Source organism: Sebastes fasciatus, chromosome 21, assembly GCF_043250625.1.
Source record: "Sebastes fasciatus isolate fSebFas1 chromosome 21, fSebFas1.pri, whole genome shotgun sequence".
NCBI lineage: Eukaryota > Metazoa > Chordata > Actinopteri > Perciformes > Sebastidae > Sebastes > Sebastes fasciatus.
In genome coordinates, this window is record NC_133815.1 from 16,223,448 (window position 1) to 16,284,395 (window position 60,948).

General features: G+C 40.3%; 4 protein-coding genes and 1 long non-coding RNA gene across 11 annotated transcripts; 2 read left to right on the forward strand and 3 right to left on the reverse strand.

Moving 5' to 3' along the window:
• Window positions 1-420: 420 nt before the first annotated feature.
• zc2hc1a (zinc finger, C2HC-type containing 1A) lies at window positions 421-10,684 on the reverse strand. 3 transcript variants are annotated; one of them, XM_074621158.1, is made up of 10 exons: window positions 10,586-10,684; window positions 9,956-10,029; window positions 7,502-7,618; window positions 7,253-7,300; window positions 5,274-5,415; window positions 4,085-4,224; window positions 3,177-3,282; window positions 2,979-3,054; window positions 2,396-2,500; window positions 421-1,832 (listed from the first exon to the last, which is right to left on the reverse strand). In XM_074621158.1, the coding sequence occupies exons 1-10, from the start codon at window positions 10,599-10,601 to the stop codon at window positions 1,697-1,699; spliced, it is 960 nt and encodes a 319-aa protein (XP_074477259.1). In that variant the 5' UTR covers window positions 10,602-10,684; the 3' UTR covers window positions 421-1,696. The 3 variants fall into 3 exon arrangements, with proteins under 3 accessions (XP_074477259.1, XP_074477260.1, XP_074477261.1); XM_074621159.1 differs by having other exon boundaries at window positions 7,253-7,279; window positions 10,586-10,683; XM_074621160.1 differs by lacking the exon at window positions 7,253-7,300 and having other exon boundaries at window positions 10,586-10,680.
• A 2,380-nt stretch (window positions 10,685-13,064) lies between these two features.
• pkia (cAMP-dependent protein kinase inhibitor alpha) lies at window positions 13,065-19,940 on the forward strand. Of its 2 annotated transcripts, none has more exons than XM_074621975.1 (3): window positions 13,065-13,198; window positions 16,207-16,384; window positions 17,415-19,940. In XM_074621975.1, exons 2-3 carry the CDS (start codon window positions 16,234-16,236, stop codon window positions 17,489-17,491), a joined length of 228 nt encoding a protein of 75 aa, XP_074478076.1. In that variant the 5' UTR covers window positions 13,065-13,198; window positions 16,207-16,233; the 3' UTR covers window positions 17,492-19,940. The 2 variants fall into 2 exon arrangements, with proteins under 2 accessions (XP_074478076.1, XP_074478077.1); XM_074621976.1 differs by lacking the exon at window positions 13,065-13,198 and adding an exon at window positions 15,258-15,513.
• Window positions 19,941-20,997: 1,057 nt separating this feature from the next.
• Window positions 20,998-38,000, reverse strand: bco1 (beta-carotene oxygenase 1). 4 transcript variants are annotated; one of them, XM_074622584.1, is made up of 13 exons: window positions 37,892-38,000; window positions 34,978-35,025; window positions 28,288-28,442; window positions 28,067-28,195; window positions 27,568-27,697; window positions 27,008-27,155; window positions 26,750-26,900; window positions 25,510-25,736; window positions 25,100-25,357; window positions 24,894-24,999; window positions 24,672-24,766; window positions 22,629-22,740; window positions 20,998-21,478 (listed from the first exon to the last, which is right to left on the reverse strand). In XM_074622584.1, the coding sequence occupies exons 3-13, from the start codon at window positions 28,349-28,351 to the stop codon at window positions 21,324-21,326; spliced, it is 1,575 nt and encodes a 524-aa protein (XP_074478685.1). In that variant the 5' UTR covers window positions 28,352-28,442; window positions 34,978-35,025; window positions 37,892-38,000; the 3' UTR covers window positions 20,998-21,323. The 4 variants fall into 4 exon arrangements, with proteins under 4 accessions (XP_074478685.1, XP_074478687.1, XP_074478686.1 ...); XM_074622586.1 differs by lacking the exon at window positions 37,892-38,000 and adding an exon at window positions 37,097-37,260; XM_074622585.1 differs by lacking the exon at window positions 37,892-38,000 and adding an exon at window positions 36,772-37,260.
• LOC141760003 (uncharacterized) lies at window positions 35,973-40,952 on the forward strand. The gene is made up of 2 exons (XR_012592247.1): window positions 35,973-36,167; window positions 39,090-40,952. It is a non-coding gene; the product is annotated as an uncharacterized LOC141760003 (long non-coding RNA).
• LOC141760002 (TLC domain-containing protein 4-B-like) lies at window positions 39,333-59,374 on the reverse strand. Its single transcript, XM_074622589.1, has 7 exons — window positions 58,885-59,374; window positions 54,002-54,171; window positions 51,493-51,582; window positions 49,690-49,748; window positions 49,009-49,103; window positions 43,043-43,116; window positions 39,333-42,702 (listed from the first exon to the last, which is right to left on the reverse strand). The coding sequence occupies exons 2-7, from the start codon at window positions 54,154-54,156 to the stop codon at window positions 42,384-42,386; spliced, it is 792 nt and encodes a 263-aa protein (XP_074478690.1). The 5' UTR covers window positions 54,157-54,171; window positions 58,885-59,374; the 3' UTR covers window positions 39,333-42,383.
• Window positions 59,375-60,948: the final 1,574 nt, after the last annotated feature.

Here is a 60,948-nt window from a genome sequence, read left to right on the forward strand (position 1 = left end):
CGACAGACACGCTCACAACTCCATCACAGTTGTCCTCATAGAAATTTATTGATGGTGGATATACATGCCATCAAGTGCACAACCGTATCCGGGCTAATAACTGTCGTATCAGTTCAGGGAAATACACCTGTCCAGTCTGTTCAAACATTAAATATAGTTGCCGTATTATGGTACACTGTTAAAAGCGTGGGACGTTTAATGAACGTTAATAATGCTCCTCAAGTAGAGGCCGTTCCCTCTTTTAGTGTCCCACTTGTAAATGCAGGGTCATAAATAGTGTCTGTTATATGAAGCAGCGGGATCAACCATACCCTTACAGAGCATTTCAAATGACTGCGGTGTTACTGTACTCTAAATATCTTAATGCATTGAATACTGACTCGATAGAAACACCGTCAAGGAAACTGCAACACATCCAGGTGCATTAACAAATCCAAAGAAAAAACATTTTTAATTCTTAACAAAAGAGATGCAGTCATTGTTCATTCAGTAAAAGCAAAGGGAATAAGAAAATAAATAATTACATTGTATAAAATCAGTTGGGATAAAAGGGGTGTGAGTAAAATGCTACATGTGTCTAGAAACATCAGGCGTAGGACGGTAACATTGCGATAGCTGGAAACAAACTTTGCCTGTAAAGTGACCTTAAAGGGAACTTTTTCGGGGGGTTTTTGGACTGGTCCCCTGTCTTTTCCAAAATTACAACACACTTCCTTTAGAAAACCACATTGTTTTCTTCAGTAGTCAATCATATTGCACTTCAATAGGAACGGTTTGCGAGGAAGCGGGGGCAAACGGGATTAAGGAATGCATTTCAGATCACGGTTGACTGGGGATTGAGATATAGGGGCGATCACACCCACCTTTTGATGAGTCACCCAACACTTGTCCTTCACCTCCTTATTCATATTTTACAACCCACCTCTTCGCTTTTTATCTACTCTCTTCTAAGGATGCACCAATAGCTTCAAATTGCTGATATTGACTCCGCTCTATAGGGTGCTAAACTCTCAATTATTGTCCAGCAACAATAAAATTATATTTTTGTAATAATACAGACTTTAGAGTCTCATGAACAGAATTTGTTTTAACTGGATTTTTTTTCTCTTATTCCAAATTCTTAATCTATATGGCCTCTAGTTTCACGGCAATACTGTTCCTGTGTGTGGGCTGGTGCAAACAGCTGCGACAGTAACAGCAGTAAAGAGGTTAAAGAGCTGCGACGTGGGTTGTTCACGTGTCAGCCGTATCAACTACTGATATCATGAACCTTAACACAGTGTAACATAACTTTATACCAGAGCAGGTTTCCACTGAAATCCATCAGCCGCCAGTCAGAGTAATAAGTGACTAAATGCTTAATTTGTTGTAGACTATGATTATTATATTTGTATAATGAAAATGGGCAGAATGTGTGCTAATCAGAAAATCGTATACTATTCAACAGGAAGCATTGAAGAATGTGATAATAGGTGAAAGGACCAGCAAATCCCAAGAAGACTAAACAGCAACTAGAAGAGAAACACGGCACCATAGGGTTACCTGCCGACGGTTACACCACTTTACTGCCGTGAAATTAGACCCACCAGCATGAAAATGCAGACGGATTAGCTTTGGTGAAACCCTCTGATGCTAGTTTGATTCCCCGGTGCATCCCCCATACAGTACTTCTAGTTTCTCCTTCCTCTAACCTCCATCAGATACACATCCTCCTGACACCGCACTCGCAGCAGAATTTGGCGGCTTCGACGGGGTACTTGGTCCCACAGTCATGACAGAACTTGCTCTTCATCCCGCCGTTGCCAACCCCGTCATCGCCGTCGACATCATTCCTGAGAAATTCAACAAGAGACAGCAAGGTTAGAAAACTAAGTGCATTACATTTTTATTTGTTTTGAATATTTTATTTTACTTTTAAAACCAAACACATTGACAAACAACACATAACCAGTAAATGATAAAGGACAGAACAAAATCTACAAGACGACAAACAAATCAAAATTTAAATTAATATCGAAAAGAGAAAAGCGACAAAATAATATAACAATCACATATTTTAGCTTGATTTTATTAAGATGACAGTGTCAGCATTACGATCACCTAAGTAAACAAAACCTGGCTTGCATTTTAAGTTACATCATAATTATACAAGCTGTACACAGTTACTTTTGTTTAAACCGTTCTGCTAGAATACATACACACATAAGGCACCATTCAGTAACCTGTTATAGAAACACACACTACTGAATGGGAGCAGAATGGACTCTCCAGCTGTATGCAATACACCACCAAACCACAAGAGGTCAGGATAGTTTAGCAAGACTGTATGGTGGTTTTTCTTTTTTCTTTTTTCATTCATTCTCACAGTGCAAACCTGTCCGTGAAACTGGCTCACCTAGATATGTAGGTGTCTGCTTTCTTCTTGTTCAGCGCTATTCCAGACTGAGGGTTCCTCACAGAGCCATAGCCAGAGCCCACTGCTCGGGGCTTACTTCCCACACTGAGAGGAAAAACATAAGAGAAGAAAAAGACAAGGATGTGTAAAACGCAAAGCACTCGGGATTGTAAAGAAAGGCCGAAGTTCAAAACTCACATTTGAGTTGACTCATGATGACTGACGCTATTACGTCAAGTCAAATTATAGAGTGAATAACATATTCATATCAACACACTTGTCAACTACTACTACATTGATGTTATTTTTTCTTATAATTTATGGTATTAGTATTACTTTGAAATGTAATTATTAAATCGTTATTGAGCTAGCTCAAAGAAACTTTTTTCTGAATAACATGCATATGCAGCAAAGTGCTTCAAACTCAAATAGATAATCCACTCTTCGTAGTAAAAGGTAAACGTACCCCATAGCCATCGACATATTCTAAACAAGTGAAGAACAATGCCTTTGACTTCTCTGTGTGGCTATCTTTCAGTGCGGTGTGTGGTATGTTTGTGTGTGTGTGTGTGTGTGCACTGACCCTGAAGGAGGGCTTGTAAGGCCGGATGGATTAGTTCGTACTGGACCTGCAGAAGAGACCTTACTAGAAGGGATCCCTGGAGCGAAAGAGAGAAACCTGCGTCATTTCTTTTAAAAAAGCAGGTCACAAATATACAGAACTGTCAGGTGTGAACACAACACCCTGTGATGCACAATTCAACAAAAGCTGCGCTCATACCGGTGGGCTGTCCGAGGCCTGATCTCTGGGGTAAACGAGAGGAGGCTGAAGGGATGGTTGACACGACAGGAGAGTTGACCTTCTTTACGGAGGCAGGAGGCTTGACCTAAGAGAGAGAGAGAGAGAGAGTGGAAAATAAGTACATAATACAAAACATTAACCATGGAGGTCATGGGATGCAAAGCATCAACATAGCCAAGACCATGACCAAGGGCAGACCATAATGTACCATACAGTGCATGTATGCTTGGTAGTTGTACATGTGTGTGCACGTCGGTTATCAAATATGCAAATATGTACAATGGTTTGGCTTTACAAACTGGTATATTAACATGTTTTAAACTGAAAAGAAAATCTGAAACTGAAAAGAAACAAAATCTGAGACAGTGGAAAAAAACTGGCAGAGCTGCACAGATCCATAGCACACTGGGAAACCTACGTGACATAATGATCAATGGCCCCTCATTATGATTGGGAAAAAAAAAAGGTTTGGCTGTTTTTATTGGGTTCCAAATGAACTCCCAGTCATGTGCCGATAGCTGTTGCTAAGTGACTGGTAATTCTACGCCTGCTGCAAAGTGGGCGTCTCACCATGGGAATAACGGACAAGGAATTATTATGAATTCACAAACAACACTTCTTAAATTATAAAGAATTTGGCAATAACATAAGATTGAGATTTGGCTGAGCCAAGTATTTGGGCGAGAGTGGCTGCGTAGCTATCTCCACTACACTCTAATCATTATGAATACTGTGGGTAAACACAGCTGTTTTCATTATGAGAAGAAAGTTATAAGTCGTCAACTCAAGTAAAGTAATATTTCCCAACAAATGCACAAATTGTCTGTTCGTGTGCACAATATACAATCAGTGGTGCACTGTGTGCATGTGTGTGTGTGTGTGTGTACCGGTGTGCGGGCAGCGGGCTTCTTGACTTCTCCTAACTTGCCCTTGGGCATACGGGCGGACTTCTCCTGGCAGAACTTGATGTGTCTGTCAGCTGCACTCTCGTTGAACCTCCGCTGACAGAAAGGGCACTGGACATAGTCTGAAGACAAAACAAGTGGGGAGAAAATATACCTGTGATTGCATCTACTGTAAAACCGCTACAGTGACATAAATCCAGGATATAGAGACAATTGTAAGTAGTGCTACATGATGATGATTTGCCTTGTACTTGTTGTTTTTTTAGGGCTGTCAATCGATTAAAATATTTAATTCCGATTAATTGCATGATTGTCCATGATTAATCGCAAATTAATCACACGTTTTTTTATCTGTTCAAAATGTACCTTAAAGGGAGATTTGTCAAGTATTTAATACTCTTATCAACATGAGAGTGGGCAAATATGCTGCTTTATGCAAACATATGTATATATTTATTATTGGCAAACAATTAACAACACAAAACAATGACAAATATTGTCCAGAAACCCTCACAGGTACTGCATTTAGCATAAAAAAAATATGCTCAAATCATAACATGGCAAACTCAAACCCGACAGGCAACAACGGCTGTCAGTGTGTCAGTGTGCTGACTTGACTATGACTTGCCCAAAACTGCATGTGATTATCATAAAGTGGACATGTCTGTAAAGGGGAGACTCGTGGGTACCCATAGAACCCATTTTCATGCACATATCTAGAGGTCAGAGGTCAAGGGACCCCTTTGAAAATGGTCATGCCAGTATTTCCTTGCCAAAATTTAGCGTAAATTTGGAGCGTTATTTAGCCTCCTTCGCGACACGTAAGTATGACATGGTACCAATGGATTCCTTAGGGTTTCTAGTTTCATATGATACCAGTATCTTCACTCTGGCTTTAAAACTGAGCCTGCTACAACCTAAAAATCGCACATTGCGTTATTATTACGTTAACTTTGACAGCCCTAGTTTTTTTGTTTTTACTCTTGCAACTGTAAACCCAATAAGTCATATTTTCACTTGGGATTCCACATTCTGAGGCATTTCCAGCCCATATTTATAATTTGTGTTCACAATTATAAAAGAGTTTCTTAACAGTAACCAGTAACAGTAAAAAGTCATTCTTCTGTTTCTTGCTTAATTTAATCCCACTCTCCAGAGAGCGACGTGTTACCTGGGTCATAAGTAGGAGGAGGTGGTGGGGGTAGTGGTCCCCCTTCCTTCAAGACCTGAGTGATGTTCTTGGCAGCCCGGATGGTAGCGATGAAATCCTCATGTTTCTTGCGCCAGTTGGATTGCTTCTTAGGGGGTTCCGGCTGGCAGGAGGAAACACAGATGAGATGCATTGTTACACCAGCCTGTTTTTTTGTTTGTTTACCACAACCCCAGACAGCTATTGCTGCTGTCATGGTGAACGCCATCACTGCCATTCAGATGTGCTGTCATCACTTGAACTGAATGTTTCCTCATTATGTATGCACTGACTGAAAACTGAATGTTTTGAAAATAAGGTCACCATTAGTGTCTCTCGTTACTTTCTACTTTAAAGAGGACCTATTATGCTTATTATCAGGTGCATACTTGTATTTTGGGTAACTACTAGAATATGTTTACATGCTTTAATGTTCAAAAAACGCTTTACTTCTCTCATACCGGCTGTTGTGCAGCACCTCTTTTCCCCCTCTGTCTGAAACGCTCCGTGCCAAACTGGCCACTAGGCAAATGTTTGTCATGGTGTGACATCACCATGTTACGGAAGAAAAGGCGGGACTTCAAGCAAGGCATTTTAGGCATTTCAGGAGCAGTGTTTCTGTGGGTGAGATTAACTCCCTTTTGCATGGATTATGCGCTTTGTAAATTTGCAGACCCCCGCCCCCCTTCCGAAAAGCCAAGTCTGCTCCTATTGGTCAGCTGGCCCACTGTTGTAATTGGTCAACCAAACCAAACCCGTCGGACTCCGCTCCAGCTCCGCTATAACTAGCTTTGTTTGAGGATGTGCCAAACTAGCCATTATGCAAATGTGTTACTTGGTGACATCACCACGTTACAGAAGAAAAGCAAGGTGTTTCAGTCAGTTCAGGAGCAATGTTTCTGTGGGGGAGAGTAACCCTTTGGCCTGGACTTTGTAACTTTGCAGACCTTTTACATGCACAAAAACACTATAAAACACACTAAAGGAAAGGGGAAAAGCACAAAGGCATAATAGGTCCCCTTTAAACAATCTAAAAGTAAGAAAATGTTACTGAGCCACCAGGATGCATGTTCTCAAATGATCTTCCTTTCTATTCAGCCTTGACATGTAAAAAAGCCCTTTCTTTCCATAGTGGCAGTCTGAGTCTTATCTAAAGCTGATGATTTCCGACAGAAGTAGTTCACTGAGCGTTCTCTTTCTTTGACCTGTTTCTGTGGCAACATGATAGCCCCGCTGACTTCCTACTTCCTCCTATACAGTTAGTCTTCAAGTTCATTAAGCGTGTTTGTCCGACAAACGCAGATGATTTTGAAAGAACTGAAGCTCCTTTATTCCCTCTAACCATGTATCATTTACAGTATATTCCCCAAAACCTTGACTATGTGATATATTTCTATATAATTATATATTCTGACAACTCAACCAACATTTTTATCATTTTTGGCTCCTAATTAAGGACTTCAATTTGCCAATGATGTGATTCGGAGAGAATCGCATACGGACTAGAGGTTTATCTTGTTCATACCAGAAAACTGAGAATACTGTTATTCCAGTTCGAGGAAAGAGTGAGTGTTCAGCATTTAGTTGAAGCCAAATACAACAGAGAGAATATATATATATCGAACTGGGCACAAAAGGATTAGCAAGTCTTGAGACTTCATGACAACCTCTATGAAGGTACTGCCGTAAACAAAGCTGTAGTTGTCAAAGAGAAAGAGAATAAGTCTACGACAGGTTCAAAAGAATAAGTGCAGCTTGAGAGGATAGAGTTAAGACTGTCAAATTAATGGTTAAAGTAAATGAAAATATAATGGGCTACATTTGAATATTGTCATCTGTAGATTGCGGAAGGTAAGGAAAATACCACAAATTCATAAACTACTACTAAAACCAGAAACAGTGAGTGAAAAACTCACATACGCAGAAAGAAAGGACAGATAAAAAAATACAAATCAACTTACTTTTGCAGCTGAAGCTGAACTTTGTGACTGAAATACAATTGAAAGTGCCTACATTTATTTAGGCTGATATTCACATATTCAAAACACTATTGTCATTAAACTGTTCCTACAGTGATTTTTGGGACAGAGTTTCCACACTGAGACCTACAACTTTGAGTAGTTTTGTTCTTCCAATTAATAATCAAACTGAACTCCTCTTGGGAATTTTAGAGTTGGATTTCCATCCCCCCTCCGAAGGTGCAGTCTTACCTTTGGTTTGAGGGGTTTGAGTGTGGGGAGGTCTGTACCCTCAGCTCTCTGTCGACTGGAGTCAAAAACCCTCCTCCTTTTGGCTGCTGACTTTTGGCAGATTTTAGCATGCTTCTCCTGTAGGGAGGGGAAACAAATACACAATACACAAAAATACACTAACTTAATAGGCTTCTACTGTTTTTGGAAACATCTTTCAAATAAAATCTAGTTACAAATTACATCACCAGTCATCTATTGAATGTTTTTTTTCAAACCTCCTAATGTACCACACATCCCTACACAAATACAGACATGCCAACATAATGCATTATTGTAGCCATTTGTCAACGAATGAGGATGAGTGCTGGTATAAGTGCACAATTGTGTGCACTGGCACTACTGGGAAACAATATGTTATTGGAACATATTGGAAATCATTGTAGCTTTGACGTGATAAAACCCATCTCTGCATTATGTTCTAGTCATGTTAACATAATAATACAATCAGTTATGATGACAGCAAATACAGTGGTGGTAATAAAAATGTTGCATCATAATCGTTTTTATCTATGTGTACAACTACTACATAGACAATCACGTGTACAAAATGCTTTACACAACAATAAGTCAATTATGTAAATAAGTGTTATAAGTCATCTCAATAGTGAATAGTAAATCTCGCTGTTAAAAGTGGTCCCCTTTGAAATAGCTTCAAGTGTACAAACCCAGCATTTGTTTTTCAGTTTGATCCCTTGGTAACAAATTCCATTACATAGCAACCAACCACTAGCTACAATCTGCCCTCCTAGATTTAAATTTGACAACACATTTTAGCACTACAGCAGGTCATTAGTCAGGGTTTTTAAATCATGTAGTCTAAAATTGTACAGGTGTGCTTTAACGAAAAACTTTAATACATTGTTAAAACCTCCTTATAAAGAGCTCTTCAAAGGGTCCTGCTGGCTATTTGGATTGTTGCCAATAACACATCCAAACAGCTGATATCCTTTCAGCTGAAAATAATAGTAGAAATATTGTCTTAACACACAATAAATTCATCTTTTTAGCAAAATATATTGACAAAGTCTCAAGTTTTAGATGAACATGAAACATTAAAATGTGCCTTCTCTCACAACACTGCACTGTGCTTCGGATTATGTCAGAATAACACTTTATATCTCTATTAAACCTGCAGTAGGCAGAATGTTTTTGGCATCATTGGGCAGAAAATTTCATAATAACCTTTCAGCATATTGTAATTCAAGTGTTCTGAGAGAAAACTACACTTCTGCACCTCCTCATGGCTCTGTTTTCAGGCTTTAAAAAATCTGACGGGAGACTTTGGCCAATCACAGGTCATTTCAGAGAGAGAGCGTTCTTATTGGCTGTGATGATTCAACGGAGACAGCTGTCAATCACTCGCAAACTCTGATCGAACGGTCAAACTAGGCAGCGCTGATCAAATATGAATCAATATTCTGTTATTGTAATGCCTATTTCTGGCCTCAAATGTTTTCAGAAACATCTTGTAGTGTACTGTTTAGTAGTGATGTTACGTGCTGTGCCGAGGCATCGGAGCGTGTGTTGAGTAATCCAGGAAGTTTTGTACCAGTTACGTAATCGATGACGTCCGAAGCCTCGCTGTCCAGCCATACCACGTGACTGGTTCAGGAAGTGGTTCAGATCTTCACTGGCTAAACCAATGCCACTTTCCAGAAGTGACACAGAACACTAATATTACCCCTCCTGCCATTATTATATTATATTACACAACACTACAATACAATTACTGACCAAAGGATTGGTTGACACACATAAGATGTATTACTCATAAAACAATTACAGTTTATTATACATGTATGTTATATACTCATGATATACTTACTAGAAAATAAACATTATATTATATATTATATAGATATAAATGGATTACATGGTAATATATATTTTTTTTCATTGTTTATAATCATTCCCAACAGCCTTTACTGGCACAAAATACAGTATATCACAGATCACATGGTTAAGATCATATCTGCCTGTTTTACACTCCTTGGCCACCAAGTGGTTTCGTGTGCACATGAAGCCTCGAGAAATTAACCCTTTGCCGAACCAATTTGCTGGAAAGCTTCAATGCTTCATGAAGCTTCAGCTCGCCATCACTTATAGTACACTACAAGATGTTTCTGAAAACATTTAAAGTGAGAAATAGGCATTACAGTAACATAATGATTCATATTTGATCAGCGCTGCCTAGTTTGACCGGTTTGATTAGAGTTCACCAGTGATTGACAGCTGCTCAGAGACGGCAAGGCTCCAGCTCGGGCTCTGATTGGTTGTTTTCCTCCGGTCTGTGAAATCTTGCAGATGCCATTATAAGAGCACTAGAGGACACCAGAGGCACATGATCCAATTCTACCCACTGCAGCTTTAAGGGGATGTTTAAACATGACAATGGAGTGCTTCTTTTTTTACCAGGACTTTAGGGAAGAAACATCTTTTACAGGTGTTGCATTGAGTCAGTTCCCCAACAGGAGGAGCTTCACCATCTGCAAGAATAAGAGATGCAATTGTGATTATTATAGTGAGGAATGTTTTAATCACATAGATAACAGAAATGGACTATGGCTGCTGGCCAACATTGTCTTTACTGATAGAATGATCAGGTGGAGATAAACATTGGGTTTGTTGACACAGCTCATAGGCTGCTTTTGCTCACATAAACTGTTTTATATACTATGCTTTAATTCATGCCATGGTTTATTAGTTAGCAGCATGCTAAGACTGGATAGCTTCCTATGGCTTAATGGAGGGATCACACCCATTCAGTGTACAGTCTGTAGCTAACACTAGCTTCATCTTTGGCCCTGCCGTTACCTAGCAATACTTGGCCCTGCCGTTACCTAGCAATACTTGGCCCTGCCGTTACCTAGCAATACTTGGGGCTAACGTTAAATCCCAACACACAAAACAAAGAGGTCGCTGACAAAAAACTGGTAAAGCTAAAGCAGAAATGAATCCGCCAATTGCAGAGGGGAGGTTGTGAGCTCGACTTTGCCACGAAAAGAAGCTAAAAATAAATATATATACAGCAATTTATCCCACCTTCAAATTCTTCCATCTTTAGGTTATGTCTTGTCTTGATGCTGCTGTTGTTACAGTAGCGCGAGAAGGAGCTAGTGGGAGTGAGAGGAATCACCCCTTCACACTTCCGGTTTCGCTATAAATAGGGAGGGCACAGTCTCAAATTGGTGACATTACCTCTATTTTCTCCAGGAAAATACAATATATGCGGAATGCAGCAATATGTAGGGTCTCTGCAAGTTATTATTATTATTTTTTTATTTATTTGCACATATATAAAACTGCACAAAATCCAGTCAATGAAAAAGGCTTGTACAAATTGCATTTGCAATACTGCATTGGAACTAGATAGACAGGGAAAAAAATATTCCCTTTTGTTTATTGGTTCAAGGGTGTATATCTGTAGCACCCTCATCCACTTACAGGACTTCTGCATGGGAATAACCTGCAGGATTGTTATATGGTGACTGAAAAGACAGACTACATCATCACAGCAATGTTATAAGGCTATATCACACTGTCTCTAGCTGGATGATGGGATGAATCAGTGACACTATGACAGAAAATCATTCTAATGTATTTATTTTATTTTAATTTTTTTTATTTGCACATATATAGAACTGCACAAAATCCAGTCAATGAAAAACAAACAAGAAATGTGTCAGGAGAGGTCAAGAAGCCACAGGCTTATACAAAGGACCTCCCATCAAACCCAGAGAAGAAGAAAAAATAACTAAAAAAAGGAAGAAGGATCTAAACTAACATAATTTTAAAAATACAACAAAAGTTAAACAACAACAAGAAGTACACAAAATGTGCAGAAAAACCTAACAGTGCAAACAGTGGAAAACAATCCAATACAAATAATGAAATACATACAAAAAAAACAGTACAGAAGAATAGAAAATATATCTTAACATATCAAGTTATTGATAGTGTTGTGACAGCTACACATGCAAAATGTGGTTGTGTCTTATATTGAGCATGTTATATATTACGAGGATTTTCCCCATATTATTCTTTCATTTATGTATCAGCCAGATACAGTTCTAAATAATCATTCCTTCTTATTCACTTTGTAGGCTCTTATATCTCTGTGACATTATATAATTCAGTGTCTAACAGACATTGGTTTTCATAGGTTGGTGAATGAGAGTGAACTATCTTGACTTTACTGATCTTTGGCTTCCAATAGCAACTGGATTGTCTGATGACGCTTCATGTGCCAACATGCGAGGATTTCATTGGATGTTACTGGCAACCCCTGTTCTCCTGTTTCCATCATTATTCCCAAATAAGGCATTAAATAAAAACTAGTAATTTGCTATTTTAATATCAGTTAAGGATCGTCCTCCCTAATTTGTAATAATATTTTAATACAGTATAAATATAAATTATATTATAATACTACAAGGGACAAACAATAACTTTAGCTTGCTCCAGTGATTTGATGAATAGAAAGATGAGTGTTAACCTATAACCCCTAGCCTCAGGTCGAAAAATATTTATGGTTTTCTTAATGAAAAAGACAAAAACACAATTTGTTCTACCTGTGGAAGCAGTATTCAACTTAGAAAACTATATGCCTATATGCACTTTTCCCACAATCCAATACAATCTGGTTTACTTTCTATTTCAACCTTGTCTGCTGACAGTCCTCATTTAAAGATGACTGTGATCATAGCTCCCAAACAATGAAACTAGTGTATCCTCTTGTTGCATTTGTTGGCTCAAACACTTGCCCAGGGCACTCGGAAGTTCCCAGTTTGGCATATTGAGCACATGTGTCATCTGAATGGAGTAATTCACAGCCAGATGCTAGGAGACCACAGTAAACACTGTTACCGAATGGCTACGGCCTCTCTGCCTTCATCACAACAAGATCACTGTTCTCACGCTGACTCCCTGCTCTCTGTGGTCTCTCTCTCTCTTTCTCTCTCTCTCTCTTTCTCTCTCTCTCTCTCACACACACACACACACACACACACACACACACACACACACACACTGAATATATATAACTACCCTGTTTGTTCATCTGTCATCTGACCTTTTTGACTTTCACTGAAAATTGTTAGGGTAGTGATCCTTCTGGGTTCATCTGAATAGGGACAATCCAAGTTTCTTTTAGATGTATTGTTCACTGTTCAAATCATGGTTGGGGTCATAGACGATGGTGTTAGACAGCGTTAATATGTTATTATGATGGGCTGATTCATAGAGTTTCTCAAGGGCTTGACCTACAATCTTTGAGCAGATTTTCATTTGGTGGACTTTAAAGTAGTAGATAAACTCTTGTACCATGTAGAATAACAATACTGTAGAACACTCATAATAACAGAAGTAAAAAACACTGGTTTACTTTTTACATGCTATTTAAATGTGCCAACCATCTCTGAGTCTGTGCCACCCCATCAACAATTTTCTAGACCCGCCCCTGACCCTGACTTTTACACACTGTATTACTTCACAAATAAGGGCTTTTATTTTTGAAATTGTACCGGAAGTAGTTGTATTCTGTCACTGGCTTGACACTGTTTGGTAAATCCTCTTTGGTGAGTGGAATACTGGAGTGGCATTCAAGCTGATGTGATTGAAACCTGCGAATATTGGGAAGCCCGTGAACCCAAACAGGTACCCTGCTGATAATAATAGCATAATAATGGTGATTATTATAATAAGTGTTGGAATAAACTGTGCATGCGTAATTCCATGCGTAATGTTAATATCCATGCATGCAGGCTGCGTTTATACTGGCACCGACCGAGCTCTATGAGAGGCTTTGTCATCGCAGAAAGACATAAGGATGTTGATTTTTTTAATTTGTATTATTAAAAACAGTTGAGCATGTCGATCTACCTGCAAATTTAATTCATGTATAGGTCTTTACTGTGTCAACATGCAAGTTATTTATTAGAGGACCCAATTGTGGACGAATATACTACTAGAATTCAGCCCTTAATAGATTTTGAAAAACATAAATTATAATCCTTTAATAAAGATTTTCAATGGATTATAATGGACAGCTAATACATAATCATGGCAAGGGTATTTATCACATTACCTAACTAATCCTGTCATAATCCTATACAGCCCATATAGGATTTAATATAGGATGCTGTAGAAATAACACAATAAAATGTATATATAATATTGTATTGAGATGTATAATATAATATATTACGTTCTAAATGGCTGTGTAGGAGTTCAGTGTGAGAGAAAGAGAGTGAGTGAGTGAGTGAGTGAGTGAGTGAGTGTTGGGCATCATTCCCAGTTATGCTCAGGCCACCTAGAATAACACTGGCATACGTTTGTGGGACTTCCTGCACTCCACTTCAACACTGTCACACTCACACTGCTAATATTCTCTTTGGCATCTAATCAAAGGCACAGCAGGAGCAGCCAAGTTTTTTTTTTTTTTCACTTTTTAGTCAGTGACAGAGAGGATACAGGCCTGCTGTATTATTCAGTGATTTGATTTGGAGACATTTGTTTGGAGTATATGTGCTGTATACATATTGTTGTTCAGACCAGCTGAGCTCTGGTTACCACATGGCAGCAAAACAGGACAGCAGGAGCATACCTCTGCCTCAGTTATTAGGGCAGGTCAGACTCTCTCTGTCACACACACACACCCTGCTGAAAAAATGCTGATGTTCTACTCCATGGGTGCAACACTATGACTAAATTATGCAAACTGTCAATAAATATTTCAGCATAGGAAATGCAATGCATACCAAAAATGTTCTGTCACTTTTAATCTAATATACATTGACAGGCAGTAATAAATTAACTTATTTATGGTAATAAATAATCAAACAAAATTAGATTTACTTTTGTCTGTATCATGTTCTATATAAAAGATTTGGACAAGAATTTTGTACCTCATTTGATTGTATGTAACAAATGCTACATGATGTTAGCGCTTATAAAACTAAAACAATAGTTCACATTATTGTTTCAACATTGGGGGGGCATATATTAAGTTGGGGATCTGGGCATCAAACACTTCATTTCCTGCATTCTGGTGGATTTTTATGCACCAATTTATGGTGGAAATGTCTTTATTTATGTAAAGGAAAACAAAACATTCAGAGAAAAAAATAATATCACGAGAATAAAGTCGTAATATTTCAAGAAAAAAAGCTGTAATATTATAATAACAAAGTTGTAATTTAATGAGAATAAAGTAATAATATTTCTAGAAAAAAGCAGTACTATTACAATAATAAAGCTGTAATTTAATGAGAATAAAGTCAATATATTTCTAGAAAAAAAAAATGTAATATTACAATAATAAAGCTGTAATTTAAGCGAGAATAAAGTCATAATGTTTCTCGAAAAAAAAGCTGTAATATTACTTTAATAAAGTCATAATTTAGAACAGGTATAATAATTAGAATAACGGCAATTTATTAAGTTAATTTATGATTATACATTTGCTAATGATTATATCGGATGGCGGTGCGTGGTTGCCTGTCGAAGCATAGCAATTAAAAAAAATATTTTGATTGATTATATATATATATATTATATTTATTATTTATTATATTTACAGCCTTGGCTGAATGTTCTCTCTCCAATTGTATTTTTGTTTGGCTTCTTTAACACTCAAGATTATCCATTTATTTTCTAAAGGTCTAACTATAAGGTCTTTATCGTGCAGAGCTTGCCATCACTGACTCAGCTTCACTGTTTGAGATGATACTCTAACTCTCTGCTTTTATACTGGAGAACAGTCATCCTGTGTTTCTTGCTTCCCCACGTTTAGGCTGACTATTGTACATGGATGGCATCTGTTGGGTCTTGCCCGTCTTGACACCATTTTGAGAACGACAGCTGAGTGGGAGCATGCTCAGATGATGACATAGGAGGCATCCAGAAATAGCCACGGTCAATCACAGCCTGCTCGGCTCTGGAAATAGCCACAGATGGATGTGGGAGCTGAGGTCATTTATTTGCAAATTTCCTTATTAGTTAAAACTGCAATATTAATAACTATCCTTTGAATGTCCAAGGGGACATCAAGTCTCAGAAAAGCTTGTTTTTCCTTGTACTCTTAACAGTACAAATATCAAAAATTGATCGGTAAAGTTGAAAAACTGATGGATTTTAATTAGTGAAAATGGGGACAGGGAAGCCAGAACCTGCTAAGTGCTGGAGGGCAGTCTCAACCCAGGCAGATTAATACAGAGGGTTAGAATGTCAGCAGAGGGGTTTAACCTAAATCTCTGTGGCAACACAGCTCCCATCGTGCTCCGTGCTCATCCTACTCCAAGTGGGATGACATCTGAACACAGTACTGTCCTCCCTTGTGCCATAATTACCCCTTTGAGCGTGTGTTTTTGGTTGCTGTATTGCATCAGTTCAAGAGCACCCTCTTTTTGTGTTTCCATCCCACTGCCCAGTATTCCTTCTGCAGAATTTGTCTCCTCTGGTGTCGCTGGTGTCGCCTGTACCCTAGACTGAGATTAAGATAGATTAATCAGGGATTAGGTCATAAAATAAGAGGAGAGAGGGATGTAGTGAATGAGTGTCACTTTCTTCCTCCATTGTGCAGACGAACTGCACAAATTCTCTCAACATTTTCCTAAAAAAATGTAGCGCATGTTCATGTGTGTGTGTGTCCATGCCTGTGCCAGGCCCTGCTATGGTGAGGTGTGTCAGCGATGACGGATGTGGAGGCGACCTATGAGGACTTCATCGCCTCTCGACGGTCCGGCCGCAGGAACGCCATCCATGATATCCCGGCAGCCACTGGAGCAGAGGGACCCTCCGACCTGTCACAGAGTCTGGCACAGCTCAGCATCAACAAGTCAGGTGAGGCACATCACTATGGTGATCTGACAAGGGAATAAAGCGCCGGCATATGTAGTGAGTGACTGATGAGGGACTGAGGTGTAGGTGAGGAGTAAAGACAGGTGTGTAGATGGATGGGGCAGTCGGGTGATGATGGGGGAAATGATGGGGAAAGGAGGGAAAGTCCGAGGGCATCTAGTGGATGGATGGAAACTGGCAATGAAGGGGCCTTGGGAATAGTGGAAATGTAGCTGAAAAGAGGCAACAGAGTGGCAGAATGGGCAGCAATATGTGAGGCAGACATTGTGACACATATTTCCACAGGATAAACAATTGAATAGTAAAATGTTACAAACATTAAAATGTGTTTCAATTGCATCTATCAAGAGTATGGTGTATTCTTGGACAGTGGAAAGTGCAGAGTCATTTTTGATATTACCACCAGGGGATGCTAAAGCCCTAAAGTTTTAATTTTTTGTATATAGTGGCATTAAAATGTCTATTTATTGCAAGAACTGGTACTGTATGAATACAAAACATGTTGTCATTCATCACCAAGGGAGAAAAAGTAAAACATGAAAGTCCCCCTCCACTCAAAAAAATTTTGCTTATTGTTACTTTGATGCCAGACCACATTTTGTGACACCACAACTAGTTTAAAAGCTCAGTATGCAAGGGTGTAATGTGGAAAGTTGGAACCTGTCAATGAGAGAACACTCAGAGTTGACTTTTCAGGGAAATAGGAGACATCTTGTGTCCAGTGCTTCAACTTTTGGAATGAATGATGCCTGTAAGTCATAGATTCTGTCCATGATGCTGAATCCCATTGGCCTCACCTGCAAAAGCACGCTATTGTTGTTCTAGATCCTAGTATTTTTACATGTCTTAAAACATGAGCTGTTCTGAGTTGACTCCTCACTGAGTCTACCTTGGTGACTTCTGCTCCTGCTGTCTTCATGGTGGCTTCCTCGCTGATTTACTAAACCTCATTCGTATCACTGCCTTCACAAGTAGTGACTTATGCATGAAACTGTCCTTCTCTGTCTATCAGGTGATGAGGGAGAAAACAGCGGGAAAAGCCAGGACTCTCCACCTAAAGAAGAGGAGACTCAAGCTGAGGGCAGCTAAACAGAAATTTGTGGATGCTTCTTGTTATCTACTTGAACTGGCCAGTTGCATCTAATGACACGGCGAAATCCTCTACTGCATTCGTCCCACCATCAGGAAGTCATTGCTATGGCAACCACAGTGAAGTTTCCCCTCTGCACTTGGGTGTGTTCCAATTTCCTTAAAAAGCCTCCTTTCCTTGCTGCCTTTTCTTCTTCGTGGCTGCTGATATGAGATTGGATGTGACGTAGGGTGAATGCAGCGTGATGTCAACAAAAGCAGCCCTGTTTGACCGTCAGCTATCCTGAGAGGAAAGGAGAGAAGGGAAAAGAGGCCATTCAAGGTTTTTGGGGCAGACTTAAGTGTTTCCACTGAATTGAAATGTTGTCTTCCCTCCCCTCCTCGCCTTGAATCAGTCACCACTGCGGGGGAACCAAGGACAGCGATTGGACACCTATACTCTCCCTGTGCTCCCTCTATCAGTTCTCACGGTTGACTATTTCTATCTCCCTAAAGGATTTTCTTTTGCATATTTTTTTTATTTATTTACTACGAGCTCTATATATCTATTGAACTTTGGGTTAGCTTGCTGGACGTCACAGTTACACTCCAGTGTTTTTTCAAAGTTAAACTGAACAGGGTGGTATTGGTATTTTGTGTGCAGACACCACTGATTCAGTTTGAAAGAAATGTGGGTAAATTATGCTGCAATCTGTCACTTTTAATATTTCATTAAATGGTCAGACAGGGTCAGTCCAAATCAGGTCAATGCACAGGACATGCAGCATTTATTACTGAGTTTTAGGAACAATATTGATCTGCTCTTTCACTCTGTCAACATGATCAAGGCAAAAGGCTAATCGAAAGAGCAACTGTTTCAGTGTCTGACTCCCTTACTCCTTGCTTTGCTCTTGCACACTGACTCATAACCTTGCAAATATTCACCAGCCCTTTTTTCTCGCCCACTGCCAGGCCTCACAGATGCAGCCAGTATGTGCTTCTCCTAGATTTTGCATCATTGTTATCCTCCCTGAATGCAGCGTTTTAGAAAATATATATTCAAAATATTGTGAAGGTCTAATTCGAGATCTTTACATTTACATGGAGGTAACACTTCATTTTACAGGTCCGCAAATTTCATGGTAATTAGGTGGTAATTAGCAAGTAACCTATTTGAAATTTCTTTGGAATTACTGCCAAATTACCCCAATATTTACATCAAAATGTATCAAAAATGACTTTATTATAAACATTATTTAATAATTATATGCTAAAATAGCATATAATGGTTAAAATAGGGCCATTAGGCTTGAGAAGCAGCTGTGCTTTGCTCCTCATCGGAGGTGGAAAATCAAAACTAAAAGAAAACACTTCTGATCAGGCACAAATCTCACCATTGTGTGACTTATTGTCTACATAAATGTAACCTGGTAGCTAACGTAATGATACAGGGAGTTCTTTTAAGAAATTTCAAATAAGTTATTTGCTAATTATTATCTATTTATCAGCAGACATGGAAATAAAGCACCAATTAACTTTGTATTATTTTCCTGGAAATGTATTAAATAAATGACCAGCTAAATATTGGAATATAATTATTAAATAATGTTTATAATAAAGTAATTTTCGATCAATATTGGGGTAATTTGGCAGTAATTCCAAAGAAATTTCAAACAGGTTACTTGCTAATTATCACCTAATTACCATGAAATTTACGGACCTGTAAAATGAAGTGTTACCAGTTTTTTTTAATAATCTACATACAAAAGTGTCCATATTATAATGTGTCCTGGTGATCCTAGATCAATACACTGCCGTTTAGCACAATCCAAATGTGTATTTGTGTGTGTAAGGATGTGTTTTGAATGTGATGCACTCGAGGACACTAGTGTGTTATTTATAATGTACTGTTTATTGGAGGTGTGTGTTCCTTTGTGTTATGGGGTGTTTGTTAGAATGATTATTGTTGTGATTGGACAGACTATATGTATTTTGCATTTTCCACCTCAGTCAACCTTTCATTTTAAACCACAGAGAGAAACACCCCTCTCAATACTAATATAATGGTTGCTATACACTGCCTTTTCCTTTTACACCAATCAAATATGTGGACAAGCACACTGAAACTTTCCATCTCGAATTCATATGACATACTGTTGTGTGATTATTTTCTGATGGCATCACTTGTTTGTCTTGAAATTTTGAGACCGAATAAGAAATTTAATGACTTGTTAAAGGAGAATTTTTACATTGTATTTACAGGTCAAGAATAACTTGCACATTGAGTCAGGTATAGTGTGAAAGTACTGCTGCACTGTAGGTGACCTGGAGCACCCATGATCATGATGTATTTTCCATATTGTTCATTTTTTAGTCGTGTCACTGTTGTCAATGACTTATAACGCACTCATATTTGTTTTGTCGCCTTTAGTTTTGACGCGCGATTAAATCTCACCGGTGAAAAATGAAATAGCGTCAAGATGGATTAATGAATGTTGTCCTTTCCATAGATGAGACATGGTAAACATGGACATTGTCTCCCTCTAGTGGTCAACCTTAGACCTACTATCCAGCCACAGAAAAGCCTACCACCGGTCAATGTTGTCATTGTGCTTCCCTATACTGGAAATATTTGTTTTAAATGTGTGCTATACTGTGGTTGTTGGCCCAATTGAGGGAATTGGTTCCTTATTGTGGACAAACACAAAAGATAGTGATTAGTAAAATCAGTATTCAATTTTTTTTTTTTTAGTATGTAACAATAGAGTATAAATACCAAAATAGCCCATGAAATAAGGAATAATCCCACATTATTCATATTCAACATTAATTATTATTAGTTATTCTCAGACCGATATTGCTGTTTGTAATGTGTAGAAGTGCGTGTGTGTGTAGAGTAATGTGGCAGAGGCACTGTCCCGGATTTTCAAAAACCGTAGAATATTTCTCACCGAAGCTTCGAAGCCCTAAAAATGATATTCGGGACAGCCCTAATATATACTGTACTATATAATAGCTTCACTAATATACAGTATCTTTCATCCCAAATCTCCCCAAGCTGTGACACGACAAGGCAACTTTTAACTTTCAACTATATTTTTGTGCCTGAAGGGCAATTTGGTTCCACTGCTGGGCATATTACAATACATGAAAGAACAGACACACAGTACAGTAAGTGAAAGGAGAGGCGCCCTGATTACAAGTGTGCTAGAAGTAGCCACTGGTGTCCGACTCACGTTTCATCAGTGTCCCTTTATCTTTACTTTGAAACCCAACAACCCTTCTGAATTGTGATAAACTTTTCCCTGTGAGTGAAATTATCTTAGATTACCAGGTTAGAGGTTGACTTATTTTAGATAGCCAGGTTAGAGGCTAGTGGTACTAACTAAGCCACTGTCTCAGGGGCTTTTGCTTACAGATGATAAAATGTACCCAAAGAGATAATCATGATTGCTCATGTGTCTGAGTGTTGGTTCTCATAATCTTGTGTAACTGAAGAAAGGCAACATATCTCAGAACTTTACATGTTTCATTTTATTTTTTTAATGAAAAGAATGAGCACAAGTACAATGATCTCAGAGCAGTACAATAAAATAACCTGGACTACATAACAAACAGTGATATATACTGTATATATATATATATATACACACACACACATGCTTTTAAGCAACATTTTGATCCATGCAAAATCAAGAAATCTCCAATTTGTTTTGATACAATACAATAACATTTTACAGAGATGAGGCAGGTCATGAATCCATGTACATACGTCCTCAAAACGCTTTTGTCCAAAACACAACGCTAGTCAGCAGTGTATTTTTACAGCACAGTTTTACATGTACACAACTGACTAATTTGCTAGTGGGATAAAATAGCCATGCACATCCTTGTGGAGCTCAGCTTTCACGTATGCTCGAGCTACTTCTTTGAATGTTCTGGCGTCGAGAATCAGCATAAAACTAGACTGGCCTGGGTTGGTGTTGATAACTGATGAGAGGACCACACCTGCAAATGCAAAGGAAGAGGCTATTGTTAGAGCACAGAGCAGATTATCAAAAATCTAAGGAATCACATCAAATGCCGACTTTACAGTCTCGTCAAAACAGACGTGATCATTGAGGGGTCTTATCTTTATAGGCTGATATTCCTATCCATTTGTACTCCGGCTGACATAGTATCATATGCACACCACATACACCGATAAGCCATAACATTATGACACCTTCCTAATATTGAATAGGTCCCCGTTTTGCCGCCAAAACAGCCCTGACCCGTCAAGTCATGGACTCCACTAGACCTCTGAAGGTCTGCTATGGTATCTGGCACCAAGCCGTCAGTAGCAGATCCTTTAAGTCCTGTAAATTGCGAGGTGGGACTTCCGTGGATCGGACTTGTTTGTCCAGCACATCCCACGGATGCTCGATTGGATTGAGATCTGGAGAATTTGGAGGCCAAGTCAACACCTCAAACTCGTTGCGATCCACATGATGTAAAATAAAACGTGATTCATCAGAACAGGCCACCTTCTTCCATTGCTCCGTGGTCCAGTTCTGATGCTCACATGCCCATTGTAGGCGCTTTTGGCGGTGGACACGGGTCAGCATGGGCACCCCGACTGGTCTGCGGCTCCTCAGCCCCATACGCAACAAACTGCGATGCACTGTGTGTTCTGACACCTTTCTATCAGAACCAGCATTAACTTTTTCAGCAATTTGAGCCACAGTAGCTCTTCTATTGGATCGGACAACACGGGCCAGCCTTCGCTACCCACGTGTATCAATGAGCCTTGGCCTCCCACGACCTTGTCACCGTTTTTTCTTCCTTTTGGTAGGTCCTGACCACTGCAGACCGGGAACATCCCACAAGAGCTGCAGTTTTGGAGATGCTCTTACCCAGTCGTCTAGCCATCACAATTTGTTCCTTGTCAAAGTCGCTCACATTCTTACGCTTGCCCATTTTGTCTTGCTTCCACCACATCAACTTCAAGGACAAAATGTTCACTTGCTGCCTAATATATCCCACCCACTGCCAGGTGCCATTGTAACGAGATAGTCAATGTTATTCACTTCACCTGTCAGTGGTCATAATGTCATGGCATTATGTGTGTATGTATATACGTCATACATTGTGCATGCACACCACACAGTATTCTCACCGTCATCTTCCGACTCTCCATTTGGTCTGGGGATGAACACGGGCTCTGACGGCCAGCAGTTTTCATCCCTCCAGTAAACCCTTTCCTTGGTTTCTGTGTCAAGCTTCGCAATCTACAGCAAATGAATAAATTGGGAAAAAAATAATGAAGACACTTTTACTCAGCCTGTACAAACAGCTCATAACAAAGCGCTAAAAACGTGTGTATCTGATAACAACTTCAGAAAGGGTGTGATCAGCAATTATTTACAGACATAGTAAAGGGCTGCGTGACTGCTTAATTACAAAAAAATATAACAATGAAAATGTCCGGGAGCTACGTTGAAAGGGAAATCGCACAAATAAAAGCAGATTTTTAATAAGCATGTTAATACTGTTTTGACATATTGAGTTCTTTTTAAAGTTTTTAGTCTGATTCGTTTAAAGACTTGCCAAATATTCATAGAGAGCTTATCTTGTAGACAAGCAATGCACCTGTGCAGAACTTTGCCCCAACTGCGAGCCATATACTTACAAAACAGCTGTAAAGTGATAAAATAGGCCTTCTTAGTACTGTCAGTAGGGACAAGGAACTGGCCCCAACTCTTGTCCTAGTATTAGCTGGGCTGACTATAGCAATAACTGACCAAAGATCATCAGGTGGGCAGGTTTGAACCCAGAAGCGGGAACTACGGTGGCGCTCAGGTAACGTAAAAACGCTCTCTCTAGAGCCAGTGTTTGGTTTGTCCATTCAGTGCTACTGTAGAAACATGGCGGAGCAACATGGAGGACTCCGTGCAGAGGACCCACTCCGTATGTAGTTATGAAGGGCTCATTCAAAGCTAACGAAAACACAATGATTCTTAAGGTGGTTATACATTAATGAAGACATAGTTATGAATATCTTTGCTAATAGATCCTCCGAAATGTTACACACCGTTCCTTTAATTCAATCAGCAAACGACTGCTACTTTTCAGTATATTTTAGCACGGATATTTGTGTTCCTCATTGTTGCAGTCAAAAGGGAGAAGTATAATAAATAGCCATCTGTTGAGTTCACTCCAGAAAATAGGGCTAAAATTATTGTGTATGTCAGCATGTAGACTACAAAAGAAAGTACAGTCTTACAGCAGAGGTTCTTGGGGCCTCAAAATAAGGCAAAGGTTTCACCTCAGTCACGATCTCCTTTAAACTTTTGTATTTATTAATGAAAAATAGATTTAAACGTGGCATGGATTTAGAGTAAGATGACTGCTTTTGTGTTTGCATATACAATGTTTTTTTTACCCCTGGGTATGCAGGTCAATTGGATCATTCAACTTGACCTGTAAAATGAATGAGCCTTACATATTTCGTAAAAAAAAAAAAAATGTCCTCAGTTGGTGTGACAACTATTCATCATCATATCCTTTAAATGTTTCCTTTTGCTCGTCCTGCTTTTTATTCCATATCACAAACACCTTTAAATTTCAAAGAAAAGCAGAAGCTCTCTTCTGTTGCTGGAATTCTGTGCCAAGTGGGAATGAACAAAAATATCTAATTGTCTGAACCAGGATGTTTCCCTTTTGTTCCTTCCTCTTTGTAGACACTATACCTCTGGACTGGGGGGTTGCAGTGACACGCAAGGGAAGCTCTTTTCCAAAGAGCTTTGTTACTCAATACTTTGAAGCCTCACTGCGTTTATCGCTTCTTTCCGTTGTTTTAGGTACCTTGACGTACAAGAGTGCCCAGTGGAAAGGATGTGTGGGTATTACAGCCAGAGCCATGAAGTGGTTTGGTCTTTGTTGGAGCGATCGGTAATTCTAAGTGTTTCCTATACCTTCTGTTGCGTCAACTGGTAGTTCTCACTTCTGCAATTTGCTTCCTATCTCTTTAAAAACAATGCTGCCAGGAACAATCTGTTTCCCAACAGTCCTGCATTTAAAACCTCTGTTCTTCAAGAGTCTGCAAGTTTCGGGTCTCTCTTGCCAAATAACACTTATGAGACTGTAGGACATCACAAAGACGGATGTTCTCACTAGTTCTGTCCGCAGTGGCCAAATTAAAAACAATAGGGAATGTTACCTCATTTGCCAGTGCGGACTCCTCCACGCAGTTCCCATAGACGAACTGATGCCTCTTTCCGTTGAGGTCATAGTTCATTCTGGGTAATTCGAAACCTGATGGAAATAAAATCACAGTTTTTGTATTTGTATAAACAAATCAAATACTCTTAAAGACCCAATGTAAGAAATACTACTTGAACAATAATTATTTGATTTGCTTTAAGTGTCTTGATGGTTTTACCTTCACAGAACACCTCTGGCTGGACCAACAGTTTGCCTTCCTTCTCCTTCACAGCACTGGCTGTCGTGTACTTGAGTTTCACCAGGTCCTCTCCAACTGCCACGCCCTGCAAAAACCCAGTCAAAAAGTACAAATTAAGTGTTAAAGGAGCACCTTCTCTAAATTTCAGGGTGAAATCAATTCATTATTTTTTTTTAAAAACCCACCTTGTCTGACTGGACAGGAAGTGCGAATCGTTTGTAGCTTGGTTTGGAGTAGCTGTCATCGTGGAACCCGGGGTTTTCCTTCAGTTTGCTCAGGTAGAACATATTATAAAGGCTGTTATCACTGTAGGCGATTACATCAAAGATCACGTGTCCGTCGTCCTCGAAAGCATTCACGTGATGGTAGACGACCATTGGTCCCGTGTAGTACTTTGTCTCGATCACTTTGCCAGTCTTCCTGTCTATCAGGTGGATCAGTGTCTGTTGAAGAAGTAAACATTTAGAAACACCGTCACAGTCATGTTAGCCAGGTTTTTCCCCCTGATATCTACAGCTGCTTCATACTAAGTTGAGTAGTTTGAATATAAAGAATATCATACAAGACAAATAAATAAAACACAGAGACCCCTTACATTTTCCTCAGGGCAGAACTTGAGGCAGCTCGCCCAGTTGACTCCCCTCATGTACGCAGTGGCCATCTTGAGGATGTCCAGTTTGAAAGGCTGCTCGATGAAAATGAAGTAGTTGTCCGTCATGCCGAAGCTGTGGTAGTAGCTGGGTGTGAGCATGGAGCGGCAGGGAATTGTGCAGACCACCTCCACGTTCTTCAGCGCGGGGGCATTCTTGCCTTTGTCTGAAGCTTTCAAGTAAAGAGCAAAAAAAAGTTAAAGAAAAAATAGGGTAACTTTTTGGTGTTTTTTCAACCCTATTTTACCATGTTTTTGTATCTTACTGACAAATAGGGACAACAATTTCTGAAATTGGGCCATAATTGATGGATAACACTGTAGACTGCACAGGCTGCCATATGGTGCTATTGGGGCAAGTTGGCACCGTCATTTAGGTCCACTAAAAGTGCTTGTTTTTACCATACCAGGCTCTGGACAACATTATGGACACGTCACCTTGTTCAAGGAGAAATATCATTCTGAAATCTCGTGAATAGTGTAATACATCCATGAGTATTTGTTTACCCATGATAACCCATGATAGTATACATTTGAGCCGGATAATCAGATTTCCCAACGAGACTCCTCCTTGAGCGGGACTTGGACACAATAACAAACCAACCGGATCAAGCGAAAGGTAAGAAAAACATCTTATTTCTCTGTAGGGTCCTTTCCATAATGCTGTCAAACACTTATAATAACAACCTGAGCCTGTCAGTGGCAAAAACAAGCACTTTTAGTGAATGTAACGTTACATTGTCGCTGCTCACTTGCCCTCAGAGCTCGTTCAGCGGCTGCTGGTTACAACGTTATCTCTAAATACTGGACCAATTTCAGAAATTGTTGTCCCCATTAGTCACTTAGACACAAAAACATGGGAAAATAGGGTGCAGGTTGAAAAATAACCAATCTATGCTTTAAAATTGTGTCTACACATTATTTTCATTTTAGTTTGTCTGCAAAAAATAGTGTAATAGTGCAGTAATATAGTGTAAAGTGCAGACTGCACTGCATTCAAATCTCCGAAAAAGGAATCAAGGGCAGCAATTTGACCACGGCTGTTCTTCATGTGGCTCTCCTGTCTATCATACATTTGCATAATCTTGTCTTGCACCTTAACTTTCTTCAACAAAGTACAGCTGACAGGAAGAGAAAGCACTAAGGTCTCAGGGGCAAAGTTGAGTGGGTTATGACGTTTGCTTACCTTTCTCTGAAACAGCGGGGACTTTGAACAGTATATATTTGGTCTTGCCCTTATCTGCTATTGTGGTTCCGATGTTGTAGGCATTGCCCTCTTTGTCGTAGTGCGGATGGGACGAAACCAAGTTCACCGGCAGGAACTTCATGTAGTCCACCTGTGTGTGTGTTCAGCAAACTCATGAGCTCTGAAATCAACTCTTCACTTTTGGATGTGTGCAAACAGTGATCATCTGTGGGGTGAGTGATCAGCAGATGACGTTACCTTGTCCTGAGTTTCCAGTGTCACGGGATCAATCTTGCGGATGTAGTTGGTTTCAGAGGTGGCGTAGTAGTCCTTTCCGTATTTGATGAAGTTGCTTGCACCGTTGTCAGTGAAGTCTGGCACTGTGTGGTTGATAAAAGTAATCGCCCTGAAAAGTAAGAAGAAGAAATTTGAAGAAAGAGAGAGGGGGTCATCCAACACAGAATACCTAAGTTGCTCACAGTTGCAGGGATGTCTGGCTCATTTGCATCTCAATGTTAAGTTCACAACATAAAGGGAAACAGCAGGGGGTTTCTCAAAAGACTGATTAGCATCATATTTCAGATTCTTTAGAAAACCTAGTTGATTTGATCCCCACCCACACACACTTTACAAGACTGTAACATGTTCTTGTTACAGACAGAAGAAGTTTTCAAATTAATGTTTGCGCCGTTACATACAAATAAACAGAATTGTGGAAGAACTGGATGGCAAACACATTTTGCAACTATAAATTTGTAAAAAAAAAATAATAAAAATAAGACTATCATGAAAGGGAATAAATAAAAAAAGTGGCTTACTTGACAATGAAGTTCTTGCTTGGGTCTGGGTAGGCCATCGTCCCCATTTCAGACACAACTATCCTGTTTGCTGCCATGTTAGAATTGTAGGTGTCACTTTTCAAAAATCTGCTTCTGTGGGTCACTTCACCTGTGAGAACAAAAATGTTTATGCGTTTATTTTATTTATTTAAAAAAGATTGCTAGCTGATACCAATGGCACCAGCTAGTCATCCAGGGGTCTGAAATCAAGTACATTAATTTATCACATACATACTATATATACAACATCATATTTGTATTACACTAATAACATTCAAATTTTACAAACATATATACATTTCACATTCATACACAATCTTCCACAGCCTCAAGACCCATCATCAGGGAAAAGGAACAAAAGAAAACCCATACATGACCATGTATGCTGTTAGTGTGCTCTCTTTACTGACATGCAATGATTGCAACAAAAAAATATGTTAAAGTCACAAATGTAAAAAAACAAACAAACAAGACCAACCATCTTTAAAGGTGAAGCTGCTCATGATGGCCATCCCATCAAACCAGTGGTCGTAGGTGGTGTCTCCAACAGTGAAGATGCCTGGGCCATTACGCAGCAGCGTGCCTTGCAGCCAGCTGGGTATTGTCCCTAAACAACAACAAGAAAAAAACAGTCAGCAATGTAATTAAAAAGTCAGTGCATGTGTTGGTCATTCAATAGTGTAAAAAAAGTGGACTTACCTTTCACTTCTGCCTTGCAGGGCTCCGGGCTCTCCGACGCGTTCTTGGAGAAATCTGTTGCCATGTTTGTGTTGAGAAGAGAGCGCACTGAATAACACGCTGAGGTGTCTGGATAAATACTGGAGAGCGAGAACCACTCCTTTTAAAGCTCCTGTCTGTCTGGGGAGGAGGGAGAGGGGGGGCAAGAGACGTGTTAACTTATCAGTGCAGAGACGTCCTCTGTCCTCTGCTTCATTGAAATGTTGCTGTAAAGATTTCTTTGAAATCTTACAGTTGTGGTTCAGCGAAATGCGCTCCTCAGAAAGAAATTAGCCCACTTTTATCTCATATTCTGGGTCACCATACTGAGTGACAACTTAGTACCTGTTGCTAGATTCTTTTGGTATGTGATTTATTTAAAAAAAAAAAAAAAATCTAAATATCTAAAATAATAATAACAAAATAGCCATTTTAATTAGAATAGAATAGAATAGAATAGAAAGCGTCATTGTCATTGTATTAAATACAACGAGATTCACAGTTGCCACTTCTGGTCAGTGCTTTAAAACAAATACTTGACAAGACTAAACGAGGCAGATAAAACATATAACAGGTAAAACACACACAATTATAAAGTAAATAAAACAGGTAAAGTAGATGTAATAAATAAATATAAACAGAAGTGTTACACTAGAAGTATAAAATATAAAAATAGATGTAATGTAAACAGAGGTAATTGCACTTGTAAAATAGGTAGGGTAGATGTAATAAATAAAATGTAAACAAAGTTGCACTTGAGGTGTATATTGCATTAAGGATATATTGCACAGATAAATGTATTTCACATTCAGTGTATTAATATTGCACATATTTATTTTTTAATTCTAAACAAACACACAAAATAAATAAATAGTCCTTATATAGTATTTATTTATTTAGTTTTATAATTAAATAAATAAATAAATAAGGTAATAAATAATATATAGTCCTTATATATTTTTATATATTCTTTCTGCAGTTTTGGCAGTCAATAGATTCTTTCGGTATACAATTTATTTAAAAAGAAAATCTAAATATCTCCATTTTAATTCCAAACAAACAAACAAAATAAATAAATAATCCTAATATAGTATTCATTTATGTATTTATTTATTTAATTTGTAAATAAATAAATAAATGAGGTAATAAATAATATATAGTCCTTATGTATTTTTATATATTCTTTCTGCAGTTTTGGCAGTCAATAGATTCTTTTGGTATGTAATTTATTTTAAAAAAAATCCAAATATCTCCAATTTAATTTCAAACAAACAAACAAAATAAATAAATAGTCCTTATTTAGTATTTATTTAGTTTGTAAATAAATAAATAAGGTTATAAATAATATATAGTCCTTATATATTTTTATATATTCTTTCTGCAGTTTTTGCAGTCAATCCACTTGTATTGGCCCTCACCACGTGCATTTTTACTTGCTTATATTTCTTATTCAGTTTGTTGAGTTAAATAGTTACTTTTTTCCGGGCCAGCCTAGTAATTAATAGGTAAAAACACACATATATGAGTTTTTTTTATAGTGTGAATTTAGTATGATCTTAGTATGAACCTATTGGAATTAACAATTCCAATAGGTTCATACGTAGACATATTTAGACAGAGAAGTAAGTCTCAAACTTGTGATGTCATAGGGTATAAAGTCCAGAGCTGCTCCATAGACAATCAATGGGAGACCCACAGAATGTTTGTTTTCTTTTTTATACCCAAATGAGCTTTATTCTATTGTTGTGTTCTCAGATGTGAAACAGAAAATGTTCCCATATACTCAGAACATTCCTCTGGGTGCTCTCAGGGTCATCTAGTGTATAACATCTCTCCCTATTCATTGTCTATGCAGCAGTTCCACACTTTATACCCAATGACATCACAAGTTTGAGTAAAACTCAAACTTTACTCTAAATTTTGGAAAGTTGTTCATGTTTACTAATATTTTTGGACTGTCTAAGACCATAGGAATAACATGTATGAATTTTGAAAATGGGCGTACTTCCCCTTTAAGTAACTTATTTTATCTGATTTGGTGACTAAGGTAATATTGTTTTATGGCCTTCATTCACTGGAAAGCATGTTGACTTTGGATTTCTATCCTTCACTATCACATACAGGTGTTTTTAGTCTGTGACCTTACATTCTTTCTTGGAAGGATGTGTACTGGCTCCCAGACAGATTATGGAACAGTGAACTCCTGTCAGCTACAGGGCTGATGTAATACAGGGGATGATTTGCAGTACATGATGGCAAACCAGTAACTCAAAAAGTAATAATAAATCATATTTGTATGTTAAAGTCAAAATGAACATCATCTCTAAGGGTAAATAGCCTAATATCTTGTCTGTTTGTTTATCCAGAATAAGCAGCTGATGACGTAACCGCAGCTGTCCTGAGATGACCAGAGGCACTCAACAGAGTGGGGAGGGTATGGGCTGCTTCTTATCTATATATTACTCATATGCTGCAGTGATGATATTTTTCAAAGGTCGTTCAAATTCCATCAAAACCACTTCCAACTACAGCACTTAGCAGAATTCATACCTCCACCAACTTTACAATACCTGAACAAGTTGTTTCACAACAAGAAATGCTCACATGTTTATGTGTCATGTTCTGGCTGTGCCAGCTCTTATTATTTACTTTTGTGATTTTGGATTTGGTTTATTTGTATTTATTTCCGGTGTTTCCTGTTTTATTTTGGTAGTTCACTCCTCCTGTGTCTTGTCTGGTTTTACTTCCCTCCTTTGTTTGTTTTCCCGCCTTTTGTTGATTGTCTGCCCCGCCCTGATTTGTTTCACCTGTGTGTATCATGTCCTGTATTTAAGCCTGTGTGTTCCCCTCTGTCCTGGTCGGTTCGTCTTGTCTCCCCAGTTCCCGTCTACCTTGTCCTCCGTGTTCATTGTTCCCTCCAGCTCTGGTCTTAGTGTTCCTCCTGCCCGTGTTCTTGTATTCTCTGGTTAGTAGTTTTGTTTTGTTTCTCAGTTTGGTTTTGGTGTGTTTTCATTTGTACTTTGTTCCCCTCCTTGTTTTTTGTGGTTTTCTGGATTTTTTCAGCTTAATTAAAGCTCGCTTTTGTTTAAAAGATCTTCCTGTCCTGCTTGTACTCTGCGTTTGGGTCATCCTCTGTAACTCACCACATGACAGAACGAACCGACCCTAAATAATGACCCCAGCAGAGAGCTTTTATGCCCATTTGGGCATCCGGATTCGGTCCGAGCATCAGCCTCAGCCCCGGCCTGTTGGCTTCCTGAGCTTCCGGCCCATGCCCCAGCAGTCAGCTAGCTTTAGGCTAGCATCAGCCCCGGATCGGTTCTTGGGAACCCGCCTTGCCCTGGGAGGTCCACTAAGTTTACAGTCTGCGGCTCGCCATGCTGATCTACAGGACACTAGCTTGGACCTGCTAGGGGTTGGAGCCCCTAGAAGGAAGCGTGGTTTTCGGAGGCGGCGTTCTCCTAAGCTGCTCAGTGTTCCATCCAAAACCAAGCCTACTCCTGTGTCGGAGGTCCGGCCGACCTCTGCTCCAAGTTTCCTGTCGGAGGTCAGGCCGACCCCTGCTTCAAGCGTCCTGTCGGAGGTCAGGTCGACCTCTGCTCCACGCGTCCTGTCGGAGGTCCGGTCGACCCCTGCTCCAAGCGTCCTGTCGGAGGTCCGGTCGACCTCTGCTCCAAGCGTCCTGTCGGAGGTCCGGCCGACTCCTGCTCCACGCGTCCTGTCGGAGGTCCGGCAGACCTCTGCTCCAAGCGTCCTGTCGGAGGTCCGGCCGACTCCTGCTCCACGTGTCCTGTCGACGGTCCGGCCGACTCCTGCTCCACGTGTCCTGTCGGCGGTCCGGTCGACTCCTGTTCCACGTGTCCTGTCGGCGGTCCGGTCGACTCCTGTTCCACGTGTCCTGTCGGCGGTCCGGTCGACTCCTGTTCCACGTGTCCTGTCGGCGGTCCGGTCGACTCCTGTTCCACGTGTCCTGTCGGCGGTCCGGTCGACTCCTGTTCCACGTGTCCTGTCGGCGGTCCGGTCGACTCCTGTTCAATGTGTCCTGTCGGCGGTCCGGTCGACTCCTGTTCCACGTGTCCTGTCTGCGGTCCGGTCGACTCCTGTTCCACGTGTCCTGTCGGCGGTCCGGTCGACTCCGTTCCACGTCTCCTGTCGGGGGTCGGGTCGACCTCCGTTTCGGTTGGGCCGCAACCGCCACCTGCTGTTCCGGTTGGGTCGCAACCTCCACCTGCTGTTCCAGTTGGGTCGCAACCGCCACCTGCTTTACCGGTTGGGCCGCAATCGCCATCTGCTGTTCCGGTTGGGTCGCAACCGCCACCTGCTGTTCCGGTTGGGTCGCAACCTCCACCTGCTGTTCCGGTTGGGTCGCAACCGCCACCTGCTTTACCGGTTGGGCCGCAATCGCCATCTGCTGTTCCGGTTGGGTCGCAACCGCCACCTGCTGTTCCGGTTGGGTCGCAACCTCCACCTGCTGTTCCGGTTGGGTCGCAACCGCCACCTGCTTTACCGGTTGGGCCGCAATCGCCATCTGCTGTTCCGGTTGGGTCGCAACCGCCACCTGCTGTTCCGGTTGGGCCGCAACCGCCACCTGCTGTTCCGGTTGGGTCGCAACCTCCACCTGCTGTTCCGGTTGGGCCGCAACCTCCACCTGCTGTTCCGGTTGGGCCGCAACCTCCACCTGCTGTTCCGGTTGGGTCGCAACCGTCACCTGCTGTTCCGGTTGGGTCGCAACCGTCACCTGCTGTTCCGGTTGGGTCGCAACCTCCACCTGCTGTTCCGGTTGGGTCGCAACCGCCACCTGCTTTACCGGTTGGGCCGCAATCGCCATCTGCTGTTCCGGTTGGGTCGCAACCGCCACCTGCTGTTCCGGTTGGGTCGCACCCGCCACCTGTTGTTCCGGTTGGGCCGCAACCTTCACCTGTTTTTCCGGTTGGGTCGCAACCTCCACCTGCTGTTCCGGTTGGGCCGCAACCGTCACCTGCTGTTCCGGTTGGGCCGCAACCTCCACCGTCTGATTCGCCGGTTGGTCCGCAACCACCACCGGCTGATTCGCCGGTTGGTCCGCAACCGCCACCTGCTGTTCCGTCTGGTTCGCCGGTTGGGTCGCAACCGTCACCTCCTGTTTCGCCTGGGTTTCAGCCCAAAAGCCTTGTTCCTGTGACTGCTGGGCCGCGGTTCCGGGACCCCGGGTTCCCCGGCTCTGGCTCTGCCTTGCCCCCGGGCCGTCCGCCCGAGTTTCCCGGCTCTGGCTCTGCCTTGCCCCCGGGTCATTTGCCGGAGTTTCTCGGTTCGGACTCTGTCCTGCCTCCGGGCCGTCCGCCCGAGTTCCCAGACTCTGTCCCGGTTCTGTCCCCGGGCCGTCCGCCCGAGTTCTCAGGCTCTGTCCCGGTTTTGCCCTCAGGCCGTCCGCCTGAGAGGGTCGGTGCCCAGGGTTCCTGGAGTCCCTCCTCCGGGCCCCCCTCCGCCCACCCGGTTCTGGTTGTGGAACGTCTGGGATCCGTCCCTTGAGGGGAGGGGCTATGTCATGTTCTGGCTGTGCCAGCTCTTATTATTTACTTTTGTGATTTTGGATTTGGTTTATTTGTATTTATTTCCGGTGTTTCCTGTTTTATTTTGGTAGTTCACTCCTCCTGTGTCTTGTCTGGTTTTACTTCCCTCCTTTGTTTGTTTTCCCGCCTTTTGTTGATTGTCTGCCCCGCCCTGATTTGTTTCACCTGTGTGTATCATGTCCTGTATTTAAGCCTGTGTGTTCCCCTCTGTCCTGGTCGGTTCGTCTTGTCTCCCCAGTTCCCGTCTACCTTGTCCTCCGTGTTCATTGTTCCCTCCAGCTCTGGTCTTAGTGTTCCTCCTGCCCGTGTTCTTGTATTCTCTGGTTAGTAGTTTTGTTTTGTTTCTCAGTTTGGTTTTGGTGTGTTTTCATTTGTACTTTGTTCCCCTCCTTGTTTTTTGTGGTTTTCTGGATTTTTTTCAGCTTAATTAAAGCTCGCTTTTGTTTAAAAGATCTTCCTGTCCTGCTTGTACTCTGCGTTTGGGTCATCCTCTGTAACTCACCACATGACATTATGACTGTACCTGAAACGAGATGTGCTCTGAGAAATTATTGTGATTATCTGAATGCAGCATTATCTGTTTGGCTTCTTACAAAAGTGTTTTGGTCCTTTCTCACTCCAAAATCAATCTTTCAAAAAAGTCATGTGCTATTTTTAAAGTTGTGTGAGTTAAGTTCACTGACAACCTTTTTTTGAAAACAAACACACAAAGGAGATAAACAGACCAGGGGGGTGGGAGGGAATAACCCTGTTGACTGAAATGGTGATTAAAGTGTGGCATCACAATTAGTGGAAGGTTAAAAATGCCTTTTACTCATATTTTAAGATTTTACCTTTAGTAAAATAAGGTTTGGTGTGTGTGCGCACATGTTCGCTTACAGAAGAGATTGTCCACAGGTAGATAAGAGAGCCTTGAAGTCCTTCAAGTACAGCGTTGGGGAAGCTACTTTGCTTTGCAAGCAGTTAGTTCATGCTGGACAAAGTCGAACTACAGCAAAGCTACCCTCGGAAGAAATAACATAATTTAAAGTGTAAACACTTATTTTCCACATGGTCCCTGATGTCATAGAAAAGAGTACGGGCAATCACACATGACACGCAATACGCACATGCAGGCTCTTACACAAAGGTGAAAGGTCAAGTGTGTGTTGGTGGCTGCTGGAGGAAAGCACTGAAAAAAAAAAGGGAACAGGGGGGTTAAATTAGGCTACAGTAATCTCTATAAACTGATTCTGCATTCACATGTACAATCTGTAGCCAACGGGGCAATATTTTGATATCGGAAGCGTTCTGGTTTCCGTTTGTAGTCTGAGTAGTATTGACCAATGAAAAATTTCAGTAGTTAACTACACAAAAAATGGCAAAAAGATATTTTAACTACTTGAATCACTTGCAAATATGAATGCACAGTACCAGCAAGCATGCATAATTACATCTAGTTCACTACCCCACAACACCGAACACGTTCAATCCCTGCAGGCAGCAGGCATCTGAACTCAACTGAACTTAACTGAATCTGCTCTTTCAGAAGATTTCTGCACTTTGATCACTCTGCCAGCTGGGCAAAGTCATCAATTTCTCCTCCTTAATGCGAAATTCCAAGAATTTCTATTGCCTCTCAATGGCTCTCAACGTGGCGACAGCTGAGCCGGTGTTGAGTTGATTACTGTTTCCCTGTCGAAATGTTCTGAAACAGAAAATGTAGGCCTACCCATATACTCTGCTCTGTGTCACCTATAACATCTCTCCCAATTCATTGTCTATGGAGCAGGTCCAAACTTTATACCCTATGACATGAGTTACTATGAGTTTTAGCACTCTAGTTTATGAATTTGGGAGAGAGTTGTCCATGTTTACTAATATTTTGGAGTCTCTTAGACCATATGAATATCATGTATGAAGTTCAAGTAGGTCAACTTCTTTTATCTGCTTTGGTGACGTTGTAATATTGCTTTATGGCCTCCAGTCACTGGAAAGCATGTTGACTTTGGATTTATATCCTTCACTATCACATACAGGTATGTTTAGTCTGTGGCCTTACATTTTTTCTTGGAAGGATGTGTAGTGACTCTCAGACAGATCAAAGAGCAGTGAACTCCTATCAGCTACAGGGCTGATATAACACTGGGGATGCAGTTCATGATGGCAAACCAGTAACTCAAAAAGGAATAATATATCATTGTACGTTAAAGTCCAAATGCACATCATCTCCAAGGGTAAATAGCCTCATATCTTATCTGTTTGTTTTTCCAGAATAAGCAGCTGATGACATTACTGCATCTGTCCTGAGATGACCAGAGGCACTCCACAGTGGTGAGGGCATGGTCTGCTTCTTATATGTATAATATAATAACATGTGTTTTCCCCTACCTTATCCTAAACCAACCTTTATCCCTAAACACCGAGGGGGCGCTATCATTTTATCTCAACTCGTCACATGCTGATGCTTTGTCAGACCCCTCGGCGTCACTTTTCGGTCGCAGTGAACACATGTTTAATGTTGTGTATTAAACAAAAACATTTGTTTAGGATTAGGCAACAAAACCACTGAGTTAGATTTAGGCAAAAACCACATGGTTGAGCTTAAAACTACTACGTTTGTACAATAAAAATGTGACTTGGCGTTGAGAACACGGTACGTAATGATCAGCTGACTGCAAAGTGAAAGAGAAACATGACGCACGGTTTGGACCAATCAACCTCTCCTCCCACACATCCGGAGTGTGTCTTTTGCTCTTAAATCTATGTCACCTCCACAGCACTTTCTCTGAGCATTTACTTTTGCTGTAGATGGATTTACATTGTAGTTAAACCTGCAATAGGCCGAATATTTTTGGCATCATTGGGCAAAAATTCCACAATAACCTTTCAGCATATTGTAATTCAAGTGTTCTGAGAGAAAACTAGACTTCTGCACCTCCTCATGGCTCTGTTTTCAGGCTTTAAAAAACCTAGCCCGTGATGGGAGACTTATGCCAATCACAGGTTATTTCAGAGAGAGAGAGAGCATTCCTATTGGTTGTTCATTCAACAGAGGCAGCTGTCAATCACTCGCAAACTCCAATCAAACGGTCAGGCAGCGCTGATCAATATGAGAAAGTTTGTTCCGGCTGGTGGGCGGTGCTTGGTATTTCTTAACTGATCTCAACATGGCTACCGGGGCACAAACTTTCTTATTTTACATCTAAACAGTACACTACAAGATGTTTCTGAAAACATTTGAGGCGAGAAATAGGCATTACAGTATCAGAATATTGATTCATATTTGATCAGCGCTGCCTAGTTTGACTGTTTGATCCGAGTTCGCAAGTGATTGACAGCTGCTCAGAGATGGCAGACTCCAGTTTGGCTCTGATTCGTTGTTTTCCTTCCGTCTGTGAAATCTTGCCATTAGGAGCACCGTAGGACACCGGAGGACACAGAGGCACATGATTTTTTTTCAGATTACGTGTCTCATGCATTACTGTCAGGATATAGTGACCATTTTATAAAAAAAACTTTTTTTAAATCACATTTGTTCCAATTCTACGAACTGCTGCTTTAATGGAAAGGCTGGTGTGTCACTGGCACTTTGTGCAGCGGAATCTAACGCCGATGGCTGTGACAAAGCATCAGTATTTGATGCCCTGGGAATGAGAACAGGCTGAGGATACAGTGCTTACAGATATCTCAGTGAGGCCAGGGAGAATTTAAGGAAATGGCAACCCTGTCCTCTAGTGGCCTTATGTAAGACATTACCTGCTATGGTCATGAATCATTTAATGGAGATTGTTAAAGTTGCTCTAGTAATGTCAAAATGTCCCCACTCAGGATTACCACCAAAAACAAGAAAGGCAAAACAACAAAATGTCTTCAAACCTTCCTGGTGACTACCTAGTCAAGGTGCTCAAAACCAAAACTTCAAGCTGGTCAAACAGTGACCCAGTCAAAAGCACAACTAAACAGCAGCAGCAACCACAAATGATCTAACCAAAAAGGATGACAAATACACTCAAACAAAGGCCACTAGATACACACAAAAACGTACACACACTTACCTCATCTCATGGACGTTCTATCCCGGACGAGCCCCCATATGTTACGCCCCAACCTTGGGCAGCCCTATTTGGGCGAACAACACATCTGGGCAGAGCTACTGGAGAGGGAAAAGGGTCAACAGCACAGGGATCACATACAGCCATAACAGAGGTCTCAGGTGAGGCCAGAGAGAATTGAAGTACATGGCAACACTGTCATCTAGTGGCTCATGTGAGACATTACCTGTTATGGTCATGAATAATTTAAGAGTAACAATAGTTCTAGTAATGTCAAAATGTTCTTGTTGATTATATATAATTGAGTATGGCAAAAAATAAAAAACATACACTTAGTACTTACATACGTATGTGTGGCCAGGGAATGCGAACAGCTGGACTGTGAGCCAATTATTGTCTTGACAGGAAAAAACACGTTCACAAACTGTAAGAAAATAAAGTAGCAAACCAGGATTTTTGTGGCGTTTTTTTGTCAAGATTGCCCTTCCTTTACCAGCATCGGGCAGAAATTATAGAGTTTAGTCAATAATGTGTCATCCTTTGCCAAGTTCTCTGTCATCCAAAACTTTTGAGGTGTTATTACTTTTCTGGGCATTTTGGAAAATTACTGAATTGTGAAAATACGTAGACAACATCTTTGCCATGTAAAGTAGTAGTTTGATTATTGTCCAATGTCAATGTAATACAAAGCCATCAAGGTGCTATAAATGGTGTTGTTAAGGTGCCATCAAATAGGACTTTAAGAAATTGTTCCCCATGGAGAACTTAAATAACTGCCAGGACAAAGTCAGCCATGAAAGTAAATTTCACTAAATATGTCATTGACATTAAACATTTTCTGTACGCTTCATCAGGGCAAATGGTATCTTGTGAGTAAATTAAAGGGACAGTGTGTAGGATTTGGTGACATCTAGTGGTGTGGTTGCAGATTGCAACCAACTGAGTACCCCTCCACTCATTCCTCCCTTTTCAAGACCGCGGTTACGTGAGCTGCTGAGTGCAAAGCCATGGTAACGCCGCAGGCCTTGCTCAGAGAGCTAGTGTTGGTGACGTTTATTGTGCGAGACAAATGTAGTTAACTGAGCAGTTTCACACAAAACTAAATGATACTACGACAAACCGCGGCTTTCTTTACTTGCAAAATTATGTTTTAAATCGACTTTTGGCTCCGTTGACTACTGTCCATATTTTTTCCAAATAGGGTCCACCGGAAGTGGAGGGACTTCGCCTCTCTATGACACTACTATAGGAGCAACGGAAGTCAGATGGCGGCTGGCGGCACCAGTTTTGCACTCTGCGGCTCACGTTACCGCACTTTCATAAGTGTGTCGGAGAACTACGGTGGCCTTCAGGTAACGTAAAAAATGAGTATTTGAGACATTAGAGGCTCATTAATTGTGCTTCAAGCTGCCATTCATGCAAGAACCAGAGTGTTACACATCACATCAGTTAATTTGGTATTTATTGTAAAGAACAAATGAAAATGTAAATGACAAATATTTTCTCTTCTCCAATACATTCATAGAATGTCACTAAACACTCCACCTAGTTCCCATATCTCCCCCATACAACATTCAGAACAGAAACACCAACACCAGTTTGACTAGCCGAGAGCAGCACCTCGCTCTCTATCACCACAGCATCTGCTTTGTTTTACGTCTACTTCTCTTGGATTAATAAATTAAAGACAATGGATAGACGCATAGAACGCAAGATGCTCATGTTTATTTGCACTGCCCAGATTGTTATAGACGGTGCTGATTAGTATTCAAGTATTCCCTTACTGATTATTTCTGTGCTGGATATTATATACTAAATATCTTCTTTATGATGTCCTCATCACATCATTATCATCATCTGTGGATTACATTATGTAACAGTGGCACAGTACAAGAATAACGTTTGAGGAAACATTATGTATATGTACTAAGAAAAAGAACAAAATTTGCCTCGCAAATGTATATGCTATTTTGTTTACGGTGCAATCCCCATGCAATACCACATGCAGTTATAGAGGGTGCATGAAGAAGACGACCATATCGACCAAGCATGACGTTGCATACAGAGCCACCGCCGATTCTAACAGAAAGGGGGCCTGCTGTCCTGAAACATTTGCATGATTTCCATTTAATTCCAGTGAGATATTAACACATCCTGACTCTAAGATGTGAGATAGTGAAGTCCATCCTGTTCCAAACACACAATGGTGGAAGTGAAAGAAGTCTTTCACACCGTTTCACCATGCCAAACTACACTGAGATTCATCCTACTGTGACTGTGATCAAATCATGGTTGCAAGTTGGCACTGTTGTATGAAAAATGCTCATGGATATGAAAAAAAAAAGAAGTCTTTTGGAGTAGCAATGGCTTAAGCACTGGCACAAATATGGAAATCTTTGAAATTTTAAAACCATAAAACAAAAGCACTAAAACAACCAGCCTTAACAAGCCTCTTGGTTTTTTTACATTTGAAACTAGTAGAAAAGGCCAAACAATCACATTAGACAGGCATCAGACATGGATGTAACAAAATATTCAGTGTGCAATCATAAGTTGTTTTAAAAAGGCAACAAAATCTGATCACAGCAAGGCGTACTTTCAGAACTGGCAATCCCTGTTTCACAAAATATTTGACAGAAGCTTATGTTGTACAGCTCATATAAAGATACATTTACAATGAAAATTCAAGTACAATGTGACGTAAATCATCGATGACACGCGACTTTTGATTTGAACGTTTGTCTTAAAACCTTTTGTACAGACGTGCTCAGTGTTGTACGATGATTGACTGCTTTGTCAGTAGAATGATGCTTAAGAAAACAATTTAAACTTTTCCATATATTCCCATCCACTGAAGAAATTAAAACACAATCCTTGTTTCAATCTGATGAATATAAATACGGAAGTGCACGTTATGTTTAACAGCGGATTGAAAATCATACATGTAAAGATGAGGCAGAAGCTATTTGTATCACAATGCTTTTTAAACAATACGGAACCCTTACCATCTGAAACACTGATTGCTGTCGTTGATTTTTTTTTGACATAAAACTAAAATCAGCAGTCAAATGACCGCACCGAAATCATGTACTGAATTGAATTCAGTACATGATTTCATGTCCTTCACGGTGAACACACATAGCAGCATGCAGCTTGTCAGCAAATGTTGCCTAGGGGTACATTTGAACAGTTTGTGCCTAAAAAGATATCATAAATATAGGAAGTGTGAATATTATATAAACCTAAGGTCAACAACTGATGCTGGAAAAACTAGAGGAGTGTCAGATCTCCCGCTAACCCTCTTAGCATACGCGTACATTTCAGAGCACAGTCGCGCTTTGTCTTGTTTAATACGACACCGATTCCGAATCAGCACTCCGGGTCAGTTTCACCCTCTTTACATGCACTGCACAATGTGAAATAAATATAATGACGGCTCCACGAAACAGTGTCAACTTTGTTTATGCAATGTGATATTTTTCTTTTTCATTCTGTGAAATATCAAGTTGTATAAACATGTAATCGTGTGGATTTAAATATCTGATGAAAACCTCAATATTATTAATGCAAAATGTACGTTCTTGCATTGCTTCATGTCAGCGTACAAACACATCATAGACATTCAGTTTCCCTTTTAGCATTTCTAAGGTACTCTACTGTACATCCTCTCAATAAAAACATTATCTTTAATTGCCCGTTGCCTCGACCCCAGCAAGACAAAAGACAACATACAGTGTACCGATGCCCGTTCGACCCTTGCATTATAGAAATCAACCATTCAGATGCAACCAAGACTCAACAATATGCAATAAACGTCTTAAAATGGCTAGTTTTTTTTAAATGAACCTCTTAACTGTATGAGAGTGGGTGAGTGATGAACTGATTTATCCATACTTCTCTGTGATTGCACCTGTTGTAATCCCCTCGTGTCAGTCAAACCCCTGCAAATTTAGCTCAAGATTTACTGAGGAAAAAAAGAGATGCTTGACCCTTCTCCTCAACCGGCAATGATTTTATGGACCTGACCATCGTTGAGGAATCCCTGCATGTTTTCCAGGTTTCCTCAAAGCTTCACCATGATTCACATATCATAATAATCATAATTTATTTCGGGATTCAGGCAGCAGTAATAATAATAATAAAAAAAAACATTTTAAAGTCTTTTGTAGAGTAAAGAACGGTAAACTTTTTGACAATTTGTGGCAGTCCAGTGTCCCAGGACGGACTCTTGTGTAGTGGTAGATTGTTCAAGAGAAAAATAATTGGCCATGCACACCGAGTATTGCTAAGAGGTCATTTCATGGCTTAGGGATGGCCAGTTCAACGGTCCATCGGTACATCTCAGCGACTCCATTTTCCCTCATTACATTCGGTCCTGTGATATCACTCGTCCCAGGTGTGACAGCTACAGTAAGTGTCCGAGCTGCTGCTCCCTCATGACCTCATTTTGTCACAGTTGTGTGGCGTTTTCTCACCACTGACACCCTGCTTCCCTTTAATCCGTCTTGCCGTTCTCCTGGGCGGCGCCGGCTTTGCTCTGGCGTGCCGAGCGCAGCACCTTATAGCAGCCGCGGGCGATCTTGTGCATCCACATGACGTTCATTATGTCCAAGCAGATGCTGGAGCAGATCCAGGCTACGCGGCCGCCCCAGGGCACCAGGTAGAAGGCCGCGGTGCCGTAGACAGTGTACATACGAATGTAGTAGACCGGCATGACGGCGATGCGGACCATGAAAAAGACTACTGCCATGGCGACGCCATTAGCCATGTTGGGCCGGGAGGACTTGGGATAACCTAGTACCTCAAAGAACCAGCTGAAACACAACACATAGTTGAGAAAACGGTGTCTAGCAGGATAAAGATGTTTAAGACAATCACGAGTAACTTGACACTTTACAAAAACTGTTACGGGACTGTTTGTCTAAAGTATGTTTGCTATGACTTCAGCTTTATCCAGATAAATGTTTTTGAAAGGATTTGGAATAATCTGAACATAGGTAACATGCCACAAGCAGTGGATTACATTCATGTAATTAAAATTCCTCACAATCAACACAACTTCTGACATATAATCTCGATAAAATGTCGTAAATTGAGCTCCAACCCTAACTGTTAAGACCCAAAAGCCCAGGTCATTAGTAAGCAGGTACGTACCGCTGGTTCACACATGGTGTAGAAAACTCAGCAAGCAGACGGAAGTTAGCAAAATAAGGCAACATTCCTTCGCCCTGGAAGAACAAGGTAAGAACAGGAAGACAACGAGACATGAAAGGGACAAAAACAAGACAGCGAGTCATTTGGATCAGCAGGCATGAAGCTGATGCACCGCCAGCTCCTAACAGTAACTAGCTAACTAAGGTATGTCATAATAACCATATAATATTTCATATTTCAAGACATACTTTTACTGTGTGAGGAGCTCAAGTCTAAAATTAGATTAAGTCCTCACCAAATATAGACCTATTTGGCAGATCTAACAAAAGAGCCTTCTCCTTCAGGGCACACAATTAGTCTTTAGCCAAAATTAGACCGGTCTTTAATTTGTCTTCCTAATGATTCATCCCCCTCATCTACTGCAGCCAGAAACTCATCCTCCTTACTATTAAAGGAGCATAAAGAATTGGTGATGTGCAAAATAAGAGATTAATTGTATTAGATTGTAATCTAGTCGGTTGTTCACAGTAAGGGCTTGTTGACACATTTATCTTTAAAAGGTCTTATTGATAACATTTTTATGTTGACGAATATTTAAAAAAATAATAAGTAGTAATACATCCACATAGCCTTTAAAAAGGTGCAGAATAAAAGTATGGCTTTTCCTGAGAAAAAATATTTTGATTCTGAATTAATCATTTTAAAAGTTTTGGCAGGTCCAAAATGAATGTTTTATTTATATCTGTAGAAAATATGTGACGTTTGGTTCCCACTTCTAACAAGGCTTTTGAGCCAACAGTATAACAACGTTGGTATCACGTGGTATCGCTGGACCGTCAGCTTGTGTGGAAAAAAAACAGATAAATGTCTGACGGTATGTGTCTGGCAACCACTTGTTGTGAAGTAAATGTAATGGAACCGGGGAGGGAGTATGCGACATTGAGTGGCTGAATGTTATCAATGTTATTAATAGCACCTTTAAATCAAAACGGTTCATTCCATAGGGAGCATGAATGTGCTGACCATATTGTATGGCAATCAATCTGTTTGATTATCAGATATCTTGTTAGTAATGTTGAGATTGTAGGAAGATTTTGAGATTTTGCAGCTGCAAACTCAGCTTTCTCGGTCAACATAGCACGCACTGAGGAATCTATTACTTCAATCGAATACATTTACCATCAACACTGATTGGACACCCAAATTAAAAAGGTGGCAAATTTTCCCTTTAACGTCAAATTTAATGGAAATATGGCCAGTAACTGCCTAGGCGAAAGCACTAGAGAGAGCGATTTACCAACCAAAACTGGGCTCACTTCTAGTGAGACAATATGATTTTGCCTCATATAAGGTGTCAAAATACTAAAGTGAATTAGCAACAACATCTTGATCATATACCCCTTAAAAATCTAAATACAAAAGGCAACATGCAAAAATTGCCTCATCAAGTGAAGCATTTTTGCATTTATTGAGGTAATCATTAATGCATCCTTACACCAAACGATGCTAACTACTTCTAACCCACATTTTATGTCTTTTCATACTGTAAAGACCACACAGCACGTCAAATTCATCCGGATAACATCTCAATATTTAAAAAGGTACACAGCACAGGCTTTGATACATATGATATGTACAACCATACATACATTCAGTACATTCAGCCAGCCACTATTTAAAAAGGAGCAACCAGAAGCCATGCAGAGTAAAAAGCGATATATTTTAACTGCCAAACATCTCCTTGTTCAGAAGATCAGGGCCTGAATTCCATGATGTTGTATGAGATCATCTTCAGCAGGTTTGTACCTGAGCTCAGAGCTGAATTATGAGTGCTTGACAGAAGCCACTATAAAGTGAGTGATCCTACTATAAGATAAGCTTAAATGCCTTTATTATTCCAATTGCACAATTGTCAGTTGCTATTAAATAGAATGAAGATGATCTTACAACCAAGATGTTTTCAGGACACACAATCTTGACCCGGCCTACCTTGCTACATCAAATTTTGAACATCAAGCACTCAGACTAAAATGGTGTAGCCAAATAAATTTGAAAGAAGTGTTCTGACTACATTACAGAGACTGAGTGCTGTGATTTGCATCTTAAATAAGTTCAAATTCAGAACATAAGTTGAACTCAAAATTAAGATAAAAATCACAGCATTCAATTTCACTAAAAAGACCCACAAAGATCTTTAAACTCAGGGTTATTTGGCTAGCGGCCCGGCTTCTACGGCGTGTAAAAGACTTACCGTCAGCGCTGAAACAAAAGCTGGTCATTAAAACATACTTACTATGTGACACAAACAGGGCACATCTGCATTTTGCATCAGTTTTTGTACCGTATGATGTGAACGTTCTACTTAGCATGAGCATGCTAGTACCTCTAGGAACTGGTAAGTCCATACTGTGACTGGGCATCATATCTGCTCAGTGCAACACAACAGCAATAGTAGCAGACAAGACAGGAAATAGGGAAGTCCTCCCCCATCTAGATCAAGACCTGCTCTGGGTTTCTAAAAATGACACACAACCCTTTTGGTAGTTTTTGCATGAACGGGGATGACACAATCCGACTTGATGTTTTTTTTGCATGTAGGGTTTGAAGAGGGGCTATTTATGTTAAAAATCAGCGGAGGACACAGAGACAGACAGACAGATATATTAGAAGAAAATTAAAAAAAAAAGATGCCACCACGATGGGAAGCAAATAAGAAGCAACACTTAGAACACTGAGAAGAAAGCATGCATCTAATATTTACACATTTTTGATTAAGCTGAAAAACACACACAAAATACACATTATGCTATTCAAAAAATCAAACAATTACTTGAACACTGTTTCGACCAAGCCATTAGTGACTGATTAATAATCAATAATCAAAACAACAAGCTCATAGCATTAAGCTGATTTGAATTTAAATACAGGCTTCCAAACGATTCAATTAGGCCTTAATTTGGCTGTGTGCCTCAGGGTTTAATATTCGTATTTGTGTATTTAACATGAAAACTTCCACATAAATACACCCCAACACATTAACTAATAAGACAGCATATGACACATTTAACCGGGTACACAACTAAATCAAATGAAAATAAATGACATCAAGGGTTAACCACTTTTTATTGTGGTTTTACCGCAAATGTAATACGGCTACGGTAATGTGTTTTCTCCCACGCGGAGCATTCATTCTGTTATCCCGCATGAATTTCAGATCTAGTCTGAGGAAACAGTCATGAGTGTCCAGTAACAGTATGGCCTACTTCGGCTCACTTATCCAAGCGTTTTAGATACAGGGGGCCTTGCTCTGTTTCTCCAAAACGAAAGGCTGGATTTACAGTGAATCAGATTTGTATTCCAACGATGTGACACATCTGTTTAGACACAGAGATGTGGAATATTCCTCATTATCAATGCAATGAAGACAGACAAAGGATGCTAATATGATACGTGTCACATTAAAGAATCTGTAAATCCAGCCAGTGACTGGAATGTAGATAAAATGTAAATCTGGACTGCAGCTTTTACACTAAACATGTGGTCGAAACCAAATGTCCATTGTGCATTAACTGCTTTTTACCAAGATTTCATAATCACTTGCCAATGGCAACGTAAAAAAGGTTAAATCCAAGAATAAACTATGGGGACTCAGGCAGAGCAATGCACACTGAATGTCCTTTTGCATATCCCTCTATATGGAAAATACAGAGCGTGTATTGTAAGGGAATTCCCTGTTAGTTTGCTTAACTAGAATAAAATGGGTATCTTCAACCTCAGAGTGCATCTGACAGAATACATTCAACTATCTGGCGATGCACTATGATCTTGGGGCTCAAATGGAGGACATTATTTGTTTTCCCTCATCGGGGGAATCTCAGGAGAAGTGTAAGGAAGAGAGAGAAGAGGCAGAACTAGGCTCTGGCACAAAAACAGACAGGCGGAAAGGTAATATAGATAGGCAAGGAGGTAATTAAGAGAGTTAAATACTGTTTTTTTTGGCATGCACAGCAACAAGAGAAGGAGCCCTGTCTGTGTAGAATGCTTCAGAACTGCAAGCATGCACACAGTGGTTACAGTTTAGCATTCAGCTGTGCTAAGCTCAGAGAAGTTCAGCTTATACGTCAGATTCACACAGCATTAAAGAGGGGGGGGGGGGGTTCAGTAAAACAAACAGAAAGCACAGAAATTGTAAGGGCAAGGTGAGGAGGAGGGGGGTGGGGGGGGGGGCGGTCATCAGCCAGTACCATCATTGAGCATTCCATGCAAAAAATACCATAGTCATTCATTTCCATAATAATCATCAACAGGTCCTGGCGACCTAGAGGGTTTCAGATTGAACCAAGAGTGAACAGCACTGCCCATAAACGCTGAGTGCACTAACCTGTCTCCATATCTAGATAACAGCCAACTGTATACTAGCAGTGGAGCGATAAGCAGTACTTCAGATGAGTTGTGAAATTATTATCAGTCTAATGTCAATACCCACAGCTGATTTCTTAAAAAATGATACAGAACGACACTAATAAAGCCTTCACACCAGGGCTGCCCCCTCTTAGTCGACTAATCGGTCGCTTTGGACAAAGATTTCTTTAGTCGATTTGTCGTTTTTTATGCTTTTTTCATGCTGAATGACTTATTTCCAAGAATCTTATGAGCACATCTCTGGTAAACACAAGGTTTAAAGTAGGGCTGTCAAAGGTAACGCGATGATAATGTGTTAACGCAAATTTGTTTTAACAGCACTAATTTCTTTAACATATTAACGCCACTTGCAGTTTTTAGGTTTTGGCATGTTCAGTTTTAAAGCTAGTGAAGATACTGGCATCATATGAAATTAGAAAACCTGAGGAATAAAAAACTGGCATGGCCATTTTCAAAGGGGACCCTTGACCTCTGACCTCAAGATATGTGAATGAAAATGGATTTTATCTGTACCCACGAGTACCTGTGAGGGTTTCTGGACAATATTTGTCATTGTCTTGTGTTGTTAATTGATTTCCGATAATAAATATATACATATATTTGCATAAAGCAAGCCACTCCCATGTTGATAAGACTATTAAATACTTGACAAATCTTCCTTTTAGGTACATTTTGAACGGATGGAAAAATGTGTGATTAATTTGCAATTAATCGCGATTAACTATGGACAATTATGCGATTAACTGCGATTAAATATTCTAATCAACTGACAGCCCTAATTTAAATTGGTGCTTTTCTGTGATTCTTTGTGGAGAAACTCAATTTTACAGATGTGTTGATTAAATAAACTAACTGATTAGTCGTCAAAATCGTTCGAGTGTTAATCGACTAAGAATTTCTTTGGCCCAACTTCAATCCAAATAGCTGATTTGGTGTGTTACGAGAGGCAACCATCATGTTCTTTTGATGAGAAGGCTTTTACAGAGCAGCTCTAACCATCGCTAAACTTGAGTGGAATGTCAAACAAACTTGCGACCTACAATTATCAATCTTCTTCCTGCAATCCTGACATCATTTAAACTATTTTTAAATGGGTCATTTCCAGGTTGTTAAAAAAAATGCAACCACTTAATACTTGCACATCTCATTGACTCCTGCTGGAACACACTATGTCTCATGGACAAAGATACAGCAATTGATACTGTAACTCACCAACTAGTGCTATTACTTTCTGTATAGCACTTTTTTTTCACTTCCACTGAAAGCGAAGAAGCCAAAGAGGTGGACTTTAAAAATCCATAAGGTTTCCTTCTCTGATGTGTTTGTACAGTCTGGGGTCCCCTGTCACACTTGCTGACCTAGCCTTGTGCGTATTTAACTAACCTTTAAGAGCTGCATGGCAGCATATGGACCGTCAAGGACACTCACTGAACGGTGGCTAAATTAGGTAAAAGACCGAGCTTGACAGGGCACAGCTGTTCACCCTTGGTTGTCTCCTTCCCATCTTGCCTGCATGTTCTGCTATTGGACAATAGGGCACTCACCAGTACATAGTAGTAAGCATACAACGCTGCCAGATGGTGAACTACAAAAAACTTGTCGCCTATCGCCTTCCAATAGTAAAATATTAGCAGCAGATCTGGAAAACATAAGTACAGGGGAAAACAGAAATGACAAGTCATTGATGTAATCAACATATTAGAAATACACAAAAAAAGGTGATTTTAGTAATAAAAAAATATTATTTTTTAGTAAATTGAAAATGTGTTCTTTCTGCTATTCATTCCCTATACTTAAATTATATATATATATATATAAATAGAAATAAATCTAATGATAAAATAAACTTAATTCAAAACAAAATAAATATAGAAAATTGTGTGCCTTAAATTACAAAAATGTAGTGAATTTACTTAATATAATTAAACTGAAGTGATGGGATTGTATTACCACTTTAATTAACTTGTACTTAAATTTTGTGAATACATTCAAATTTTAATTAATTTTTAATAAACAAAAACATATCGATTCAAATAAAAACATTTTTTTTTAAGAGAGCATTGTTTTTTACGGTGTATGTATAAAGACAGTTACTGTAACCTTTAAAAAAGGGCCCAAACTCAAGTGAGTCATTAAGTTTATCACATGTTACTACCAATTACATGCATGTTCTTTTGGTCTCATTTTCACAAACATTACATGGGTAAACTGTGTGTTTCTCTTACCAGATATGAGGTAGCCTGTTGTGATGGCAACATTAGTCTTCACCAGTGTGGGATCTCCCCTATTGAGAAAATACATTTCGTTTTACTGGGTTTGTGTGATTAAATGTTAAACGTCCCTCTGTGTATGTGTTGAAAATGTCTGACTTGTGTGTGATTCCTAGCGGTAGTATCAAACTAGATTTACTGCCTTGCGGTTTTATGCCTCCGCCAACCAGTCAAGTTGCAGTTTACATCCATGTCTGTCCAAAATGTCGTCACTTCATGATTTTATCTTATTGTGAAATTGCCATGATTAGCATATGAATTATTGCGTTATGGCCAAAAACGTGTTCTGTAAGTGACCTTGACCACCAAAATCAAATCGGTTCATCCTTGAGTCCAAGTGGACGTTTGTGCTAAATCTGAAGAAATTTGATTAAGGCGTTCCCGAGATATCATGAGAATGGAACAGATGTGAGGTCAGTGACCTTGACATTTGACCTTAGAACACCAAAATCTAATCAACTTGAGTCCAGGTGTAACTCCTTGAGCTGGCTGAAAACACTGTCTCCTGTTAACTTTATAATAATTCCAGAAAACTTGATTTAAAACGAGAACCATGAAAAAAAGATCTTAAACATGCACTTGATGGCTACATGCATAATATCATGCTAAGAGACTGAAGTTAAAGCTACATGTCAATCCTGAGTTGATGATCCATGTAGTAGAAGACATGGAAATAAAAAGCAGAACTGTTCTTGTAGCACAGGATACAGGGTTATAGCACAGTACACTGAATACAAATGTAATTAAAACATGACAATTACATTTTGGCTAGCCATAATATACTAACCATAATATTTCTATTAGTACATTTATGATCAAATTGACACACGTTCTATTACACAGACGAGTGACAGTTATGGAAAGTTAAAGTCAGACCAACCCCCTTTTTATAGCCTCAAATAACTAATTAAAACCAAACTTGTCAGAAAAATTAACACTTGAACTTACATCGTACAGCGAATGCAAATGTAAATGTAAATATAAAATGCAAAAATGCAAAAATTTAAAAATTTAAAAATGTTAAAATGTAAATCAGCTTTTATTATCACACAAAGCACAGCACACAGAGAAATGTACTCCCTGCATTCAACCCATCCTAGTATTAGGAGTAGTGGGCAGCTACTAATTTATATAGCGCCCGGGGAGCAGTTTGGGAGCCAGTGCCTTGTTCAAGGGCACCACGGCAGTGCCCAGGAGGTGAACTGGCACCCTCCGGTTCCCAAGCCAAGTCCCTATGGACTGAGCTACTGCTGCCCCAGAGAAGAACTACCTAAAATGACAGAAACCATCTTTGGGGAAAATTATTTGAAGTGTACTTTGACTTTTTAGTTTGGTCTATGTCCCATCCGCTAACATGGAGGAGGCAGGATTTATGACCTATACTGCAGCCAGCCACCAGGGGGCAATCAAGATGTTTTGGCTTCACTTTAGGGGAGCTGTCATGTCGTCGATCTTTATATACAGTCTATAGTTTAAACCATTCCTTACACTTTTGCTCAAACTTGTGTTTAGGGTTTTGGAAAGGGTAAAAAAGAGACACCAACCTCCAAACTCTTTGTACACCTAGAATCCCTCTTACTAGAACCCCTTGCACCCCGCTTCAAGTCCATAACTTGAAAGACCTGCCAAGCCTACGGTTTCTCAGCTACGACTGGAGAAATCTGGCCATTTGTGAAAAAAGCTGACACACTGTAGAAATTTACCAAGAAAATATGGAAAGTAAAGTTAAAAACATGCGATTCACAGCCAAATGCTCACCAGACTGGGTCTTCATTGACGGGATCATCAAAGAACAAGATGTAGAGACAGAAGATTCCCACCAACAGTGCGTGAAACGTTGACACCGTCCTGAAATGAAAACCAAAAACAGCGGTAATGATCTACACCCGTCCGACAAGAGCAGTACTGAGTGACACATGTCAGAGATTCTCTGTTCAATAAAGCTCGCCAAAGGAATAGTGAGCATTTATCTTTATTCATGAAAGGTGCCGTGGAGCCGCTCTGTGGTTTGGAGTGCTGAATTTTTAGTACTCGCAGTGAATCAACTGATTGCCTGTCACGACTGCACACAGATTCAGACCAATTAGACTAAGAGATTAAACACTGCTGAAGGGTCAGGCAGAGCGGCGCACAGTCCCAGTCAGTCATCGAGGCAGTGAGACAGTTCTATGCAATCAGTCAGTAAGACACATGACAGACACACTGACTGTAAGACTGTTTCAGTAGAATCCGTAAAGTCATGGGCCTCAACGGGAATCCCCATAGCCTTGATCCATCTCCACTAATCATTAATTTTCATTTGCTCATAAACCATGTGACCATTTCAATTTCACAAGTGCTCTCATGAGTAATAAACAGAGTATGAGAGAAAATGAAAATGAGTGATTCATGCAAGTTGGAGTAGGCCCCTGCTGGAACCCTTCAAACACTCCTGCCCACCTTCAATCTACAATATGGCTTTGCACTGTTTTCATAGTGCTTAAAGAGGACCTCTTATGCTTATTTTCAGGTGCATACTTGTATTTTGGGTTTCTACTAGAACGTGTTTACTACGGCTGTGTATTGGCAAGAATCTGGCCATACAATATGTATCATGATACAGGGGTTACTATTCGATATATTGCGATAACGTAAGCAAAGCGATATATTGCGATTTTTAAAATCTAATTCTAGGAAAAAGGTAATAGTATAAAGAACGCACCACCATGTGCATACAATCTGAGTAAAAAAAAGTTTACTTTTTTATGCAATCAGAACAGTGAGATCTGCATTTATCACAGTCCCTGTAACATCCAACATCATAGCACTACTTTGAGAGGGCGCATACACTGAGAGCGAGCATCTCTTTGCAAATGAAAAAAAGTACTGACTGAGCTGATCTTTGCATGTAAACTATTAATTCAAAATCAATAGTGCTTTTGAGAATCAATACAGTATCGCAAAACATAATATCGCGATACTCAATATTTTCTTACACCCCTAATGTTTACATGCTTTAATGTTCAAAAAACACTTTATTACCTCCGCCGAGGCCGAAGGCCTAGGAAGGAGGTTGTGTTTTCATCGGCGTTGGTTTGTTTGTTGGTTTGTTTGTTTGGAGGATTACTCCAGAAGTCCGCAATTCCAGTTTGAATGAAGTGTTTTACGATGTTCCGCTACATACAGCTGATCTGTACATAAACAAAATTACATGTGGATGCTGGCACAAGCTGCACGGAGAGGGGAGCGGAGGTTTGCGCTCTCCAAGTGCCATTCTAGTTTTTCTCATACAAAGCCTAGTCCGCTCTGATTGGTCAGCTGGCCTGCTCTGTTGTCATTGGTCAACCAAACCGAACTCTTCGGACTCTGCTCTAGCTCCCCTCTAACTAGCTTTGGTTGAGAGCTTGCCAAACTAGCCACTAGGCAGGTATTATGCAAATGTGTTACTTGGTGACATCACCACGTTACGGAAGAAAAGGCGGGACTTCAATCAAGCCATTTCAGGCAGTTCAGGAGCAGTGTTTCTGTGGTGGAGAGTAACTCCCTTTGGCTGGACTTTGGGTTTTTGTAACTTTGCAGAAATTTTACATGCACAAAAATATATATAACACACTAAAGCAAAGGGAAAAAGCACAAAAGCACAATAGGTCCTCTTTAAGATCACAGCAGCCTGTCTGTCTTATTCATCACACTCCATCTTCTCGCTCCGATCTAGTTGTTCTAGCCAGTATCTGCAATGTTCCCATAACAAGTTAGCAGATAAAACAGCAACATGACAGATGACACTTGGTTGTTGTTTGATCAGATTGTCTGCTCATCATCATGGACACTGTGTCCCTGAAGCATTCCCACTTGTCTGTTCACTTTGACTGATGAAATAGTGTATTATTGCTTTAGATAGGAACGATAGCAACAGGAGGGTTTTAAAGCTTTACTATCTGTAAAAAGCAGTTTTATTCTGTCAGTCTGAGATAGGCATTTGATAAATGTTAAAATGATGAGGTTAAATTGACAAAAAGCACAGCAGAAGTAAGGGTGAAAAAAAGAACTCAGTTCCACTGAGTTTCCATCCTGCTGCAGGCACCTTGAAACAGCGGCATGTGGAGTAAACATTGAAAAATACATAATGCATCCTACTAATGAGCAGTGTATCTGTGTGAAATGTGTTGGTTGAGTGAAACAAACCCCCCCACTGGCCAACATCTGAACTGAGAGCAGTGTCACACTCTCTGTCGTCACGATCCTAAGTATATGTCACGGATATGTCGTGTCTTGCATTTCAGGTCACCTTGAGTTCCATTCCACCTTCTGCTTGTCACTGAGGCTGAGGAAGCCGCGGCTGATGCGTATCGACATCCAGGGGCTGACTGTGTGGAAGAGCCACTGGAAGGTGAAGAAACTGGTCACCGAGATGGTGAGAATGAGCAGGCTGAATGGGTCCATGGCCACCCAACCCCACTGTGGGAGGACGGAGATAAAAGGAGGTCAAGGTTAGAAAGAAGACATGCTCAGTTGTTTCATTACAATACTCTGAAAAACAACTACAATGAATCAGAGAAATCGCACCTGACAGTAGCAGCCCCTTTAGGCCCCGATGAGACGGAGATTGTTATAGCAGCCAGGGGCGGCTTTTTTGTAATTATTGGTGGTTGCCTAGCAACAAATAAAACAATAAGATGCAGTAAACTGCAAAACGCAGTCTGTCTGATCAGTCTTCTTTATGTCTTTAGAGCCTCTACCAAAAACTAGGGCCGCACAATTAATCGAACAATAATCAAGATCACAATTTTGGCTTCCCACAATTAAATGAACATGATCGCCTATGATATTGACGTTTAAAATGCGTGTTCTGCTCATAAGAAACGCTGCAGCATATCCTAAACTGGCTTCACTTTTGGGTATATATATTATCTATACAACCAATGTGTTTATGATTAAATTAAGAGCATCAAATTATTTATCTAGCTTTTATTGTTGCTAACTTTGCTCTCGAAATGCGCCAAATTGAAGCATTTAACCTTAAAATGTAGCTAACAAAGGGGTAGGGTGAATATTCCTGTATTTTTTCATATTGCAATATTTATAGCTGACAAAAAAATATTGCAATGTGAGTTTTTTCCAACATCGTGCAGCCCTAATGTGTACATTAACAGGGATGTAGCACAGCATGGAAGTGAAAACAGTGCTAAGTTTATTTAAATGTTAAAGGGCAATAAAAATATTGTGTCCCTAAAATCAATGAATAATTGTGATAAATAATCATTATCTCCATATTGATGAAAATAATCATCATTTTGGACATAAATCGTGCAGCCCTACCAAAAACTGGCTGACGAAATGCATTAAGACAAGCTGATGTATTGCTTCCTGGGTCTATTTACAGAGGAAGTGTGGCTCTTCAGACAGAAGACAAACATATCAAAACACACCATCTGTGAGCTGAAACCACATTCGCACCTCCTTTCCCAGGAAACTCAGAGCTCTACAACAAAAATGGGTAAGCTCATTTACTGTATCTACTACCAAGTACACTACCGCTAAGAATGTGCGTTTTGGACTTTCCTTTCCTTGCCTCAAAAAAAAAAAAAAAACACACCCAAGTATCAGTGACCTATATATCAAAAAAGTCAGTGTCCTACTTTACAACTCAAACCAAAGTTACAGGATGTGCGAGGCAACTGCATTTGGAGTGACACAAAACCCAGAGTTTCCCTTAGTGTATTGCAAAGAAGAGTGTGTCTTCACATTAACATCCACTGTACATCCACTGTTACTGAGTGGAAATGTAATGGCCCTTTCAGAGCTACTTGTAAAGAGCTTCCTGGATGCACACACACACACACACCTGTCTGTAAGAGCTTGCAAACGCTATATATTTTATTTATGTCTCACCGGAAGCTACATGTTGTTGTTTTAAACACAGAACAAAGTACACAAGGCAATTAAAGCGACCATGCACCAGAGACTGATGTTGGCATCCACGAGCGTGTGCGGTTTGATCAACAACACAATGATAACCTGATTAGTCATATCAAATCAAGTACACGCCCACTTCAAAGGACTTAATATCGAGCGAAACTGGGACCATCCTCCGGTCTAATCACTGCGTATCAGAGATGTCCAGATACAGAACAACCAAACTTTGGTACATCATGCTCCCGAGACACGTACACAACTGTTGTGTTCACGGTTAATGGTTGACATGTACACCAACAACATTTTCACTGCGCTCCAAAAAACTTGTTTGCTCTCTCATCTTAGAATGAAAACAAATCACATCATGACAATAGTTTTGGAATGTCAACTGGTGTTTTTTTAAGACATTTACAAAAACTCTCGATATGACCACACAAGTAGAAATCACCATCACAATAGCAACATTTAATAGATATATCTCACAGCTGTACTACAGGCTAATATTTCCGTACTTTTTATATTGTAGGCGGTTACGGGAAAACTGGTATCGCAGCTTTGTTGTAAGAGCATCCGTAAGTGAACACAGGTCAGTCACGTGTTGGAAAATCAGATACGGTACATGGTATAAAGGGAGATCAGCATGGGATGGTTCAATAAAATCAATTTCATATTGACTCATAATTAAACTCAAAATCTAACTTTACGTGTAGTACAACTCTGCACAATGGTCTAAAGCAACCCAAAAATCAATTTCGTCATATCTATATATTGGGATCAAAAGTGACTGTTCTCTGTAACACAATAAAGATCCAAAACGAGCAGCCCTGCGTGCACGCTGGCCTGTAGCCAGTAAATGTATGTCAGCGACAGAGAGGTCCACTGCAGCCACTCTGTGAGTCGACACCGCTGAACTGTTTTATGAGTGTCGCCTGGAGCTATTTGCATATGGACTGATTTGACTGTGCCAGCTCTTGGTACGAGGCCAAGTCAGTTAACTTTAAAAGGCATTATTTGAATCGCCCGAGCAAAAGAACAGACTATCTCCCAGAACAGGCACATAAAAAAACACACACACATCTCACTCCCGGGAGCTCCGGCCTTGGTGATTTTTATACCTGCCTTCGTTTCCTGCGTTACACCAAAGGAATGCTCGAGGACAAACAGTGTACCTCGCTGAGACACTTTAGCCAAGAAAAAGTCACCAGGGACCTGAAAGGCCAATTCCAAAGAGACCACTCCTTTGACCTGTCTGTAATGCATTAGTGGGGCAGTGAGTGCAAGTGCTTTAATGTAGCATGCTGCAAGGCAAAAAGACTTCTGTTATAAGAGGGGTACTACTTCAAGAGTCCATACTGGTATTTTTAACTGTATGGCTAAACCTTCAGCCATACATTCCAAGTGCAGATTGTTTTAGGTGCACACATGTTTGCGTTCTGCAAGTTCCCATGCAGGATCCTGTTGCCAAGGGTATAATGGTTACAGAGGTCGACTTAAGGATACAGAACGGAAACAGCTGAAGCGCCACGCTGCACGCACTTCTAGCGTATATAGCCTCTCTCACTGCTTTTTAACAAACACATTTGTCGAGCCAAGTGTGGTTTTCTTTTAGCAAATATTTTGGAACCACAGACAATAAACAGTGAATGTGGTTCTAATGAGCTGCTTACACACTTCCTGGCAAATCTGTTAAGCTGTGAGAGGGCTGGTTTTTGTTATGCCCTTAAAGCTGAATTAGGTAGAATTGGAGCAAACATGATTAAAACGTTTTTTTTGATAAAATAGTCACTACATCATGACAGTAGTGCATGAGTCAGGTAATCTGAAAATCTATCTAATCTGTGTCCTCCGGTGCTCCTAATGGCATCTGTAAGATTTGACAGACCAGAGGAAAACAACCAGTCAGAGCCGAGCTGGAGCCTTGCTGTCTCTGAGCAGCTGTCAATCACTCTTGAACTCCAATCCAACGATCAAACTAGGCAGCGCTGATCAAATATGAATCAATATTCTGTTGCTGTAATGCCTATTTCTGTTCTCAAATGTTCTCAGAAACATCTTGTAGTGTACAGTTTAGTTGTAAAATGAGAAAGTTTGTGACCTGGCAGCCTCACTATTGAGATCAGTTGAGGAAATACCAAGCACCGCCCACCAGCCGGAGCAAACTTTCTCATTTTACAGCTAAACAGTACACTACAGGATGTTTCTGAAAACATTTGAGACAAGAAATAGGCATTATAGTAACAGAATATTAATTCATATTTGATCAGCACTGCCTAATTTGACACAAGGCCTATGGAAAGGAGGCTGGGTCACGCGTCATATCTTTGGGGGTACAACACATGCACAGTCAAATCTGGTCTGCGAAATTGAGCCAATCACAACGCACGACCTTCAGTTACACGGCGCATGTGTTATACCCCATACCCCAAGACCCATGTCCGCCCGTGACCCAGCCTCCTTTCCATAGGCCTTGGTTTGACAGTTTGCGACCGATTGACAGCCGGTTGAATGAACAGCCAATAGGAACGCTCTCTCTCTCTGAAATGACCTGTGATTGGCCAAAGTCTCCTGTCAGGGGTGATATCGATTTTTTTTTTAAAGCCTGAAAACAGAGGTGCAGAAGTCTTCTCTCAGAACACTTGAATTACAAAATGCTGAAAGGTTATTATGGGAATTTTTAGCCTCAATGATGACAAAAAAACATTCTGCCTACTGCTGCTTTAATTCAAGAAAGACCAGTGGTGACAAACACAAGACTCATCACAACAAGGCATCACAACAGACACAAGCATTGTTATTCAGGTTTATTATTGTCAACCATTCGGATAGAGCATGGCATATTTAGGCCTGCCTTTAAAATATAGGCCTGGTTTAATTTGTATGATGTCTAATTCCCACTTTAAAAAAACAGGTTTTTCTTGGAAGACTGCTTTGCCTGCTTTATTTATAAACAACTGTGGAGGTTAAAATGCGCTTGCGTAAGAGGAAACGATAGCCTCCACGAAAATAACTCATAAGCTATGTGCATCATTTAATAAAGATGCTATATTAAAGGCGCACAATCAATAGCAAAACATGTCATATCAAACCAAGCGTCATGGAGGCATTTTAGATATAACAACAACACACATATTCAAGGCCAATTCACGCCGCATTGCCTGCTCACACAGCTGCTGTAACATGTAAGGAAAAACAAATAACACTGGCCTAGTCTGTGTACCAGATATATATATATATATGGGAATATGATGCACCTACCTTGTGACGTTCATTAAGATGATTTCTCGCCTCTCTCCTCTCAGCTGGTTATGGCTTCCAGGGTCGATAGTGAAGCTGTGTGTGGTGTTGAGTCAAAGCCACAGTCATGGAGAGGCATTTTTTAGGATAAACAAGACGAAGCCCGGCCTCTTTGCTTCTTTGCTCCACACACACACACACGCTGCTAACAACTGGAGCTCCGTGTCCTCCTCTCCACCAGCTTTACTGCGGTGTTTACCGCCAATCCCATCCGCACATGAAACGTGCAGCCAGGGGTGCAGATCAGGCAGCTCGACGCTCGATTACAGAAACGATGGAGGGTGTTGGTGTGTGTGTCTCTCTCTCTCTCTCTCTCTGTCTCTCTCTCTGCTATATGTAGCTCATATTACAGCTGAATTCTTAAAGATACATGCACACACTACATGCACACAGTGAGTCTGCCCAAGAACACTCACTGTGTCTATTTATAGCCTTGTTGAACTGATCCGGAGTAAATCACACAGCAGACAGCAGCCTACTGGTGCTCAGTATCAATGAATGAACCCCATGAAGGCTTTTAAAGTGGAGGTAGGTATAGGCAGTATGTTTTTGGCATCATTGGGCAAAAAGTCCATCTTTCAGCATATTGTAATTCAAGTCTTCTGAGATAAAATTAGACTTATGTATGGCTCTGTTTTCAGGATTTAAAAAATGTAGCCTGTAAAGGGAGACTTTGGCCAATCACAGGTCATTTCAGAGAGAGCGTTCTTATTGGCTGTGCTCCGGCTGGTGGGCGGTGCTTGGTATTTCCTCAGCTGATCTCAACATGACGGGTCACAAACTTTCTCATTTTACAGCTAAACAGTAAGGTGTTTCTGAAAATATTTTATGTGAGAAATAGGCATTACAGTAACAGAATATTGATTCATATTTGGAGTTTGCGATTGATTGACAGCTGCTCAGAGACGGCAAGGCTCCAGCTCGGCTCTGATTGGTTGTTTTCCTGCGGTCTGTGAAATATTGCAGATGCCATTAGGAGCACCGGAGGAAACCGGAGTTTTCTGACCTGGCAGCCATATGTTGAGGAAATACCAAGCACCGCACACCAGCTGGAGCAAACACTCATTTTACAGCTTAACAGTACATTACAAGATGATTCTAAAAACATTTTTACAGGAGAAATAGGCATTACAGTAACAGAATATTTATTAATATTTGATCAGCGCTGCCTAGTTTGACCGTTTGGTTTAGAGTTCGTGAGTGATTGACAGCTGCTCAGAGACGGCAGGCTCCAGTTCGGCTCTGATAGGTCGTTTTCCTCCAGTCTGTCAAATCTTGCAGATGCCATAAGGAGCACCGAAGGACACCGAAGGACACATGATTCTTTTAGACTACCTGTCTCATGCACTACTGTCAGGATATAATGACCGTTTTATAAAAATAACTTTTTTTAATTTGCTCCATTTCTACCCACTGCAGCTTTAAATCGAGCCCTTTACTGTCATCATCATTTTGTCATATATTTGTCACAGTCTGCATGGCCTACTGAGTGGCCCAGGCATGCACGATTATTAGGCTACTGTATGAGAATTGGTGACAAAGCATCAGAGGCTGTAATGGGTTGTAATTCAATGAGAGGCTACATTCAAGGACAAAGGGGAGTATTAGAAAACATACAACAGCAGTTTCAACTCCCAGTGTCTTATTAAGCCACTGGTCCCTCCTCAGATGTCAGCCATAGTACAGAGTCCACCCGTACACATTACCAAAGGGCAGATGACAGATTAAATGACCACTGGCTGTGATTTAAAATCCCCCTCTCCTATAAATCGAATGAGCAAGGCCAGTGTATTTACAGCACAGAAGTGTGTCTAAATCACAATCAACAGAGCTCTCACACATGAAAACAGATCATGTGAAAATTGTCCCATCTGAACTCATTAATAAGAGTATTTTTCACTGTAAAAGAAATCCCTTGTCCTCAACCTCCTTGCTGCTGGAAAATATTAACTCTGTCTCTGAGTGGACAACATTTCCAACCATATTTAACATGGTGGTTTTTTCTATGCAACAACTCAACCAAAG

Excerpts from the sequence above, each read along its gene's own strand:
- zc2hc1a (XM_074621158.1), bottom strand. Across the intron at positions 3,283-4,084 it reads AGCCCGCTGCCCGCACACCG|GTCAAGCCTCCTGCCTCCGT; the intron begins GTACACACACAC and ends TCTCTCTCTTAG. Across the intron at positions 2,501-2,978 it reads CTTACAAGCCCTCCTTCAGG|TGTGGGAAGTAAGCCCCGAG; the intron begins GTCAGTGCACAC and ends TTTTCCTCTCAG.
- pkia (XM_074621975.1), top strand. The coding sequence starts at position 16,234 with ATGACGGATGTGGAGGCGACCTATGAGGACTTCATCGCCTCTCGACGG. Across the intron at positions 16,385-17,414 it reads GCTCAGCATCAACAAGTCAG|GTGATGAGGGAGAAAACAGC; the intron begins GTGAGGCACATC and ends TCTGTCTATCAG.
- bco1 (XM_074622584.1), bottom strand. The coding sequence starts at position 28,351 with ATGGCAACAGATTTCTCCAAGAACGCGTCGGAGAGCCCGGAGCCCTGC. Across the intron at positions 26,901-27,007 it reads CACTGGAAACTCAGGACAAG|GTGGACTACATGAAGTTCCT; the intron begins GTAACGTCATCT and ends ACACACACACAG. Across the intron at positions 21,479-22,628 it reads TGGAGAGTCGGAAGATGACG|GTGTGGTCCTCTCATCAGTT; the intron begins GTGAGAATACTG and ends TTGCATTTGCAG.
- LOC141760002 (XM_074622589.1), bottom strand. The coding sequence starts at position 54,156 with ATGGACCCATTCAGCCTGCTCATTCTCACCATCTCGGTGACCAGTTTC. Across the intron at positions 49,749-51,492 it reads GTCAATGAAGACCCAGTCTG|GGGAGATCCCACACTGGTGA; the intron begins GTGAGCATTTGG and ends TTTTCTCAATAG. Across the intron at positions 49,104-49,689 it reads AACAGGCTACCTCATATCTG|ATCTGCTGCTAATATTTTAC; the intron begins GTAAGAGAAACA and ends TATGTTTTCCAG.